General features: G+C 44.0%; 2 protein-coding genes and 1 pseudogene across 2 annotated transcripts; all 3 read right to left on the bottom strand.

The window, feature by feature from the left end:
* Nucleotides 1-19,815: 19,815 nt before the first annotated feature.
* Nucleotides 19,816-26,970, bottom strand: LOC125506616 (annotated as a pseudogene).
* Nucleotides 26,971-38,635: 11,665 nt separating this feature from the next.
* Nucleotides 38,636-44,289, bottom strand: LOC125506615. The gene is made up of 10 exons (XM_048671406.1): nt 44,019-44,289; nt 43,801-43,932; nt 43,530-43,693; nt 43,122-43,370; nt 42,705-42,835; nt 42,079-42,196; nt 41,752-41,844; nt 41,543-41,620; nt 41,349-41,436; nt 38,636-39,048 (listed from the first exon to the last, which is right to left on the bottom strand). Exons 1-10 carry the CDS (start codon nt 44,287-44,289, stop codon nt 38,636-38,638), a joined length of 1,737 nt encoding a protein of 578 aa, XP_048527363.1.
* A 4,642-nt stretch (nt 44,290-48,931) lies between these two features.
* LOC125506614 (serine protease Do-like HtrA) lies at nt 48,932-51,989 on the bottom strand. Its single transcript, XM_048671405.1, has 9 exons — nt 51,716-51,989; nt 51,517-51,642; nt 51,241-51,404; nt 50,910-51,167; nt 50,356-50,486; nt 49,824-49,941; nt 49,629-49,721; nt 49,159-49,227; nt 48,932-49,039 (listed from the first exon to the last, which is right to left on the bottom strand). The coding sequence occupies exons 1-9, from the start codon at nt 51,987-51,989 to the stop codon at nt 48,932-48,934; spliced, it is 1,341 nt and encodes a 446-aa protein (XP_048527362.1).
* Nucleotides 51,990-52,270: the final 281 nt, after the last annotated feature.

Below are 52,270 nucleotides of genomic sequence, written 5' to 3'. Positions count from 1 at the left end.
TTGGTATTCTATTAAAACAGCAAGAAAAGCAAAATAAAATGACATCTAAGAATAGCAAACATCATGTGAAGAAGCAAAAACTTAGGATCAACCGGTACTAACCGATAGTTGTTGAAGAAGAAAGGTGGGATGCCAACCGGGGCATCCCCAAGCTTAGACGCTTGAGACTTCTTGAAATATTATCTTGGGGGTGCCTTGGGCATCCCCAAGCTTGATATTTTGTGTCTCCTTAATTCCTCTCATATCACGGTCTCCCTAAATCTCAAAAGCTTCATCCACACGAAACTCAACAAGGACTCGTGAGATAAGTTAGTATAAACCATTGCAAAAACCTTATTATACTCTACTGTAGCAAATCACTAAAATTATTATTGAACATTGCATACTAAATGCCTCTGCATATTTAATAGCCCTATCCTCAAATAGAATCATTAAAGAAGCAACCATATGCAAACAATGCAAACATAACAGCAATCTGCCTAAACAGGATAGTCTGTAAAGAATGTAGCAACATCCATACTTCCCTAGCTCCAAAAATTATGAAAGAAAATTCCCACTGTAGTAAATTTATCGAAGCTTAATATGCAAAAGGTTTCAACATTTTATCACATTCTTACTTTTCTAGGGAATTATTGCAACAGCGGTAAACTTTCTGTTTTCAAACAGCAACATGAAGACTTGTAACATAGGCATAGTAAAGACTATCAATGCCACTTTTATTGGAATAAAAGATGCAAAACATTGTTCTAAATAACAGCAAGCAAATCCTAACAAAATAAATTATGAGGGGAGAGCGTTGTCTACGTACCCTCGTAGACTGTAAGCAGAAGCATTATGACAACGCAGCTGATGTAGTCGTACGTCTTCACGATCCGATCAATCCAAGTACCGAAAGTACGACACCTCCGTGATCTGCACACGTTCAGCTCGGTGAAGTCCCACGAACTCTCGATCTAGCTGAGTGTCGAGGGAGAGCTTTGTCAGCACGACGACGTGATGACGGTGATGATGATGCTACCGGAACAGGGCTTCGCCTAAGCACCACTGCGATATGAGCGAGGAGGATTATGGTGGAGGGGGGCACCGCACATGGCTAAGGGATCAATGATCAACTTGTGTGTCTTTGGGGTGCCCCCTCCACACCCCCCCCCCCGTATAAGGAGTGGAGGAAGGGCAGAGGGCCGACCTCCTAGGCTCGCCCAAGGGGGGAGTCCTACTCCCAGTGGGAGTAGGATTCCCCCTTCCCTAGTTGGAGTAGGAGAGGGAAGGAAGGGGGAGAAGGAGAGAAGAAAGGGGGCCCGCCCCCCCTCCCAATTCGGATTGGGCTTGGGGGCGCGCGCCCCCACCTTGGTCGCCTCCTCCTCCTTTCCACTATGGCCCATTAAGGCCCATTGACTCCCTGAGAGGTTCCGGTAACCCCCCCCCCCCCCCCCCCCCCCGGTGAGGGAGTCCTGGACTAAGGGGTCCTCGGGCGTCCGGCCTGTTATCTATGGGCCGAACTGATGGGCTATGAAGATATGAAGACCGAAGACAGTGCCCGTGTCCGGATGGGACTCTCCTTGGCGTGGAAGGCAAGCTTGGCAAACAACTATGAAGATTCCATATTATGTAACCGACTCTATGTAACCCTAGATTCCCCCGGTGTCAATATAAACCGGAGGACTCAGTCCGGATAGGGGAGACTCAATACCATAGTCATACAGGCTAGACTGCTAGGGTTTAGCTATTACGATCTCGTGGTAGATCAACTCTTGTAACACTCATATTCATCAAGATCAATCAAGCAGGAAGTAGGGTATTACCTCCATAGAGAGGGCCCGAACCTGGGTAAACATCGTGTCCCCTGTCTCCTGTTACCATCAACCTTAGACGCACAGTCCGGGACCCCCTACCCGAGATCCGCCGGTTTTGACACCGACATTGGTGCTTTCATTGAGAGTTCCACTGCCGTCATTGCAGAGGTTGATGGCTTGACTTATCGTCAAGGAAAATATTACCTCCGGAGGAGCTCTGGCCTCGGGCCAAACCCTCCGGCTGGGCGATTTTACCATGATCGCCCGCTCGGCCTCTGAGCCAGCGAGGATGACCTCTCGAGTCATCGAAAAATGCATCTGCGTTGATTCTGAATATGCCAAACGTATGGATCCGACAGATTTATCGTCTTTGAACGAACTCCTAGATCACATTACCGCCTTGGGAGTCGCTACAGACTACGATCGGATTGGGCTTAAACCCGACAGAGAGAGATTAATTCTCCACCGATCACCCACCAGATAGCAGTAGTCGAGAAGCAAGATAACCCTTCCTATATATTGAGGACGAATTATGTTCGGATCTCCGACCTCGAGAAGTCGGACACCTACCGGCAGAAGGACACGCCTTCCGTCCGAACTTAGAGTCGGATGGTAGGCTTCAAAAATCAGAAGATACTCCAGAGCCCGGACTGTTCAGTCTGGAAAACCCTCAGACTTCGGATCATCGAGCGGGTCAGGGTTCAGATCCAATTCCACCCACCCACCCAAACATAAGTGCTCTCACGAGCACAAAACATCAGTCTCGAGAAACGGTCCACCACTTCTGGGTCAGATTTCTCCTTGTCAAGGACAAGGTCAAGGATTGCCGCGATGAGGACGCGATATCAGCGTTCCGCAATAATTGCACGAATGAAGGACTCCTCAACGCCATTAATCGCCGCCGCATACTACACTTTGCTGACTTGGCAACTATTGTGCAGAAGTACAACGCAATGGAGAGCGCCTGGAGAGATCACACAGTTTGGGAGCTATCGACCCCAACTCAACCACTGGTCCAGGCAAAAAGGGTGCACCCCTGTAACACGCCCAGACCAATAGCCAAGAAATACAAACCCATTACGTAGCGCGGAACCGTTCTGGAGGGATGGCTTGATGGTCCCCTGCAAAATACACACCACACCGGATACTATACCAACCCACAGCCTTAGAGAATGTTGGATACTCCGGCAGGTAGCCAAAAACGGCGAGGACATCCTCACCAAGGACATCCCAGAGCAACACCCTCTAGAAGACGATGAACCCAGAGTACTGACAGTCTTTGAGACATTCACTTCAAACAATAGGCGCAAAAGGGCACTCCGCGAACTCGCCGAAGTCTGCCAGATCACAACAATAAACCTCTGGAACGACACAGCGATAACGTTTAACGCTGGCGACGAACCAAAACACAGGACAGTCCGAGCACCAACCGCCTTGGTCCTCAGCCCAATTGTGGATGGCTTTCAGCTCACCAAGGTTCTCATGGACGGCAGGAGCGGACTAAACCTCATCTATGAGGATACAATACGAAAGATGGAAATAGACAGGAGCCGCATTGAGCAAAGCAGCACGACCTTCTGAGGAATCATTCCCAGTCGAGAGGCACGGTGTGCGGGAAAAATCACACTCGACGTGGTATTCGGCACGCCGGAGAACTATCGGTCCGAAGAAATAACCTTCCATGTGGCCCCCTTCAACAGCGGATATCACGCCCTCTTGGGGCGAGATGCATTCACGCGCTTTCACACAATACCCCATTATGGGTACATGAAGCCTAAGATGCCCAGGCCCAACGGCATAATCACTCTAGTTAGTGATCCGGACATAGCACTCCGCGCCGAGAATAAAACCGCGTCCCTGGCCCTTGAGGCATTATCTGAAGCCCTCCCGGCCGAAGAATAACCGCGCTGAGCTCCACGGTGGACAAAGATGATGTGATCCTAGACAAACGACCCAAGTCCACCTCATTCAAGCTGGCAGAAGAAATAGTCAAATTCCAAGTCCACCCAACGGACCCCAAGAAGACAGCATCCATAGGAGCACAACTAGACCCAATGGTTGACGCCGCTCTATGAGAGTTCCTGTGCGAGAATTGGGATATATTCGCCTGGCACCCTTCTGATATGCCAGGAATCCCACGCGAGTTGGCCGAACACAGCCTCAATATATTGAAGGGACACAAACCGGTTAATCAAACACTGTGGCGCTTCTCCGAACCCAAATGCCAAGCTATGGGGCAAGAGCTAGCCAAGCTAATCGAGGCTGGATTCATTAGAGAAATAAAACATCCGGACTGGCTGGCAAATTTGGTGATGGTACCAAAGAAGGACAAATCCTGGCGCGTGCGTGTCGATTTTAAAGACCTCAACAAGGCATGCCCCAAGGATCCCTTCCCCCTCCCCGCATCGATCAAATCATTGACGCCACCGCAGGACACGACTCACTGTGTTTCCTTGACGCATATTCCGGATACCATCAAATCAAAATGAAGGAATCCGATCAAGCTGCAACAGCATTCATCACCCCATATGGACCATTCTGCTTCAACACTATGCCCTTCGGGCTCAAGAACACCAGCGCCACATACCAACGCATGATTCAAACATGCCTGGAGAAATAGATCGGCAAGACATTTGAAGCTTACGTGGACGATGTCCTCATAAAAACTAGGCACGTCGAAACACTAATAGATGATTTACGTCTCACATTCGACAACCTCCACGTGTATGACATTAAGCTCAATCCGGAGAAGTGCATTTTCGGTGTCCCTGCTGGAAAACTGCTGGGCTTCATCGTTTCCAATAGAGGAATTGAAGCAAACCCAACCAAAATCCGAGCTTTGTCACAATTGGCTAAGCCAACAGACCTTAAACAAGTTCAAAAGCTCGCGGGTTGCATGGCAGCTCTAAGCCGCTTTATCTCCAGATTGGGAGAAAAGGCACTGCCACTCTATCGCCTTCTACGGCGAACCGACCACTTCGAGTGGACGGACGCGACAATAGCCGGACTGGAGGAAATAAAAACCCTTCTTACGAGCAATCCAATCCTGGCCGCACCAAACGCCGGCGAACTGATGTTATTATACATATCGGCAACACATCAGGTGGTGAGCGCCGTACTCTTCGTTGAACGAGAACAGGACGGACATAAATTCCCGCTTCAGAAGCCAGTATACTACGTATCTACTGTCCTTACACCATGCAAATCCCGGTACCCTCATTATCAAAATATAGCATACGCGGTCTTCATGGCATCTCGAAAGCTCCGTCACTACTTCCAGGAGTGTTCGATCACGGTGGCCTCCGAAGTACCACTCAATGACATTATAAACAACCGCGATGCTACGGGCCGGATTGCCAAATGGGCCATCGAGCTCCTCCCATTTGACATTACATATAAGCCGCGTTGAGCTATCAAATCCCAAGTACTAGACGACTTCGTCGCCGAATGGACAGAGGCCGAACTCCCTAAAGAGTATGGCACGTACTCCAATTGGGTCATGTATTTCGACGGCTCCAAAATGCTGGCAGGGTTAGGAGCGGGCGTCGTTTTAACATCCCCTACTGGAGACGTCGTCCAGTACGTTCTCCAAATACTATACACAGACTCCAATAATGCAGCCGAATACGAGGCCTTACTGCATGGTCTCCGGATGGCTGTCTCCATGGGCATACAACGCCTAGAAGTATGTGGGGACTCAAACCTTGCAATATCTCAAATAAATGGAGATTTCGACGCCAAAGATCTGAAGATGGCAGCGTATCGTAACGCAGTCATAAAAATGCCGGCCCGATTCGAAGGGCTCGAGTTCCACCATGTGGCTCGAGAAAGTAATCAAGTGGCGGATGTTCTTGCTCATATCGGCGCTAAGCGCGACCCCGTCCCACCTAATATTTTCCTGGAAAGGCTCTTTAAGCCATCCGTGGTGTGGCAGGGGGAAAATGTCAATACTAGTCCGAATCCAAACATAACCCCAGATCCCGGAAACACCGACGTCGTCGGGGGCTCAGCCACCAAAATAACACCATCGGCGCATCTCATCATGGCAGTCATTGCCCCATGGACCGGACCCTTCCTGGTCTACCTTAACAGGAAAGAGCTTCCCGAGGACCAGAATGAGGCCCGCTGCATTGTCCGGCGTTCAAAGGCATACACGGTTCATGATGGAGAGCTCTATAAGAAAAGCGCCACCGGGGTCCTTCAAAGATGTATCCGAGGAAGAGGGGCGGCAACTCTTGGCTGAAATTCATGCCAGACTCGGCGGTCACCATGCCGCAGCTTGGGCCCTTGTTAGTAAGGCCTTTCGTACAGGGTTTTATTGGCTGACGGCCCAAGCAGATGCAAAGGACCTTGTCCAACATTGCGTCGGATGCCAACTCTTTGCGAATCAAAGCCATATGCCCCCACTGCCTTACAATCAATCCCCATCACTTGGCCTTTTGCGGTCTGGGGACTCGATATGGTCGGAGCCCTTAAAGGAGGAAGCCATAAGAGAAAGTATCTGCTGGTCATGGTGGATAAATTCACTAAGTGGACAGAAGCCAAACCAGTTAAAACGGCCGAAGCGGAGCTAGTAATAGATTTCATATCCGACGTGGTACACCGTTACAGTGTCCCGCACAGTATAATCACCGATGATGGCTCCAATTTTACAGCCGATGAGGTGAAAACCTGGTGCGCTAATCTAGCCATTAAGCTCGATTACGCCTCTGTCTATCACCCGCAAACAAATGGTCAAGTCGAACGGGCTAATGGTCTTATTACGAGCGGCATCAAACCCAGACTAGTGTGGTCTTTGAAGGAATCAAACAAGCACTGGGTAGAGGAACTTGACTCCGTACTCTGGGGGCTGCGGACCACGCCCAACCGCTCTACTGGATAACACCCTTCTTCATGGTGTACGGTGCGGAAGCTGTGTTACCCTGCGATATTATTCGTGACTCACCTTGAGGGCGTATGTACGAAGAGAGAGAAGCCGAGCTTGATCGGCAGGAGCTTAGATGCCTTCGAGAAGGAGCGCGACGTCTCCAAAGTCCGTTCCGCATTTTATCAACAGTAAGCTCACAGGTATCAAAGAAGAGAAGTGCGGGCCAAGACGTATAACGTTGGTGAACTCGTTCTACGTTGCAGGAGAAGAAAAAGGACAAACTCAAGCCCAAGTGGGAGGGTCCCTTCATCATTGACGGAGTTCTCACCGGAGGAGTGTGCCGCCTACGTGATGCGTCAGATAATCACCTGGAGCCGAACCCCTGGAATGCGGCCAGACTACGACGATTTTATGCCTAACGCCGAACTCTGTGTTTGTTTCCTCCCTCCTGTTATTACCATTATTTATTTTTCTCTCTCTTTTCGTCTTTTACCTTTTTTCGTTTTCTCTTTAGCCTTACGGCTTTAGTGCGGCTAGACCATCCCTACCTAACGCGTACATCTCTAAATATGTACGTTCATTATACCTGGGGGCTTCTCGCACAGAAGCTTGCGACTATTCTTCGAGCATCAAGCTCAGCACATATGCGTTCCTTTTTCCATATGTACCTTTTCTTCGCCACTATATGCATCGATATGACTTAAGTTTTGGTCAAGATGGGTTGCCTGGCTCCTGTGTTTATGCCCTACGTTCCCGTTAGTTCGGCTAGGGCATAAAGGGAGCACCCCTGCGATTATTATTGCCGGATCATCCGGATGTGTACCTCAGACTGGGTGAAGCCGAAAGCTAGCGTTCTTAAGGGAATATTCAGTCGGCGAATTAAAGGTGTTTCCGCATTCACTCCATTGTGAACCCCAGATGTTACTTACTCTACGATTTTATCAATCACAGTTCAGACATGCACATTAACATGCATGCACACCTAGGGAAAGAAACCCTTAACGGAACTATTCTCTCTGAAATATGTTTCTTACATAATCTTTCCCTAATAATAAAGCACGGATTGACTCTATGGGTTCACCGTCGTAATATGCCTTTTGCCCGTCGTAATACGCTTTGTGCGTTTGTGTTTGTGTCTATCAGTTTATTTTCCTCGAGAAAAAAAATGTCCCGACTTGGAGTCGAACCCAGGATCCGGATGTGTACCTCAGACTGGGTGAAGCCGAAAGGTAGCGTTCTTAAGGGAATATTCAGTCGGCGAATTAAAGGTGTTTCCGCATTCACTCCATTGTGAACCCCAGATATTACTTACTCTACGATTTTATCAATCACAGTTCAGACATGCACATTAACATGCATGCACACCTAGGGAAAGAAACCCTTAACGGAACTATTCTCTCTGAAATATGTTTCTTACATAATCTTTCCCTAATAATAAAGCACGGATTGACTCTATGGGTTCACCGTCGTAATATGCCTTTTGCCCGTCGTAATACGCTTTGTGCGTTTGTGTTTGTGTCTATCAGTTTATTTTCCTCGAGAAAAAAAATGTCCCGACTTGGAGTCGAACCCAGGATCCGGATGTGTACCTCAGACTGGGTGAAGCCGAAAGGTAGCGTTCTTAAGGGAATATTCAGTCGGCGAATTAAAGGTGTTTCCGCATTCACTCCATTGTGAACCCCAGATATTACTTACTCTACGATTTTATCAATCACAGTTCAGACATGCACATTAACATGCATGCACACCTAGGGAAAGAAACCCTTAACGGAACTATTCTCTCTGAAATATGTTTCTTACATAATCTTTCCCTAATAATAAAGCACGGATTGACTCTATGGGTTCACCGTCGTAATATGCCTTTTGCCCGTCGTAATACGCTTTGTGCGTTTGTGTTTGTGTCTATCAGTTTATTTTCCTCGAGAAAAAAAATGTCCCGACTTGGAGTCGAACCCAGGACATCCTCGTGGGTGCACCCAAGTCTGGCCACCATGATGAGGCACGTATTTTGTTCTTATACAACAGGTTCTTTTAGTTGTAGTTTATTGTTTGCAACCTCTTCTATACCAACACACTGGGCCGACTTACGTGCTGATGGGCCTGCCAGAAATTATTGTTCCTATGTAGGAATCTAACCCGCGCCCTCACGTTCGTTCCAAAGGCTGCAATAATAGTTTGATTTGCTTATTAAATTAATAATGGTCCCACCTTGCTATCTACATCAAATCTCATCAGTTTATATACCTCAGCAAATAGACGATCCACAAGCCCCTTCGTCATCAATAAACAAACATGTCCCACCCTGCTATTCTACATCAAATCTCATCAGTTTATATACCCCAGCAAATAGACGGTCAACAAGCCCCTTCGTCAATAAACAAACATATTGTGAGGTGTGAGCTAGATTGCTAATCGTCCACTTGCGGTGTGTATGTGCTAGGAAGCTGAATGAACATACACAAGAGATCGCTAAAATCCATACGAATGAATGGTTAACACATCTTTCTGCATAATTTAGTATTTAATTAAAATTTAAGAATTCACTTCAGTAAGAAAAACTGTATCCAAATTTTTGAATAATCTGGCATGGCATTGTTTCTTTTTGAACATCAGTACAGACATAAGTGCTCATATACACGCGCATACACTCACCCCTGTGAATGCACACACGCATACCCTATCCATATGAGCACCTCCAAAAGGCTGAGCCAGCATATCATCTTGAGATTTACAAAGTCACCGTAGGCGCCTCGTCCTCACCGGAAACGTCTCCTCCCACTGAATGTGCTTTGCCGGAAATCCTGAAATAAATACAGAAAAGCATAGACATTTATGTTGAGAAAAAACAAAAAATTTCTAAAGTCACATCATAATTGAGTAGCTTAATATTTTTGTACAAGATCCTAATTAAGCATTCATGTCGTCGCCAATATGTATTTTAATGTTAATTACAATTAAATAATGTTCAATACCACCAGTGCATCTATCCAATTAGAAAACTCAACATAATTTCTGTCACTTATGATTGAACTATGTGTGAACGTTGCAAGAAAGAAAAATTGTTGTAGAGAAAAGAGAGCACAAGATATACGTATGAGATATCACAGGGTGAAGTAGGAGACTGAAAGATGAATATTTTCCTCTGGTTGCTAGCATGTTTTCTATAGATATATATGCTAATAGGTGTTATAATATTGGTTTAGAGTCAAATGTAACATTTGTAATGTTGAAATAGATTTTGAGTTTTGTATATGCAAAAATGTTTACAACCTATAATAATCTTAAGTAAGTGATAATTGATAAATGAATTTGTGTGTCATAGATTGAACCATCTATGCCATATATGCAAGCACACATGTGTATCATTTGTTTTTTAAATGTCCAAACATTTTTCTCAACGATGGTTTTTTTTATCTCGAATGTAATATATTTATATGTATTCAGATGTTTACAAGTGCATTGGCCTTGTGTATAACACAAAATAAATCCAGAATAAGTTAGTTTTTGTGTTTATAATCACTAGCATTGGCCTTGCTTTTATATGTTATTAAACATGCTATGATCTGAACATCGTGCATTCGCCTCGGAAAATACTTTTCCATTGACCATGGATGAGTATTCCATTGAGAAAGGAGAGTCTCATTCTCAAGACTCGTAGGAGGGTGTAGACATATTTTTTCTCCTGTTGCAATGCACGGGCTTTTTTGCTAGTGTAATATAACATAACTAGCCGGATACACATTGTCTGTTTGAGCAATTATGACCCCTACGCCTGGTATTCACGCATACCCCGATATATTCTACCGCTATGGTATTCGGAAACACTTCGAACCTTCGGGTCAATAAGTTGAAGCGAAAAGGTCAGCGATGACAGTTGTCTTTATTACCCAGCTAGAAGGAAAGTACATAGTCGCTCACGACTCAAACACTTCCTCCTCTATACCGTCCAAAAGGCGGTCTAATTTACAATCCTGTTGGGAATATTTGGCGGCCACCTCTACTTGGTCATATACTAAACTAACGAGAATTTCTTCCCCATTCGTCCCTAGAGGTCCGACACGAGCCATGTGATTAGGATCCAGCTTGGTATATCGCATCTTCACCATGGGCCAGGCCTCTCGCGCACCCTCTCGTCAGGCCGATATCTTCCACAGCCGGACAGGCCGTCGCGCTCCCTTGAACAGCTCTACCAGCTTCTCCATGCTTCCTGGAGGGGAGTCAGATGGCCATAAGGCCTTGGCTACACTCCGCATCGCCTGCCGAGCTTGCTCGTGCAACTGCGACAACCCTTGCAGAAGATCACTTGATGATCCGGACACCTCCTCTTCGGGGCAGTTCATCAATACACCTGCAATTATAGCTATATCAGCTACAGTTACCTCCAAACTGTTATAAGATAAAAGCGGCCACGTATTGAATATGCCACCCCGCAGCTTCTTGTTCTCCTTCACAGAGTCCGCTAGCTGAGCTCATACATCTTTCAGTTCTTCGCCCAGTTTGGCGTTCGAATCCTAGAGTTTCTTTTTCTCCTGAATGACTTTTGTCAATACATGCTCGCCCGATGCTAGTAGCTTTTTGGCTCCGTGTTCTTCGCTTTGAGCGGCGTCCAGCTGCTCCCGTACTTGGTCTAACAACCCAACACAAAGATAAGTACCCAGATTCATACTATCGGTGTATCATTATGAATTTTCGATAGAGGGAAATATTACCGGGAGATGCCTTGTATTTATCCAGTTCGGCATTGGCAGCATGCAGCTGGTGTTGACACCTTTCTAGTTCCTGAGCTAGCTGGGTGTTCTTCTCCGTAAGCACCTGGTTGTTCATTGATCCTTAAATCAGTTGTTTCAACTCCTTTAAGTCTCGGGGGCTACTAGCATATGGTTATCATAGTCAGACAAAACAAATTTACCTGCACATCTTTCAAATGTTGCTTTGTGGCCCTGTTAATTCCATCTCGAGCAGCTTGGATGTATGCATCGGCCAAGCTGAATGCGTTAAACGACACTTCTGAAAAGCCAGGGTCTTGTAAAATGGCCCGGTGGCACCGATGTTTCATGGCACTCTCCATTTCCGAGTTGGTGACAGATACATCGTCCGAGTCCTCGGCTGGAGGATAGTCTGGCGTCGCCCCCACATCAGCCCCCGTCTTCATGGTAGGATTTGAATCCTGGCTACGGGAAGTACGGCTGCTCGAACCTCCGGATATAGTCTGGCGCACCCTTCTCCTGACACATTGAAAACGGGAAGGTCACAGTTGGACGTGACTGCTCAAGTGCATGTTGGTGAATTCATACCTCTTCGATGATGGTACGGCCGTGTCTTTGTTTGCTTTCCTCTGGGAAGACTCGCTCGGAGTAGGAGACACCCTCTTCGGAGGTACCCTTGGGGCGGTATGGCATGCCGAACCCTTCCCATTTTGAGCACAGGATAGTGCGGTGGGTAAGAAGGATTTCTTTTGAATAAGGTGTCTTCGGATCACTTACGTGTGAAGCTGGAAGGAGGCCGGGGTAATCGGCGATAATAGGTACATATGTACCGCCGTAGCTCATCTGATAGAACGTTCCCTCCTCAAGCTTCACGAATATGTCTGGGTCTTCTTCATATCCGGGGTCAAGATCCCGGTTGCGATTCTCCGACTGAGGGGCAGGGTCATGGATCCCCTCGATAGCCTTTCGCCATTCCTATTATGAGAAGATAAGATGCTGCCTGTCAACGAATGATCCAAGGACAAGATAAATTAAGTGAAGCCAAACCTTACCCAGCTGGGAGGATTGTACATGGAAAGTACATCTCGATGTTGGAGACGGCTGAACTCCTCCTTCTCCCCTTTATACAGCTCGACCAGGATCTTGGCTAGAGCGACGGGGGTCTTCGGGCCTTTTCGGCCATAACGTGAGGCGTCGTCTTCTCCGTTATAATGCCACATGGGCAGTCCTCGGTATTGGAGTGGCTGGATCCCGCGTTATGGAAATTGCCATCACTTCGACTATTGACAATACGGACTGGGAAGCGTTTTAATCTTGCCCAGTAGCAAGCTGATTTCTGCGCTATTCTCTTCCTCGAGGCTCCGAGGACACCAGCGTGGCGCTTCTTCAGCGGAGCATTTGAAAACTCGGGGAGGCCTATGCGGACGTTGTCGGTTAGAGCGACGTCGTCAATATAGAACCATTCGGAAGACCACTCTTCGGGAGCTTTCTTCAGCATGCCAGACAGATATCCGGTCCCGGCAATGCGCCACACTTCGGCTCCTCCCACTTCATAGATTGATCCACCTTGATTGCGAGGGACGAGGTAGAATAGTCTTCTCCATAAATCAAAATGGGCCCCGCAACCCAGGAATAGTTCGCATAGGGCGACATAACCCGCAATGTGGAGGATGGAGCCGGGGGTAAAATTGTGCAGCTGGAGGCCGTAGTACTCCAACAACCCTCGGAGGAATGGGTGAATTGGAAACCCCACCCCCCTCAGCAGATAGGGAACGAAGCATACCCATTCTCTTGCAGACGGATTGGGAGAATCCTCTGCCTGGGTTTTGCCGTTGAAGGAGGCCAACCCTGCTTGAACAGGGACCAGATCTGCTAGAGGGAGAAATTGCTGCGTTTGCAGCTTTGCCAATCGGCTATGGGACACAGAGCACCTCTCCCACTCGCCTCTCTCTAGGTTGGAACGGGAAGAGGAGCTGGGTTGTTGGCCATGTTGGAATGGTCCTGCCTAGCGGTCTCTGAGGATTTTCTCCGCTTGGTGCCGAGAGGATCTGAGATCCAATCTCTTTAAATAGGTCCTCTTCCTTATAAGGTTGGGGTGTTATTTGCAAATAATACCCTGACTGTCCGCATTCGCTTGACATGTGGAAAACGAGGACATTAAGCATGCAGAAGCCGAGGGGAGACATCGAATCTATGGACGAATACACTACTTAAGGGAGGAACCCGCCTTGCAATAACGAAGGTAATCCGTGTGTCGAACACCTCGCTATTGAAGACTGGTTCGGGGTCTACTGAGGGAGTCCTGGACTAAGGGGTCCTCGGGTGTCCGGCCTGTTATCTATGGGCTGGACTGATGGGATGTGAAGATATGAAGACCGAAGACGGTGCCCGTGTCCGGATGGGACTCTCCTTGGCGTGGAAGGCAAGATTGGCGAACAACTATGAAGATTCCATATTATGTAACCGACTCTATGTAACCCTAGATTCCCTCGGTATCTATATAAACCGGAGGACTTAGTCCGGATAGGGGAGACTCAATACTGTAGTCATACAGGCTAGACTTCTAGGGTTTAGGTATTATGATCTCGTGGTAGATCAACTCTTGTAACACTCATATTCATCAAGATCAATCAAGCAGGAAGTAGCGTACTACCTCCATAGAGAGGGCCCGAACCTGGGTAAACATCGTGTCCCCTGTCTTCTGTTACCATCAACCTTAGACGCACAGTCCGGGACCCCCTACCCGAGATCCGCCGGTTTTGACACCGACACCCGGTACTCTCATGGAAAATCTGGTTTAAGGAATGTTTGGAAGCACAAGTAGTATCTCTACTTGGTACAAAGAATTTGGCTAGCATGAGGGGGAAAAGCAAGCTCAACATGTTGGATGATCCAAGACAATATACTTTATTTCTGATATAAGAAAACATAACCCATTACGTTGTCTTCCTTGCCCGACATCAACCTTTTAGCATGTCATATTTTAATGAGTGCTCACAATTACAAAAGTTGTCCAAGATAGTATATTTATATGTGAAATCTCTCTTCCTTCAATATTCTTTCATGAATTGTTCAAGTGAGCAATTCTACGTTTGATAACTTCCAATAAGTTTACTACCTATACTTATTATGTGTGAAGTCATTACTCCCCATGTTATAAGCATATGAAACGTATATAAATTCATATTTATGATATTCAATTCATTCAACCATTTACTCATAGGATATATGTGAAGCACGTGAGTAAATGACAAACTACTCCAAATATATATAAGTGAAGAATACTGAGTAGTCAAATAATTAAATAGTCATGGGAGAATTATTTTTCATTCAAGATTTCAGATCCACTGATTTTATTCAAATAGCAAGTAAAATTGAAAATACGCTCCAAGCAAAACACATATCATGTGACGAATAAAAATATAGCTCCGAGTAAGGTATACCGATAGTTTTGAAGACGAAAGAGGGGATGCCTTCCGGGGCATCCCCAAGCTTAGGCGCTTAAGTCTTCCTTGAATATTACCTTGGGGTGCCTTGGTCATCCCCAAGCTTAGGGTCTTTCCACTCCTTATTCTCCTCATATCGATATCTCACCCAAAGCTTGAAAACTTCAATCACACAAAACTTAACGGAACTTCGTGAGATAGGTTAGTATGATAAAGAGTAAACCATTCACTTTGGTACTGTCAAAGACAAGGCTCATAATTTTTCTCACACAATTCCTACTGTACCATATCATTTATACAATTTATATCGAGAAATATAAGCCATAGAAACTAGAAGACAAGCAAATTATGCAATGAAAATAGAATCTGTCAGAAACAGAACAATCTATAATGATCTGAACACCAACCATACTTCTGCTACTCCAAAATTTCAGAAATAAATTGGTGGACGTGAGGAATTTGTCTATTAATCTTCTGAAAAAATAATCAACTCAATCGCACTCTTCTATAAAAAATGGCAGCTAATCTCGTGAGCGCAAAGTTTATGTTTTTTACAGCAAGATCACATTAACTTTCACCCAAGTCTTCCCAAAGGTCTTACTTGGCACTTTATTGAGACAAAAGCTATAATACATGATTAATACAGTAGCTTAATCATGAGAACACACAAAAACTGTAATGGTAAATATCGGTTTGTCTCCCAACAAGCACTTTTCTTTAATGCCTTTTAGCTAGGCACGATGATTTCAATGATGCTCACATAAAAGATCAGAATTGAAACATAAAGAGAGCATCATGAAGAATATGACTAGCACATTTAAACCTAACCCACTTCCTATGCCTAAGGATTTTGTGATCACACAATTTATAGGAACAAGGATCAACTAGCATAGGAAGGAAAAACAAGGATAACTTCAAAACTTTAAGCACATGGAGAGGAAACTTGATATTATTGTAACTCCTTCAAGCATATGTTCCTCCCTCATAATAATTTTAAGTAGCATCATGAATGAATTCAACAATATAACCATCACACAAAGCATTCTTTTCATCATCTACAAGCATAGAAATTTTGCTACTCTCCACATAAGCAAAATTCTTCTCATTCAGAATAGTGGAATCATTACTAACTAAAGTTGACACTCTTCCAGATCCACTTTAGATTATAGTATTATTCATACTCCAAAAGATATAAGTGAAGTTCATGGATAATTCTACAATTAATATAGACTAACCAATATCCAAGCTCAAAATATATAAGTGAAGCACACGAAGCATTCTATAAAACCATACTCAAAAGATTTAAGTGAGGCACAAAGAGCAATTCTATAAGATCATACTTAAAAGATATAAGTGAAGCACATGAAGTATTCTATAAATTGATGAAGGGACATCTCATACTATCATGGTTCTTAAAGAAAAATAAAAACACAAAGGACACAAATCATGTGAACAAAACAAAAACCGAGGTATACCGATATTTGTTGAAGAAGAAAGATGGCATGCCAACCGGGGCATCCCCAAGATTAGATGCTTGAGTATCCTCTGAAATATTTACTTGGGGTGCCTTGGGAATCCCCAAGCTTGAACACTTGCCTCTCTTTATTCTTCTCATATTGATAGCTCCTCGATCTTCGAACACTTCATCCACACAAAACTTTAACAAAAACTTTGTGAGATCCGTTAGTATAGTAAAGCAAATCACTACCTTTAGGTACTGTTTCAAACTCATTCCAATTTCATATCAGAACTATATCTACTATATTCCAACTTCACCATGGTTCATACCCCCCGATACTACCCATAGATGCATCAAAATAAGCAAACAACACACAAAAAAACAGAATCTGTCTAAAACAGGACAGTCTGTAGTAATCTGGAGGTTTAGTAAACTTATGTAACTCCAAAAATTATTAAATAAATTTTAAAATTGAAAAATTTGTACGTAAGTAATGTGCAAAAAGTTTCAGGCCCATTTGACTTTCCAGTAAAAAATGTAAAATCATGCGCTACAGACAAAATTTCTGTTTTTGTTCTGCACATAGTAAACAAGCAATCTAATCATCCTAAAACCAAAGCTTGGCACATTATTTTTATAATACAATGGATATATATAAGGGGATAATTATTTATAGAGAAACTTCCTTGAAAAATTGTACATTGTTTCCGTGAGCATGAACACAAGTGCTCAAGGTCGACCCTCACTTCTTCAATGCATAACTTTCCAATCACTTCTCTTTTTGAAAAACTTTTTGGGTATGAGAGGCAAGTAAATTTTTTGTATTTTCATTATTGTATTTTTTTGTATGTTTCACCCACAACTAAACAGAAACAAAAAAGGAAAAACAAAATCTATTTAGTGAAGAAAGCAAACAAGCACACATGAGAATATCAACCCCACGCTATTGCTCCCCGGCAACGGCGCCAAAAAAGAGCTTGATAGTCCCCAAGTGCGGGGAATCATCGTAGCAATTTCCAAAGGTGGAAGTGATAAGTATGGAGTGTCCAACCCACAAGGAGCTAAAGGTAATATCAATATTCTCTCAAGCCCTATCTGCCACTGATACGACTCTACGTACACCGAACGTTTGCTTCCAACTAGCAACGAGAAATGAAACTACTTTGTGGGTATGAAGTGGATAACTTTGCATAATATCGGAGAGCTAAAATATGAAAGTAGGTGCTGTTATCATAAGGTTAGAATATATTACTAAATCTTATAAATAGCGAGTGTGGAATAATGATGGGTCGGTATGCGGAATTGTCATAGGAAATTGTTAACAAGACCGGTAATCACTATTGCAATTTCATATGAGGGAGAGGCATAAGCTAACATACTTTCTCTTATTGGATCATATGCACTTATGATTGGAACTCTAGCAAGCATCCGCAACTACTAAAGATCATTAAGGTAAAACCCAACCATAGCATTAAAGTATCAAGTCCTCTTTATTCCCATATGCCATGTCCCGCTTATCCGTGTTTGTGTTTCAGTCACTCACGCAATGCAGACAATAAGCAAACCATGGACATATTGCAACACCCTACAGCGGGAATCCCTCACGCTTACGCGACACGGAGGGCACCATAGGACAGCACCAAAGTAAAATATACAACTCATACCAATCTAGATCATCAATGAACCTAAAGACAAAGGATATCTACTCAGAACATCATAGGATGGCAACACATCATTGGAACATAATATGTGGCATAAAGCACCATGTTCAAGTAGGGATAATAGCGGGGTGCGGAAGACTGGACCACGTAAAAGAGATGAGGATGGTGATGTTGATGAAGACGATCACCGCGGAGATGATTCCCCTCCCGATGGCACTCCGGTGCCACCGAGAGAAAGGACGAGAGGTTCTCCCCCTTGTGCTTCCTCCTCCATGGCCTCCCCCTTGGATGGGGAGTGGTTCTCCCTCTGGTCCTTGGCCTTCATGGCAATGATGGCCCCTCCGGGACCCTCCTCCATAGCCTCCGGTGATGATGGCCCCCTCCGGAGAGGGCCTAGATTGATTTCTCGGGGCTACAGAGGCTTGCGGCGGCGGAACTTCTGATCTAGGTTAATTTCTGGAGGTTTCTGTATATATAAGAGGCTTTGGTGTCGAGAACAAGTCAGGGGGGTCTCCGGGCTATCCATGAGGTAGGGGCGCGCCCAGGGGGCCTCCCACCCTCCTGGTCAGCCCGGGACTCTTCTGGCCCAACTCTTTTACTCCATGGCCTTCTTCTGGTCCAAAAATAAGCTCCGTCAAGTGTCAAGTCAATTGGACTCCATTTGGTTTTCCTTTTTCGCGATACTCTAAAACAAGGAAAAAACAAAAACTGGCACTGGGCTCTAGGTTAATAGGTTAGTCCCAAAAATCATATAAAATAGCATATAAATGCATATAAAACATCCAAGGTTGATAATATAATAGCATGAATACTTCATAAATTATAGATACGTTGGAGACATATCACGTGTCGGATTGGACTGGAACGCCTGCTCTTGTATTAGGGAGGCTAGGTCTGCTTACCGGCCGCGTTCACAACATGCAGGTGTGCAATGGGCGATGGGCCCAGATCCCTGCGCGCATAGGATTTAGACCGGCGTGCCGACCTCTCTGTTGTGCCTAGGTAGGGCTGCGACGTGTTGATCTTCTGAGGCTGGGCATGACCTAGGAAAGTGTGTCCGGCCAGAGGGATCGAGCGTGTTGGGTTATGTGGTGCACCCCTGCAGGGAAGTTTATCTATTCGAATAGCCAGGTCCCTCGGTAAAAGGACAACCCGGAGTTGTACCTCGACCTTATGACAACTAGAACCGGATACTTAATACAACACACCCTTTCAAGTGTCAGATACAACCCGATGATTGTTCTCTCACAGGGTGACAAGGAGAGGATCGCCAGGGTAAGATTATGCTATGCGATGTTACTTGATGTTGCACTTGCTACTCTCTTCTATATGCTTCAAGATGAAGGCTGCAGAAGCGTAGTCTTTGATAGGACTAGCTATACCCCTCTTATTCTGGCATTCTGCAGTTCAGTCCACAGATACTACCCACTTCATTGATATCGATGCATATGTAGTGTAGATCCTTGCTTGCGAGTACTTTGGATGAGTACTCACGGTTGCTTTTCTACTTCTTTTTCCCCTTTTCCCAGTTATTGCGATCATATGATGGAGTCCAGAAGCCAGAGGATCCCGAGAATGATTCTACATGGATTTCGACTTCGAGGAGTGGTTAGGAGGTCCCAGGCAGGAGGCCTTGCCTTTTCGATCATTGCTACTTTTGTTCTAGCCTTCTTAAGGCAACTTGTTTAACTTATGTCTGTACTCAGATATTATTGCTTCCGCCGAGTCTTGTGTCTTCGAGCATTTGTATTCGAGCCTTCGAGGCCCCTGGCTTGTAATATAAAGCTTGTATTATTTTATCTGTGTCTAGAGTTGTGCTGTGATATCTTCCCGTGAGTCCTTGATCTTGATCATACACATTTGCGTGTATGATTAGTGTACGGTCAAATTGGGGGCGTCACAAGCAGGCACTTGCCAGATTTGTTAACATCGCACCTAGGCACGCCATAACTGGTGCCTAATGCGAGACGCTCGAGGGATGTCGCGGACCGGAGGATATGACACGTTAACTTGACTAGACTTTTGGCTGAGCAGAAATTGATGACCTGGATGCTCTTTAGTCTGTCATGACAGTGATCATGTGTCATCCTCAGATCCAAGGGGTCTACGAAAACAGAGGCACAATTCCACCAGCATGCACATAAGATGAAGGTCTCCAAGGAAGGAGCAGCATAGAGCCATAGAGAAACGAAACCAGAGTAAAAGGATGGAAAAGTCTTAAACTGAGATGGACTGTGGAGGATTGTTCACGTTCCTTTTTTCCTTCTGAATGAGGGATAACAAGGGATGGATGCAATGTTTTTTCTTTTGCATCGAGGGATGGATGCGATTGAGGGGAGGGGGGGGGTTAGATGTGCCAACGTACAATCCCCAACTCCAAGTTAAGAGTAGAGAGTTATATAATATGCAAAAGACAAGCACATAAACACGTAGGCACACACGAATACTTAGTTTCTTTTTACCTAAATACTTAAGGGATAACAAGGGAGGTTTCAAGCGCACATGCTACACGACAAGGGATCACACGCTCTTGTCATCTGCCCTTCTCTCTCTAGCTCATGGTCCCTAGTACATAGTGGAATTAAAACAAATCACAGGAAAAGCATCTAGTCCACCGTGTCTCTGCGCGTCCACCCATCTCGTGATTTCCCAGCAAGATCCCATGTGCATGCATTTAATTTGCATTTTCAAAATTTCAAAAAGCTATAACTTTTGAACCGATCATGGAAGTTAAGATCTGCTTTCACCACTAGGTTCTATGCGGCGAGCTCTTCAAAACTAGATCCCATATGAGTATGTTTCAACTAACTTTTTTTACGAGCAACTTTGGATGAAAGGGAAGCACCTTTAGTGCTATAGGACAACAACTTCTTGTTAGTCTATGTAGGATGACTACAAATTCTCTAAAATCCCTTTAAATTGACTACAATGACTACCAAGTTAACTAGCTTCACATCCAAGTTTCCTACCATAACTAGCTTTGCTCTAAGTTGATAGTCTTGTAGGCAACTTAGGTTTTTGAGGTAGGCTAACATTATCCCGAGTTGCCTTTCATGACTGGGGAGTAGCTTAACATCATACTTAGGTTGCATAAAATAATTTTTGGATGGTAAGCAACTTAGTTTCGTATATAGACAACTTAGGAACATTAATGGGCAACTTTTTCATGTAGTGTGGGCGACTGGAATAAGAATGAGGGGCAACTACGCATCACCAGTAGGCAACTTCAGAGTGTTTGTAGACAACCTAGACAAATAGTGATAAGCAACTTCACAATATTGTAGGCAACTAGTTTGTAAAGTTAGGCAACTGAGCAATAATGGTAGGCAACTAATTACCAATATCAAGCAACTATGCATCAATGGTACGCAATCTCATAGTATTTATAGGCAACTAAGCAGCAACTGTAGGCAACTAATTACCAATAGTAGACAACTAGGCATCAATGGTATGCAATTTCATATAAGTTGTCTACCCCACTATCGAGTATGCTAACACTATGTTTCAGAGTACATGCAGCATGAGCTACACCGTCAAATAACTTGTCCTATTATCGTAGCCAACTAATTAGCGGTGACATGCAAACTGGGCAGTATTGTTAGGAAACTAATTATCATTGTCAAGTTCTCGCGATTTTTTGGGCGGTTGCTTGGATTCGTTTTGAACAAGTTTTTGCATTTGTGTTTTTTATAATATAGTTGCTTGGTTTTGCTATACAATTGCTTGGATTTTTGACTAGAACAATTTTCATTTTGTGTTTTCTTTGTAATTGACTTGTTTTGGATTTTTGCTAGAATAGTTAAGTTGGATGTGTGTGTGTGTTGGGGGGGGGGGTAAGATAGTTGTGGACAAAGGCTATTCCAGTTGGTCATACATTTCTTCTGCCTAAAGTAGACAATCTAAGTAGGAATGTTAGGGACAGTTGCTTGGTTTTGCTAGGACATTTTTTTCATAGTTGTTATTTAGTAATGCGGTTGTTTGGATTTGATAGTATGGTTGCTTGGTTTTGTAGGATAGTTGCTCTGTTATGCTAGAATAATTTTTGCATTGTGGTTTGGTAATACATTTGCTTGGTTTTGCTATAAACAGTTTTACATTTGTGTTTTCGTATTACAATTGCTTGGATTTGCTAGGATAATTGCTTGGATTTTTTGCTAGGAATAGTGGCTTTGGATCTTGCTAGAACAATTGCGTGGATTTCTGCTATGAGGCAGTTGCTTAGAGTTTGCTAGAACAATTGCTATATGCATATGTGTATAGTTGCATACACACATAAGATGAGTTGGACTTGCATAGATTTTCTTGATTTTCTCATTTTACACAAAACCAAATAATAGGAAACACACATGAGTTACTTGTTGAATGCACTGGAGTTGCACAAAAACACCAAAAAATTGCTAAAAAATTGTGTGATACTTAAGTGCATAACGATCTTAAATTTGTTGTCCTTGTTTTGTCTCCAATAGCCCCATCAATGGTGAACTTTGACTTTTCCATATGTACCACTAAAGGTGCTTCATGTTTTGTGTGGTTTTCTCATTTTTTACACAAACAAACCTAATAGGCGGTCCTACTGGAAAAAAAATGAAGTTGCTTTCATATAGCACTAAAGTTGCCTCCATCGTACCCAAAGTTGCCTTGAAAAAATGTTCGACGAAACCTATCTATATGAGATCTAGTTTTGAAGAACTCGTCGCGAGAGGTTACGGTTTTTTAAACTTTTTGGATCCCCAAATAAATGCACACGAGGTCATGATTTCTTTTTTAATGAATTGTGTCGTGCGTGTCAGCTACTCTTTCCATATTTGCATGAGCACTAGTTCCCACCAACGAGCGCTCGGGCGCCCACTAGCCATGTCCTTTTAGGGGTACACGCATACTTAGTTACAAACACACATTTGGTGATATTCCTTTTCAAATGACACCTACAATAACCTCTTTAATTAGTTAATGAAAGAATAAAGACATGCCCTATAGGTGCCTGTGAACACCCGTACAAACGACCTTGTGGCGGGTCTGCCGCCCTAAACCACCTAAGATTAAGAGCATCCTCTTAATTAGCACTGAAACTCCTTGTCTCAATGCCGCCTAAATATCTAGGCATTTGTAAGACCTTGAAATATAGAACATGGCTAAACAATCTTGTCTTCTTTATCCCTTTCCATTGTATAAAAAAGACTTCGAAGAGCTAAATCATCACATGAACCAGCGCAAGTCCAAGTCCTAGTCCGAGTTAACTTGGTCAGGTGACACAAGAGTAGAACACCCTTCTTCATTAGTGATAGGATAATAAGCTACAAAGGGAAAAAATAGCACCGTTGAAAAAACAAAGTTGTGTAAGATTCCGAAAGTATACATGCATTTAATAGTTCAATAGTACATTTCTTACATAATGGAAGACACCTTTGTGCTAAGAATTTTAAGGCAAGACCATGCCAACAATAGCATGCATTACCTCATTCCAAAGAAATGCCAGGTGCTAACAGGAAAATCAAACATTGATGACATGGCATAAAATAGAACCCGTTGACCTAAAAATGATGAGTGTTGTGCATTCGACAACTCAAAAATCATAACGTGTATACGTTCTTTTTATATTGCGATATCCAAATCATTGGGTGGATGTAACATATATTGCACAATGGATATAGGCGAATCTACAGAAAATGGGTGCAAATAACTTGAGATTCATAAATAACATTCCACATCAAAGTTAGATGTGACTAGGTTGAAAAAAATAGAGTTATACCACCTTCAACAACTTCTCGGCGATCGGATAAATTTACAGTTAACTGTTTTGTTCTCCAGACATGGTTGGCCGTGTGAAATACTCAGACCTATGGAATCAATGCAACTATTTATTAGTGCTAGTATTTTACAAAGCATATTTGTTTGAAGAATGGAAGACAGGCGAGCAAAGCATGTTTGTATCGACTTACAGAAACATCCACTTTAGCATTAATGTCATTTCCTCTATCAAAAGTGCCCATGCATATGCTCAACAACTTGTTTTCCAACTGAAAGTAGCAGCACGAAAGCAAGAGGTTATAAGAACAAAAACCGAAGATAATGGAAAGTCTAATATATATATTTTAGTTTTATTTAAAAGGTAATAAAATCGTAATGTACCTCAATTGTGGTGGAAATACGTTCTCCATCAATGCATTCAATAATATCACCAACTCGGATTCCAACTTTCTCAGCATGAGATCTTATTGACACCTAAGATTTCATTGGCAATATTTAATCAGTTGATAAGATGCATGCGAAGGGAATGAAAAAAAACATAATTGAAGTTATTATCCTAAGGGAACTAAACAAAATGATTCTGCGGATTTTCCCGAGAGAGGAGACATAGCCAAGGACACCTTGGCCGGTCGCGACATTCACAGTGAGGGCTTGGCATGCCCTCCCCTCCAACTGAGATGACACAGTATCGCACCTGCAGGGGAGGAAACAAGTGTTCATTGGTTCAGGTGGGGGCTTTTCCTTTTTGACCACCGCTAGGATTAGATAGCAGCTGAGCTCGAGATAAGGACATCAAGGCCAGCTGCGACGTCGCCGGTGAGGGCTGTCCTAACCTATAGGTGCTCCTAAATATAACTGCAAGTCAAAAAGTAAGAAAAATAAACAATTGAATACCTCTTTAACAACAAGACCATCATCAATGTTTAGCTTGCGCCATATATACTCAGCATGGATGGGATCTAAAAACTTCAAGGCCTCACACTGCAATCCAAGGTGGGGCCGAGGGATGCACCTACAAAATCGTAACACAAAATTTAGTTCTAGACATCGAAATATGATTACTTTGATTAAAGGTAATTTAAGTTAAGGCTGGTTGTAATGGGGAGTATCATATAGTAGTATCATGCATATGATACTAGTGTATGATACTACCTCCCTAATGCATAGTATCATATATTAGGGCATCTCCAACAGCTGTAAGATAGGTGTTGGTAAATTTGCCACCTAGGACAAAGTGATGATGTGGCATGTAATAAATGTGGAGAGAGAGCAAAGTTGTATGTAGAATAACCAACAACCTTCGCACAAGCTCCAAGGTGAAATAGAGAGCAATCACATTTATTTTCTCATCATCTATTGCATACCTTAGATACAATCCATTGGAGTAGTTGTATGATAGCTTGTTGGTTGATGACATGGACATTTTACCAACAAGACTAACATACAATCTATTGAAGATGCCCTTAGTATCATCTAGTACTATATTTATTGCCATGCATGACACAAGGTAGCATAGCATTTATTATGATACGGTATCATGATATGATACTCCATCATCTCTTTCTTTATTTAATGCTATGACACCTCATCAAAATTGCTTAGTTGGCATGCATGATACTAGCTATGATACTACCATTACGACCAGCCTAACAAAAACAAAACATTCAATGAAACTTTATTTATGCGCCATGTACTAATTAATTCACTCGGGACCGTCCCAATAATTAATAACGCCCCCCCCCCCCCCATAATGGTAATGTCGTGAATAATCTTACAATGTTACAATGTTGTTCCCCTGCTGCTCCTATATGCACCTAGCACTTCAAAGTTCCACCCGTTGTATAGTGTCACTTACAAACTATTTTGTAAAACAATCACATAAATTTATTTAACATTACAAACATAAAGCATGACAACAATCACATTCTGAACAATCAAAACATAGATTTTATCTCTATAGATTAGGTCATACCTATAGTCCAACTACAAACAACAAATAGCAAAAAGGACAAAGAATGCATCAGCAAGCATTGCTATAAAACCGAAGGAGAATGTGTACCCGAAATTCCTCCACAAATACATGCAGTTGTTCAAAATGGAAGAAGGAACAAAGGACCCACTTTCAGAACAGTTGATCATCCCCACAACCTTTCCATCAAAGTCAATGACCGGCTCTCCATCATCATCACACTAAAACATATGTATATAATTTTTTGTTATAATAGACAAAATGGTCTGAACGAATAACAACATATAGAAGGTCAAAATTACATATAACTCAACCTTAGGAAATTGTGCATATAGAGTAGAATCTCAGGCTTACCCTAGGTATGTACACACCCTTTCCCCTCCACATTCTCTGTCTCTCTTCAGTTTCCTCCTCCTGTACATATGCTTCATATTAATAAATACTCCCCCCCCCCCCCCCCCCGTTCCATAATATAGTGTGTATAATATATATTTTCAAAAGTCAAATAGTACAAAATTTGACCATGTTTATAGACAAAAATATATACATTTGAAATACCAAATGCATATCACTGGATACATCATCAGTTATATTTTCATGTTATATATGTTTGGAATTGTATATATAAATAGTTCTCTCTGTAAATTTGGACAAAGTTTGTTTAATTTGACTTCTCAAAAAAAATCATATGCACTATATTATAAAACGGAGGGAGTAGTAAAAAAAAGAGAAGGAGAGTAGGGTCCACGATAAATTATATTTTATACATACCTCATATTTTTCATCGGGATAAAAGTACATGTTGTGGTGGTGTCCCTCTCCTAGTTGCTCCTCATCTAGTTTAACCTTGCCATGGGTTATCCTGAGATTTAAATTTTCTTCTCTTCCGAGCCGCAAAACCTTCTGACCAGTGTTGACTGTGTCCGCAAAAGAGGTTAGTTGAACACGTCGATCCACTGCAACCTTAAAGAAAGCTACGTCGTAATGCTCCTGATGATAGAGCAGGCGGCCTTCTGTAGTGGTGTCGTCGAGCAAGTGAACAGTAACCTAAAACAAAGCACACCATAAAGTAAGGCGGGCACCGACAAATTAAGCAAAGTGTTAGTTTTGCGGTTGCATGATCGGTGCTACTCACTTGAGCACCGGGATGATACAGGTGCCGGTCTTTGAGCATCCGGTAGTCTTTGGGCAGCGGCTCCTTGGCACGGATGAGATGCGCGGATGTCAAAACAATGCCGGTTCCGCTCCCCTCGTCCCAATCGATCCAGAGACCGGCAGACCAAGCGAGCGGCTGGCGGCCTGCAAGTTCTTGTGTGAGCATGCATACATGTAGGAGCATTATGGTCCGCTGGGCGTGCACGTACCGACTGTTAGACTGTATTTATACGTAGCCTCTGTACAGATCTTGTATATTGTATCGTACACCTTGTGTACTCCTTATATATATGAGATAGCTACACCCCGTTATGGGTGTCGTGCAGTTTTCCAAAACCCTATGTTTAACATGGTATCAACCCTAACCGGTCCTATGTCTTCTGCTGCCGCCGCCGCGACCGCGTCGACCTCCGCCGCCGCCGCCGTCGAGCCGTCACTGCCATGGCGCCTGCGTCGCCGTTCCTATCGTCACGCCCTCTGGCCTCGGTCTACTCTGGCCAGGCCTCGATGGCGGGGGCCGCGTCCGATCAGCAGCCGCCATCGTCCTTGATCGCACCTCCGCCGGCTTGGGGCGCTGCGTACCCTGACCCAGCGGCTCCCTGGATGGGATCGGCGCCCTACGGGGCACCTCCTCCGCCGAACGCAGGGCCCTACGGGGCTCTCCTGTGCTCCGCGCCCAACGTCACCTAAGCCCGACGGAGTTCGCGCTTATTCGGCCACCGTGGCTATGTCGCATGCGCCGTCCTAACGAACGTTCTACACAACCGCCCCAACTACAGCACTACGGCGCCGCGAACGGACCGGGCGGGACGGGCACCGGCGTGCCTACGGTGCCGCCCGCGCACCGCGTCTGCCTATGGCGGATACTATCCGCCTCCGATGGCCACGTCCTACCCTGGAGCTCCTGCGCCGGCTGCACCGTCCTCGACGCTGGGTCCTGGTGCATCTGCTGGATCGTCCCACATGGGCTACTACACGTCGCCTCCCGTTGCTGATCATGCCGCGGCCGTTGCACCGTTCTACTTCGCGCATCTCATCCCGGTGAAGCTTACGACAGGTAATTATCTGTCATGGCGTGCACAGGTGCTGCCGCTTCTCCGCTGTCGCTACCTGGAGGGCTACGTCGATGGTTCCCTGCCGTGTCCTCCACCGCATCATCCGGCGTATCATGCATGGGTTGCTTAGGATCAGGCCATCCTCTCTGCGATCCAGTCGTCGCTCACCGAGGGTGTGTCCTCCTTGGTCCTCTTCGCTGCCACGTCTCAGGAGGCGTGGTCTGCTCTTCACACGAGCTTCGCATCTCAGCAGCATGCGCGCGCTCACACTATTCGTACGGAGCTGGGGGAGACCAAGCTCCTTGACCTCAGCTTCACCACCTTCGTCATGAACGGACTGGATGACGACTATGATAACCTTGCTGAAAATATCAATGGTCGTGACACTCCGCTTGAACCTCGTGAGCTCTACGCCCGCCTCCTCGCCACGGAACAGCGCATCAAGTCCCGCCGGTCCAACCCGAGTTTTATTGCTGCTAATGCTGCCACGCGTGGTAAAGGGAAACCCTTCAAAACACCTACCAGCGGCAAGTCAGTGCCAACGACTCCACAGACTCAGCGGCCGCCTGCTGCCGCCGCCCTGCCTACGACCGGGGGTGGTCGTCCGTGTGCCTGCTGCCCCTCATGTGGTGTTCAGCTTCCCTGTCAGCTGTGCAATCTTCCAGGTCACCTCGCTTCCCGCTGTCATCGCCGCTTCAAGCAGGACTTCCTCGGCATCGGCAACAATGGCAAAGGCAAAGAGAAGCAGGCTGCCTTGGCCACTCATGAGCCTGCTCGCCAAGCAGGCCACACTCCATCATATCCCATCGACCCAACTTGGTACATGGACACGGGCGCTACGAATCACCTGACAGGCGAGATGGGCAAACTCTCCATGCAAGAACCATACCGTGGACATGATCAGATTCACACCGCCAATGGAGCAGGTATGCACATATCACATGTTGGTCATGCCTCCCTCTTAACTCGCACACAAAAATCTCTTCATCTACGTAATGTTCTTAGAGTTCCTTCTGCTACTCGTAGCTTATTGTCTGTTCCTCAACTTACTCATGACAACAATGTTTTCACTGAGTTTCATCCTTTTTATTTTTTATCAAGGATCGGGCCACGAGGGACGTTCTGCTTAGAGGTCGCGTGCGTGATGGACTTTATGCACTTGATCTTCCATCTGCTCCTCAAGCGTTCAGCGGTGTCCGTGTTTCGCCCACTCATTGGCATGCACGGCTTGGTCGTACTATCCTGCTACTCCCATAGTTCGTAGTATTCTGCATAGTCATAGTCTTCCCATTGTGTCCAATAAAGATGCTGCCATAGTCTGTGATGCCTGTCAGCAAGGCAAGAGTCATCAGCTTTCGTTTTCGGATTCGAGTCGTGTCGTTAAAACTCCACTTGAGCTTATTTTTTCTGATGTATGGGGGCATGCCCAAACTTCTGTGAGTGGCCATAATTATTATGTCAGTTCTATTGATGCTTATAGTCGATTCACTTGGCTTTACCTTATCAAGCGTAAATCTGATGTGTTTGATGTGTTTCTACAATTTCAAGCTCACGTTGAGCGTCTTCTCAAGCATAAGATTATTCATGTCCAAACCGATTGGGGGGGGGGGGGGGTGAGTATCACAACCTCAATTCCTTTTTTAATAAGCTTGGAATTTCACATCATGTGTCTTGTCCTCATACACATCAGCAGAATGGCACGGCTGAACGTAAGCATCATCACATTGTTGAAACTAGCCTCACTTTACTTGCCCATGCATCGGTACCTTTTAGGTTTTGGAGTGATGCGTTTTCCACTGCCTGTTTTCTCATAAATAGGCTTCCTACACGGACTGTTGGAAATATGCCCTAGAGGCAATAATAAATTGATTATTATTATATTTCCTTGTTCATGATAATCGTTTATTATCCATGCTATAATTGTATTGATAGGAAACTCAGATACATGTGTGGATACATAGACAACACCATGTCCCTAGTAAGCCTCTAGTTGACTAGCTCGTTGATCAATAGATGGTTACGGTTTCCTGACCATGGACATTGGATGTCGTTGATAACGGGATCACATCATTAGGAGAATGATGTGATGGACAAGACCCAATCCTAAGCCTAGCACAAAGATCATGTAGTTCGTATGCTAAAGCTTTTCTAATGTCAAGTATCATTTCCTTAGACCATGAGATTGTGCAACTCCCGGATACCGTAGGAGTGCTTTGGGTGTACCAAACGTCACAACGTAACTTGGTGACTATAAAGGTGCACTACGGGTATCTCCGAAAGTGTCTGTTGGGTTGGCACGAATCGAGACTGGGATTTGTCACTCCGTGTAAACGGAGAGGTATCTCTGGGCCCACTCGGTAGGACATCATCATAATGTGCACAATGTGATCAAGGAGTTGATCACGGGATGATGTGTTACTGAACGAGTAAAAGAGACTTGCCGGTAACGAGATTGAACAAGGTATTGGGATACCGACGATCGAATCTCGGGCAAGTATCGTACCGATAGACAAAGGGAATTGTATACGGGATTGATTAAGTCCTTGACATCGTGGTTCATCCGATGAGATCATCGTGGAACATGTGGGAGCCAACATGGGTATCCAGATCCCGCTGTTGGTTATTGACCGGAGAACGTCTCGGCCATGTCTGCATGTCTCCCGAACCCGTAGGGTCTACACACTTAAGGTTCGGTGACGCTAGGGTTATTGAGATATTAGTATGCGGTAACCCAAAAGTTGTTCGGAGTCCCGGATGAGATCCCGGACGTCACGAGGAGTTCCAGAATGGTCCGGAGGTAAAGAATTATATATAGGAAGTGCTATTTCGGCCATCGGGACAAGTTTCGGGGTCACCGGTATTGTATCGGGACCACCGGAAGGGTCCCGGGGGTCCACCGGGTGGGGCCACCTGCCCCGGGGGGCCACATGGGCTGTAGGGGGTGCGCCTTGGCCTACATGGGCCAAGGGCACCAGCCCCAAGAGGCCCATGCACCAAGAATCAAGGGAAAGGAAGAGTCCTAAAGGGGGAAGGCACCTCCGAGGTGCCTTGGGGGGGGAGGGACTCCTCCCTGGCCGCACCCTTCCTTGGAGGGCAACCAAACCTAAGCCCTGGCGCCTCCCTCTCCCTCCCATGACACATCTACCTCCTCCCGCAGCGCTTGGCGAAGCCCTGTTGGAATCCCGCTACTTCCACCACCACGCTGTCGTGTTGTTGGATCTCCATCAACCTCTCCTCCCCCCTTGCTGGATCAAGAAGGAGGAGACGTCGCTCCTCCGTATGTGTGTTGAACGTGGAGGTGCCGTCCGTTCGGCGCTAGGATCATCGGTGATTTGAATCACGACGAGTACGACTCCATCAACCCCATTCTCTTGAACGCTTCCGCGCGCGATCTACAAGGGTATGTAGATCCACTCCTCCCTCGTTGCTAGATGACTCCATAGATAGATCTTGGTGACACGTAGGAAAATTTTGAATTTATGCTACGTTCCCCAACAGTGGCATCATGAGCCAGGTCTATGCGTAGTTTCTTTGCACGAGTAGAACACAAAGTAGTTGTGGGCGTTGATTTTGTTCAATATGCTTGCCGTTACTAGTCTTATCTTGATTCGGCGGCATCGTGGGATGAAGCGGCCCGGACCGACCTTACACGTACTCTTACGTGAGACTGGTTCCACCGACTGACATGCACTAGTTGCATAAGGTGTCTAGCGGGTGTCTGTCTCTCCCACTTTAGTCGGATCGGATTCGATGAAAAGGGTCCTTATGAAGGGTAAATAGCAATTGGCATATCACGTTGTGGTTTTTGCGTAGGTAAGAAACGTTCTTGCTAGAAACCCATAGCAGCCACGTGAAACATGCAAACAACAATTAGAGGACGTCTAACTTGTTTTTGCAGGGTATGCTATGTGATGTGATATGGCCAAAAGGATGTGATGAATGATATATGTGATGTATGAGATTGATCATGTTCTTGTAATAGGAATCACGACTTGCATGTCGATGAGTATGACAACCGGCAGGAGCCATAGGAGTTGTCTTAATTTATTTATGACCTGCGTGTCAACATAAACGTCATGTAATTACTTTACTTTATTGCTAACCGTTAGCTGTAGTAGTAGAAGTAATAGACGACGTGACAACTTCACGGAGACACGATGATGGAGATCATGGTGTCATGCCGGTGACAAGATGATCATGGAGCCCCAAGATGGAGATCAAAGGAGCTATATGATATTGGCCATATCATGTCACTATTATTTGATTGCATGTGATGTTTATCATGTTTATACATCTTGTTTACTTAGATCGACGGTAGTAAATAAGATGATCCCTCGTTAAAATTTCAAGAAAGTGTTCCCCCTAACTGTGCACCGTTGCAACAGTTCGTAGTTTCGAAGCACCACGTGATGATCGGGTGTTAAATTCTTACGTTCACATACAACAGGTGTAAGACAGATTTACACACGCAAAACACTTAGGTTGACTTGACGAGCCTAGCATGTGTACAGACATGGCCTCGGAACACAAGAGACCGAAAGGTCGAGCATGAGTCGTATGGTAGATACGATCAACATGAAGATGTTCACCGATGATGACTAGTCCGTCTCACGTGATGATCGGACACGGCCTAGTTGACTCGGATCATGTAATCACTTAGATGACTAGAGGGATGTCTATCTGAGTGGGAGTTCATAAGATGAACTTAATTATCCTGAACATAGTCAAAAGGTCTTCGGAAATTATGTCGTAGCTCGCGCTTCTGTTCTACTGTTTAGATATGTTCCTAGAGAAAATTTAGTTGAAAGTTGATAGTAGCAATTATGCGGACTAGGTCCGTAAACTGAGGATTGTCCTCATTGCTTCATAGAAGGCTTATGTCCTTAATGCACCGCTCAGTGTGCTGAACCTCGAACGTCGTCTGTGGATGTTGCGAACATCTGACATACACATTTTGATAACTACGTGATAGTTCAGTTAAACGGTTTAGAATTGAGGCACCGAAGACGTTTTGAAACGTCGCAAAACATATGAGATGTTTCGAGGGCTGAAATTGGGATTTCAGGCTCGTGCCCACGTCAAGAGGTATAAGACCTCCGACGATTTTCTTAGCCTGCAAACTAAGGGAGAAAAGCTCAATTGTTGAACTTGTGCTCAGATTGTCTGAGTACAACAATCGCTTGAATCGAGTGGGAGTTGATCTTCCAGATGAAATAGTGATGGTTCTCCGAAGTCATTACCACCAAGCTGCTAGAGCTTCGTGATGAACTATGATATATCAGGGACATATATGATGATCCTTGAGATATTCGCGATGTTTGACACCGCGAAAGTAGAAATCAAGAAGGAGCATCAATTGTTGATGGTTGGTGAAACCACTAGTTTCAAGAAGGGCAAGGGAACAAAGGGATACTTCATGAAACGGCAATTCAGCTGCTGCTCTAGTGAAGAAACCCAAGGTTGAACCCAAACCTGAGACTAAGTGCTTCTGTAATAAGGGGAACAGCCGCTGGAGCAGAATTACCCTAGATACTTGGTAGATTAGAAGGCTGGCAAGGTCGATAGAAGTATATTGGATATACATTGTGTTGATGTGTACTTTACTAGTACTCCTAGTAGCACCAGGGTATTAGATACCGGTTCGGTTGCTAAGTGTTAGTAACTCGAAATAAAAGCTACGGAATAAACGGAGACTAGCTAAAGGTGAGCTGACGATATGTGTTGGAAGTGTCTCCAATGTTGATATGATCAAGGATCGCACGCTCCCTCTACCATCGAGATTGGTAATAAAACCTAAATAATTGTTATTTGGTGTTTGCGTTGAGCATAGACATGATTGGATTATGTCTATCGCAATACGATTATTCATTTAAAGAGAATAATGGTTACTCTGTTTATTTGAATAAAACCTTCAAATGGTCTTACACCTGAAATGAATGATTTATTGAATCTCGATCGTAGTGATACACATGTTCATGCCAAAAGATAGTAATGATAGTACCACCTACTTGTGGCACTGCCACGTAAGTCATATCGGTATAAAACGCATGAAGAAGCTTCATGTTAATGGATCTTTGGGCTCACTCATTTTTGAAAGGATTGAGACATGCGAACCATGTTTGTTGGTAGATATGCATGAAAGAAACTCCATACAGATGGATCGTTTGGACTCACTTGATTTTGAATCACTTGAGACATGCAAATCATACCACATGGGCAAGATGACTGAAAGCCTCGTTTTCAGTAAAATGGAACTAGAAAGCAACTTGTTGGAAGTAATACATTTTGATGTGTGCAGTCCAATGAAGGCTGAGGCATGTAGTGGATATCGTTATGTTCTTACTTCACGGATGATTTGAGTAGATGTTGAGTATATTTACTTGATGAATCACGAGTCTGAATTATTGAAAGGTTCAAGTAATTTCAGGGTGAAGTTGAAAGATCGCCGTGACAAGAGGATAAAATATCTATGATATGATCATAGAGATGAATATCTGAATTACGAGTTTGGCATAGAATTAAGACATTGTGGAAATTGTTTCACAACTAATACAGTCTGGAACACCATAGTGTGATGGTGTGTCTGAACATCATAACTGCACCCTATTGGATATGATGCATACCATGATGTCTCTTATCGAATTACCACAATAGTTTATGGGTTAGGCATTAGAGACAACCACATTCACTTTAAATAGGGCACCACGTAATTCCGATGAGATGACACCGTATGAACTATGGTTTAGAGAAACCTAAGTTGTCATTTCTTAAAAGTTTGGGGCTGCGACGCTTATGTGAAAAAGTTTCAGGCCGATAAGCTCGAACCCAAAGCGGATAAATACATCTTCATAGGACACCCAAAACAGTTGGGTATACCTCCTGTCTCAGATCCAAAAGCAATAAGGGATTGTTTCTAGAATCGGGTCCTTTAGAATCGGGTCCTTTCTCGAGGAAAAGTTTCTCTCGAAAGAATTGAGTGGGAGGATGGTGGAGACTTGATGAGGTTATTGAACCGTCACTTCAACTAGTGTATAGCAGGGCACAAAGAGTTGTTCCTGTGGCACCTACACCAATTGAAGTGGAAGCTTATGATATTGATCATGAGACTTTGGATCAAGTCACTCCCAAACCTCGTGGGATGACAAGGATGCGTACTACTTCAGAGTGGTACGTAATCCTGTCTTGGAAGTCATGTTGCTAGACAACAATGAACCTACGAGCTATGGAGAAGCGATGGTGGGCCCGGATTCCGATAAATGGCTCGAGGCCATAAAATCCGAGAGAGGATCCATGTATGAAAACAAAGTGTAGACTTTGGCAGAACAGCTCGATGGTCGTAAGGCTGTTGAGTGCAGATGGATTTTAAAAGGAAGACGGACAGATGAGGTATCACCATTAAGAAAGCTCGACTTGTCGTTAAGATGTTTTCCGACAAGTTCAAGGAGTTGACTACGATGAGACTTTCTCACTCGTAGCGATGCTAAGAGTCTGTTGGAATTATATTAGCGATTACTGCATTATTTATGAAATCTTGCAGATAGGATGTCAAAACATTGTTTCCTCGACGATTTCTTGAGGAAAGGTTGTATGTATACAACCGGAAGGTTTTGTCAATCCTGAAAGATGCTAATAAGTATGCAAAGCTCCAGCAATCCTTCTAAGGACTGGAGTAAGCATCTCGGAGTTGGAATGTATGCTTTGATGAGATGATCAAAGATTTTGGGTATACAAAGTTTATGAGAAACTTGTATTTCCAAAGAAGTGAGTGGGAGCACTATAGAATTTCTGATAAGTATATGTTGACATATTGTTGATCAGAAATGACGTAGAATTTCTGGAAAGCATATAGGGTTATTTGGAAAGTGTTTCAATGGAAAGCCTGGATTAAGCTACTTGAACATTGAGCATCAAGATCTATAAGGATAGATCAAAACGCTTAATGGTACTTTCAAATGAGCACATACCTTGACATGATCTTGAAGGTGTTCAAGATGGATCAGTCAAAGAAGGAGTTCTTGCCTGAGTTGTAAGGTATGAAGTTAAGACTTAAAGCTCGACCACGGCAGAATAGAGAGAAAGGACGAAGGTCGTCCCCTATGCTTAAGACATAGGCTCTACAGTATGCTATGCTGTGTACCGCACCTGAAATGTGCCTTGCCATGAGTCAGTCAAGGGGTACAAGAGTGATCCAAGAATGGATCACAGGACAGCGGTCAAAGTTATCCTTAGTAACTAGTGGACTAAGGAATTTTCTCGATTATGGAGGTGATAAAGAGTTCGTAAAGGGTTACGTCGATGCAAGCTTAACACCTATCCGGATAGCTCTGAGTAGAGATACCGGATACGTATAATGGAGCAACAATTTAGAATAGCTCCAAGTAGAACAGTTATTTGAATGGCTCCAAATGTAGCGTAGTAGTTGCATCTACAAGATGACATAGAAATTTGCGAAGTACATACGGATCTGAATGTTGCAGACCCGTTGACTAAAACCTCTCTCACAAGCAACATGATCAAACCCAGAACTCATTGAGTCTTAATCACATGATGATGTGAACTAGTTTAGTGACACTAGTAAACTCTTTGGATGTTGGTCACATGGCGATGTGACCTGTGAGTGTTAATCACATGACGATGTGAACTAGATTATTGACTCTAGTGCAAGTGGGAGACTGTTGGAAATATGCCCTAGAGGCAATAATAAATTGTTATTATTATATTTCCTTGTTCATGATAATCGTTTATTATCCATGCTAGAATTGTATTGATAGGAAACTCAGATACATGTGTGGATACATAGACAACACCATGTCCCTAGTAAGCCTCTAGTTGACTAGCTCGTTGATCAATAGATGGTTACGGTTTCCTGACCATGGACGATTGGATGTCGTTGATAACGGGATCACATCATTAGGAGAATGATGTGATGGACGAATGATGTGATGGACAAGACCCAATCCTAAGCCTAGCACAAAGATCATGTAGTTCGTATGCTAAAGCTTTTCTAATGTCAAGTATCATTTCCTTAGACCATGAGATTGTGCAACTCCCGGATACCGTAGGAGTGCTTTGGGTGTACCAAACGTCACAACGTAACTGGGTGACTATAAATGTGCACTACGGGTATCTCCGAAAGTGTCTATTGGGTTGGCACGAATCGAGACTGGGATTTGTCACTCCGTGTAAACGGAGAGGTATCTCTGGGCCCACTCGGTAGGACATCATCATAATGTGCACAATGTGATCAAGGAGTTGATCATGGGATGATGTGTTACGGAACGAGTAAAAGAGACTTGCCGGTAACGAGATTGAACAAGGTATCGGGATACCGACGATCGAATCTCGGGCAAGTATCGTACCGATAGACAAAGGGAATTGTATACAGGATTGATTAAGTCCTTGACATCGTGGTTCATCCGATGAGATCATCGTGGAACATGTGGGAGCCAACATGGGTATCCAGATCCCGCTGTTGGTTATTGACCGGAGAACGTCTCGTTCATGTCTGCATGTCTCCCGAACACGTAGGGTCTACACACTTAAGGTTCGGTGACGCTAGGGTTATAGAGATATTAGTATGCGGTAACCCGAAAGTTGTTCGGAGTCCCGGATGAGATCCCGGACGTCACGAGGATTTCCGGAATGGTCCGGAGGTAAAGAATTATATATAGGAAGTGCTATTTCGGCCATCGGGACAAGTTTCGGGGTCACCGGTATTGTACCGGGACCACCGGAAGGGTTCTGGGGGTCCACCGGGTGGGGCCACCTGCCCCCGGGGGCCACATGGGCTGTAGGGGGTGCGCCTTGGCCTACATGGGCCAAGGGCACCAGCCCCAAGAGGCCCATGCACCAAGAATCAAGGGAAAGGAAGAGTCCTAAAGGGGGAAGGCACCTCCGAGGTGCCTTGGGGGGGAGGGACTCCTCCCTGGCCGCACCCTTCCTTGGAGGAAGGGCCAAGGCTGCGCCCCCCCCCCTCTCCCTTGGCCCTATATATAGTGGGGGGAAGGGAGGGCAACCAAACCTAAGCCCTGGCGCCTCCCTCTCCCTCCCATGACACATCTACCTCCTCCCGCAGCGCTTGGCGAAGCCCTGTTGGAATCCCGCTACTTCCACCACCACGCCGTCGTGTTGTTGGATCTCCATCAACCTCTCCTCCCCCCTTGCTGGATCAAGAAGGAGGAGACGTCGCTGCTCCATACGTGTGTTGAACGCGGAGGTGCCGTCCGTTCGGCGCTAGGATCATCGGTGATTTGAATCACGACGAGTACGACTCCATCAACCCCGTTCTCTTGAACGCTTCCGCGCGCGATCTACAAGGGTATGTAGATCCACTCCTGCCTCGTTGCTAGATGACTCCATAGATAGATCTTGGTGACACGTAGGAAAATTTTGAATTTATGCTACGTTCCCCAACAATGACTCCTTGGAATGAAAACACCGCTTGAACTGTTGCTTAATGAGTCTCCGGATTATACCTTTCTCAAAGTTTTTGGTTGTGCTTGCTGGCCTCATCTTCGTCCATATAATAAGCGCAAGCTTGAGTTTGGGTCAAAACTTTGTGTTTTTCTTGGGTATATAGCTCCCTTCATAAAGGGTACAAGTGTCTCCACATTCCATCTAATCGTGTCTACATCTCGCGTGATGTTGTGTTTGATGAGAATGTATTCCCGTTCTCGTCCTTCCCAATGACTCCGGCACCTCCGGTCTCATCCTCTTCTTCCACTTCTCCTTTGCCTGCTCAATTTGTTGATATTGCATACTCTCCTGCGTTGTTGCCTAATCATGCTGCAGGCACGGGTCGTGGAGCTCGTCTTGAATTATTGGATGAACAGGAGGAGTTGGTTGCACCTGACGTGATGCCTGGTGCAATGCATGCGCCATGCATGCCTCCCGCTGCACCACCCGCGGTGGTTGCCGCACGACCGGGGTCCACAGCCCCGGCCTCGCCCGCACCAGCTTTTCCTGGGCTGGCATCGGAAGGTGTCGCCCCCGCCTCCCCTGGACCAGTCTCGCCTGGGCCGGTGTCGCCCGCCTCCTCGCCCGTTCCGTCGTCTGGCCCTGCCTCGTCACTGCCAATCGCTGTTGCACTGTCACCTGATGCCTCGCCAGCCTCTTTGGTTCCACCACGACCGCATACACGCAGCAGGAAGGAGAAGTTCTGGTGCGTCTATCTGAGAGGGGCGACCTCCCTTTTATAGGCGCAATAGAATTAGACATCGGCTCGTCTCATTCCCGCGGCGAGGCGGGCGGCGGAGGAGGAGCGCGCGTGGATATCCCTCTTGTTCTCATGCTCGTACACGTGGGGAAAGAACCTTCCTTATAAGGAGGTCCAACTCCTACTAAACTAGCAATGTGGGACTAAACTTTAGTAGTATCCCTTGTCTTGCACAAATGGGCTAAGTGGGCCTCTAGGATTTATTAGGAATTTCTGAAATAATTAATACTTAATAAGAAGAGTAATAATGGGGGATTCATTATTTCGGATCTGGGCCGAGAATTTTGTGCTTGCGATGAACACAGCTAAGCTAAGCAGTTTTTTTTTTGGCATCACTATGCATCATTTTGCTTCCTATCGGACCGTTGGATCAAGTAGTCAGGCGAAGGCCCGGGTGAGATTTGCTGATTTGTTTAACTGCTTTTAGATGTCCTTTTGTTATTAGGGATTAGGGAGACTGGTATAGGATCTCACATTCAGTGACATCAACCACAAAATTTAATATTTAGATATTTCAGAAAATTCTAAAATTATTTGCCAATATACATGCGGGACATGTCTACAACTCCGGAAAAATCAGGTCAAAACTCGATAGAGATTCAAAAAAGACAAATTAGAATGCGACAACCTTTGGTGAATCAACAATCCTACACCTACACTTACGTGCCCATCTACATAAGCTTACTTCAAATTTCAAATCTACGTCTCTCCCCCACCCCCCTAAATTTCACAGGGTGGGGCCCGGACTATTTTTCCTTCCAATCAAATCACCCCAAGCCGGTTTTCATGTAGCTTTACATAAAATAATTACGTAGGTGTGGCAAAGCCTTTGGTGAATAGTACATTTAGACATTATTCACATTCAATTTTCTCTTTCTTGTTTCTATTAGTGTTGGACGAATTGGAAGCTGAATCTTTTTGAGATTATACATCAACCATTGATGTGTGTGTATTTTTTTAAATGTTTGAACATGCTTTGTATTTCTTTTTTAAATTGATCTCATTGATCGCACCTAATATGAGATCCTATACAAGTCTCCCCCGGTTCAAACTGCCCGGCCATTATTCACGCACATAAACCTACGGCCACTTTCCTTCTAATTCCGTGCTTCGGTTATTCACAAATCTAACCCTCATCTGCCCTGGGCAAGAAGAGATATGTGACATCATCATGACGTGCGCGAGTAATGTAGACGAAATCCTTCTGCCTCCGATGTTCAAGATGCCACAATAGGATCACCCGACGCATGACGCCCATGTTGAACCACTCAAGGTTACCAATCCCGTCAAGTCTTTTTATCTTCCTTCCACCTTGTTGTTCATCGCCATCACAGTATTAGCATGGTAGGATCACCCGACTTCTTCTTTGTTTTTTCGACAAAGAGTGTTTTTATTAACATAAAGTGTTTTTTTATAAAAGAACACATTTATTAATTTAAAATGTAGGATCAAGCGGATACAAAACATGATGAGTAACCCTAGGCCTATGCATAATAACCAACATACATAGCAAAACACCAACAATCCGAGAAAAGATAAATAAAAAACGGTCATGTTGATAACAGTAGAGTCATATAGGACCGACGCGATGCCTATGTCAAAGGAGGTGGTGCATCGACAAGGAGATTATGTTGTCGCCCATGCCAGAGTAGTATTACCGTCCATCAGCGTGGTACTACCGCAACTGGTCTGAGGAACAGGGGAAAAACAATGTTAGAGTGGTGCCAGGGCAGAAGTACCGCAAGAAGCAGTACTATCGTTTAACATCTACCCAACAACCGTTTATGCAGAATGGGCAACAGTAGAGAGAAAATAGGCAGAAGTGGTTGCAGTAGGAAGAAGCGGAAGTTTAGTCCAAATACATGCCCTCTTTGTGTTTGTGTGGTGATCTTGGTCCACGCCCTCTCCGTTTAATTTACATTCTTACACAATGTAAGGCACCTCTAGGCTAGTGCTAAGAATCACAAGGCATAAACATACCAACAAGTGCATGCATTTTCTTGTCCCAAAACAATGTCATGTGCAAAACAAAAGTCAAATATGGATGCTTATTTGGCATAACAATGAATGAAGTACATTCAGAAAAACTCCAAAATCATGATTTATATACTACTTTTAAATTGCGACATTTAAAACATCTGAAGGGTTGAGATATGATTGCACAGTATATAAAAGCAAATATACGAAAAAATGGGTGCACATAACTTGAGATTCATAGCTGACAATCCAAAGAAAATATAGATGGCACTAGGTTGTAAAAGGAGAGATGTATACCTCGTTCAACGACTTCTCGGTGATCCGATATATTTACATTTAAATGTTTTTCCCTCCAAAGACGGTTGTTCGTGTGAAATACTCGGACCTATAGAGTTCATGCGACTATTTGTCAATGCTAATATTTTGCAAAGCATTATTTTATATGAAGAAATGGGCGACACAGGTTGATCAGAACACAATTTCAAACTTACAGAAATTTCCACTTTGGTAGTAATGTCATTTCCCCCATGAAAACTGCCCATTGATATACTCAACAATTTTTTCTCCAACTGACAAGAGCAGCAAAAAAGTAAGAAATTACAAGGACAAAAACAAAAGTACTCCCTCTGGTCCGGAGTAATAGAAAGTCCACTAATTATTTTTGTTTTTGTTTAAAACCTAATAAAAGCGCAGTGCGCACCTCAATTCTGGTTGAAATGCTTTCTCCATCAATGCTTCCAATAATATCACCTACTCGGATACCAACTTTCTCAGCATGAGATCCCATTGACACCTAAGGTTTAACTGAAAATAATTAATTATTCGATAACATGCATGAGAAGATCACGGTAAAACATAATCGCAGTACTATTCCTAAGGCAACTGGAAAGAGGGGGGGGGGGGGGGGGGGGGGGGGGGGGGGAGCAAATCTACTGAAGTGACAAATAATTTTCATCCACCTTACCTATAGGTGCTGTCATATATACGTAGCAAGATAAAAAAGAAAGCAAAGCGACCAATTGTATACCTCTTCAACTAGAAGACCGTCATCAATGTCTAGCTTGCGCAATATGTACTCAACATAAGAGGGATTTAGAAACTTGAGGGCCTTAAACTTCAATCCAAGGTGGGGCCGAGGGATGCACCTACAATCAGTTTTAGCTATAGAAATATGATTCCTTCGATTAAACATCATTTACACACCATCGATATAAAAAGTAGTAAAACACTCATAATCATCTCAACGATCAACAAATTCTCCCCTATAATGGTAATGTCGTGAAAAATCTTACAATATGCTCCTATCCACCATGCCCCCTTTGAAGTTCCACCCTGGTCAATAGTGTCACTCACACATGATGTTGTAAAACAAATACTTCCACCGATCCAAATTAAATGCTGGACACTTAGTACAACTATAGTACAAAGTTGTACTAAGTGTGAGTCAATTAATTTAGATCGTAGGGAGTACATAAATGTATCAAATATTATAAACACAGAGCATGATAACAATCAAATTTTGACCAATCAAAATGTAGGCTTTCTCTCTATTGATGAGGTCATACATGTAGTCCAACTACAGACAACAAGAACAAAAAAAGGAGAAAGAATGCATTAGTCAGCATTGTCATAAAACCGAGGGAGAATGCATACCCGGAATTCCTCCAGAGTTCCATGCACCTATTCAAAATGAAAAAAGGAACAAAGAACCCATGTTTACAATCATTGATCATCCCCACAACCTTTCCATCAAAGTCAATGACCGGCTCTCCACCATCGTCGGACTAAAGGATATGTATATAAATGTCCTTATATAATAAACAAAAACAAAATAGTGTGAACGAATTAGAAAATAGAAGGCCAAGCTTACATGTAACTCAGTGGGAAATGATGCATATAAAGTATATCCCGGTCCATTCCGCGCACTCTCTCTCCTCCGTGTCTCCGCCTCCTGCACATATGCTTTTTTGAGTAATATGGAGTTGTTGGAGCATTTGCCTCACAATAAATAGTGAAAGAAAAAACAAGAGCGCAATCTCGCATAGCAGTCAAGATAAAATATTTTTGTACCTCGTATTTTTTATCTCGACAAAAATACACGAAGTCACCTTGCGTCACCTTGCCGAGAGTTATCCTTAAAATCAAATTTCCATCTCTTCCGAGCTGCAAAGCCTGCTGACCACTGTTGAACGTGTCAGCGAAAGAGGCTACTTGAACACTCCGATCCATTGCAATCTTAAGGAAAGCAAGGTCATAATGCTCCTGGTGATAGAGCAGACGGCCCTCCACGGTGGTGTCGTCGAGCAAGTGAGCAGTAACCTGAAACCAAATGTCGGAGAAAGTAAGAGGCGGGATTATTTGCACACTGGCAAATCAGGCAAATTGTTACTCACTCCATCCCATAATGTAAGACGTTTTTTGACACTATACATTATGGGACAGAGGGATTACATTTGAGGTGTGTTGATGGGTACTCACTTGAGCACCGGGATGATACTGGTACCGGTCTTTTTTCGCCCAGTAGTCTTTGGCCAGCAGCTTGTTGGCGCGGATCAGATGCGCGGTCGTCAAAACAATGCCGGTTTTGCTCCCCTCGTCCCAATCGATCCAGAAGCCGGTGGACTGTGCCAGCGGATCGCCACCTGCAGGCGCACGCAGCTATGTGCCTATGTATCAGCAAGATTTTGTGGCGACCCTTAGCGGCGCATGCATGGAGATGGAGGCTTGGCATACGCACAAGCCGACTAACCGAGAGAGGAGGAGAGGTGGACGATTGATCTGGCGGCGGAGAGCGCGGCCTTCTTCCCGGCATCGGGGACGAGGACGGGCGACGCTCCGAAAAGGAATGATAGGCGCGTGGGCAGCAGCTTCTCCTCGCGATCTGCAGCAAGATGAGAAGGATCTCTTTCTCTTAGAAAGTGCAAGAGCAGAAGGATGGGAGACGGGGGGGAGGAAGAGAGGGATGACCTCGTTTATCATGGAATTTGTCTTGGGCGAGCTTGTAGGCGGCGAGGATATGCGGGTTGGCGCGCATGTCTACCTCCTTGGGGAGGTAGGGCTCGCGGAGCGGAGACGAGATCTCCAACTCCTCGTCGCCACCGTTGCCGTCGTCTTCCTCCGTCGCCAGAGTGGTCCTCATCTTCTTGGCGTCCCTCTCCTCGTCCTGCACGTCGGCACCACCGGTGGTCTTGGATCGCTCCTCCGGCGATCGGGTCGCAGCAGCCGTGTCCGCCGCCATCGCTAAGAGCAGATCGAGCAGTAGTCGGCAGCCGCGATCGAGGATGGTGATCGATTAGATTGAGTCAACAGCTAACCGACCACTAGCCTGGGAACCAATCAATCAGGAAGAGCAATAACCGGGATCCGTAACTGATTAATTTGGTGGGTCATACTATATGTTTGTGATTTCGGGTCCACATGCATATGCATGCACGACGTAGCAACACACATCGGACCAGGACTAGCTCCAGCTCGACATGTTCAGTTTACTTTCACGGTGCATTTTCCAGATGATTTTTCACTCTGAATTCGGGTCTGCAATGAAAAGTTCACCTCTTCCACTATCATGGTTTCCTGGCAGTGCATCCAGCTTTTCTTTGTTGAATCCCATGCAGAAGAAGCGCCACCAGCATAGGTGGAAACACACGCAAACAAAGTAATATATGCACATTACGTGGTATTCTTTTTTAACTAACACCTATACTAATGTTTCCCTAATTATTAATTAATATTAATAATTAATAATTTTTTAAATAAAGGAGCTATCGCTTCTGCCCGCCCGCTCACCGTCCTAATACGCTTCCCGTACCTAAATATCGTTCGTAATACGTTTCGTACCTAAAAATCGCTTCGTTCAGTGTTTCTACCGATACAAGAACGACTCGCTTGGTTTGTTTTACGTTACTAGGCCAGGACTCTTATGGGCCAAACAGCCCAACCGCAGCTAAGGGAAAAAGTCTGAGCCCTGGGACTCTTACGGGGTCACTCTCGATCTCTCCCTCTCCCGAATGACCCCGGCCGGTAACCTCCCCATCTGCTCTGTTATTCTCAGAACTTTCTCGCCGGATCCGCTCGTCGGCGTGGCTGCCATCAGAACTTCTTCCTCATATCACGATTTCATGCGCTATGCATCCTGCTTGCCCATAGCAACAGCAACACCATCACCTTTGATTGGAATTACCTTATTAGTGAATTTGGTTTGATTGGAATTACCTTATTTGTGCAATTTGGTCAAGCGTGTTCACGTATGATGCCACTGAGCCTGGGAATGAGGTGGATTGATCCTGCCTAGGCACCAGCTCCTGTGATTAGATGGAAATCAGAGTGTATGATTTATTCTTACAGAAAACTTTTCATGCAAACTGGATGTCCACATGTGTCCTTTCAGTACCATGATTGCAATTCATTTCAGCAAATTATGTAAGGGCCAAAAACAGACATGCTGCTGCAGATGTACTACTTCTTCAGTTACATGAATATATAGAGCTAAAAATATAGTATTCTATAACTGATTTTGGAGTGTCGCACTGTCAATTTCAATAAATCTGCATTACAAGCTAAAGGTGTGCTATCTAATACAGATCAATGAACAGATCCTTCAAAGTACCAGTTGTAATGCAGCAGCCGGCCATATATTGGTACAAAGAAACCATATAAACTGGATTCAGTCACAAAAAAGATCATGTCCATATAAGTTCTCTTATCTCTTGGTGTGGATTTTCTTTACGAACTTACTTGGTGTGAAATTACGTTCCTGCTTTAATAGCCAAATCAATATCAACAGCTATATATTCCAGTATTTACTCCTTTCCACTTCTGTTCTACTAATGTGTGCCTACTTTTGTACAATGCTTTTAACTGAAATTGGTTGGTCATGCAGACGGTAGGTGCACGAGCCCATGGCCGGTTGCACCGGCAATCGGGTTGGAGCGCACAATAGTGACATCAACCTGACTGCTGGCTGTTAAGCATCGTCTTCGACGTCCATACTACCACACATCTTATTTAGTTTGACCTTCCCTGAGGATGAGGGCTTCGTGTCTCACATGATAGTGTTCTCTCCCAATCTCATGAGGCTACCACAATCATAAGCCATCATGTTCATTAGGGAAATAGAGGTTCAGAAAAAGAAGATGGTTTGGGGAAACGCGAATATGTTGGAGGCATAGTAAAGCTGCAGATCTAAATGCGTGGAAGATATCTCCTGCAGTTTTGATTCATTTTTATTCAGGTAACTGCTCCAGGTGAGAATGATATGCTGCTGGTCATGCCAAAGGGTGTGATACATTTTTTTGATGATAGTATGAATTGATTGATGATGCATCACAAGTAGCACAAGTTCTGCAGTATCCATTTCAGTAAGAAGTTTGCATTGAGTAATTATTTTCAAGAAGAAGCTTACCATGCACAACTAGCTAGCGAATACTTTCATTCTTCGGTGGAAGATATAGCATATAATTACCTTGAGCACATCCATACAAGATTTTCTAGCATCAAGTATTGTTCATGGTTCACTCATAATGTGTGTTCTGTCCACTTTTCAACTTAATTTTATTAAAATTTCTTGTTATCACTGCAGGAGGTGCACCAGAGTCAACGAGGGAAGTCTGCATTGCAGACTGTGTTAACTGTTCCAGATTTTATCAACATTAAATTGTGCATTGCCATTGCCATTGCCATTTCTTGCATCACCTACCTTGAAGTTGAGAGGATTGATTTTTCTGCAATTGTTCGATTGGAAGTAAAAAAATCAACTCTGCATGCTTACATGAAGCTAGATTCCTGAAAATTAGCTGTTTTCACACAGTATATCAGTATTTTGTTTCCCGATCTAACAAAAGATGTGTCTGAGCCTGACACAAGAGTTTGGCTAATATGCAGTATGACTCATTAGTAGTATTTTCTTAGACATGTTGAATCATTCCTCTATCCCAGTATTCAAAATTTACATATTGTGATATTGTCACAACTGTCAAGTGTAGGTTCCGCAACCAAGCAGAAGCTGTCACCAAAGGTCAAGGTGGAAATAGGTAAAACCGGTATTTACATGTTACACATCTGCATCCGTAGGATGAACTGCCACAGACTCCTGACCAACTATCCCACACACACGACTCTTTAAAAGGATGTTCTTCCTCTGTCTCTCCATGTCGTGTTTTATTCCATCCCAGATTTCATGGTTCCATCCACACTGGATTCCCAACAAGGAGAACGTGATTCGGTCCATCTATGTCTTCCCCTTCTCATATTCAAGGTTTTGCATTACAGGATGATTGATGCGTCAGATGAGGATCCACAATAATATGAAGGAAGCGACATCGGTAGTTGAGGCTGTCAAGTGGAGGAATATATTGGATTGGTGGTGGCACACAAATCACACTCTAAATCCAATTGGAGTTCATCTATTCTACCATATCCCCCATCCTAAATCCCTCTGTTATCAGGTTGTTGGATTTATAACACAAATCACACTAGGCATTTGTAAGATGAAGAAATATAGTATTTGGCAAAATGATTGTGTATTCGTCTTTTGGATGCAGTTCCTTCCATTGTACAAAAATACACTTGGAAGACATGAAGCAGCGCAAACGCAACATAGTCACTCCGAGTCAGAGTTCGAGTCTGAGTCAACTTGTTCAGGTGACATCGCAGCAGAAAACCCTTCTCCATTAGTGACAGGATAATAAGCTACAAAAGAAAACAAATAGCATTGTTAAAAAGAAGGTCGTATATATATGTATACTGCCAAATGTACACATGCAAGTACAGTTCAATATACATTCTTACATAATGGCATGGACCTATAAGCTAGTGCTAGGAATCGTACGGCATCGACATACCAACAAGTGCATGCATTATCTCAGTCCAAAAGCAATGCCAAGTGGATGCAAAAAATCAGACATGCATGGATGCTTTGCACTAAAAGCATATTACTCTAAATTAGTGATACACATAATAAATCTACTAATTTAGTGAAAACAAATTTCTCCATAGTATGTTAACCATCATGGCTATAAATACGAAAATCACAAAAAGGACCAACTAGGTAGTACACGTTCAGTTACAACTTCCCCTTCGGTAGTAACAATGGAATTTCACAAACTATGGGTGCAGTTGAGTATCATAGCTAAGCAGCTCATGAAAAATTCTAGGTTAGTAGTAGTGGAGCAGCACAAAAAGCATCACCTAAATACTTAGCACGCACGATGCAAGCTAACTATACCAAAGAATTAAAAAAACAAGAATAATTCCCTGAGACCCCACTTCTTGGGGCAAGACTTGCAACTGACAAAAAACATTACACAACAAGATGGGAGCTATACAAGAAGATAGATCCTTTGGAGTATCAGGATGCAATTACTAAGGTTTATGGGTTTTCTAATCTCAGCGTTTAAATGAGCATTATATGATAATTTGTGGGAAAGCATAGCTATTAGCATAAAAAACTAGTAAGCAAATCTAGATAGACATGCATTCATGTGAGATGGTGAAAAAATATTTGATGATTCGTGATTTGAAAGGAATAATAATGTATGACTGCACAATATAAACAAACTATATGTAGAAAAGGGATGCAAATAGCTTGGAATTCAGAGTTCACAATCGACATAGTCCTTCCTTCCTTGAAAGAGTGTACATCCAACTTTGTTGGAGGATCAAACTATCTCAAAGTTTGACTGAGTTTGTGCAAAAATATACCATTGTTTGTGAAAGCAAACAGGTATATGATGAAAATATATTTTATCATGAATCTAATTCTACTAATTTGATGGCATAAATATTGAAGTATTATTGTATAAATATGGTCAAAGATAAAGAACTTTGACTTCCGACAAAGTTGGAAGTACAGACAGAGGGAGTAAACTTTACACAGGACTAGGTTAAAAACAGACTTGTATACCTTGTTCAATAACTTCTTTACGATCAGATACATTTACAGTTAAATTTATTGTCCTCCGGAGACGTTTGGCTGTGTGAAATACCCGGATCTGTACAGTCATGAGACTATTTTTTTCAATACAAATATTTTACAAAGAAACATTTTGTATGAACAAATGGATGGCACAGATCCAGCAAAACATGATTTCAAACAGAAGTTCAAACTTACTGAAACATCAACTTCGAGATTTCCTCTATTAAAATTGCCCATGCATATGCTCAACAACTTGTTTTCCAACTAATAATAGCAACACAAAGTAAAAAAAACAATCACAAGAAAAAAGTAATATATCACCAATAGAAATTGACATACATATTATTGATTTTAAAAATCTAATACTCCCTCTGTCTAGGTTTATAAGTCATCTTAGGTTGTGCACCGCGACCAAGGCGGAGGGGAAAACGAGAGAACTTATTGTTTTTTTGCGAATTAATTGCATTGCATGCAATGAACTAACCACTGTCGTGTTTGGTAGTCTCAAGTCATTGAAAGCATGCACGGCCCACATTTCTTATTGGTTGATATGTCATGAAAGAAGAAACGAGGTGGGAGTTAATGTACCGTGCCTAAGTGTTTAGGGATTATTTGGTTTTCGTAAGGTGACTTATACACCTAGACGGACGGAGTAGTACACATACCTCAAGTGTCGTAGAGATGCGTTCTCCATTAATGCAATCAATAATATCACCTACTCGGATTCCAATTTTCTCAGCATGGGATCCTGCTGACATCTAAGGTTTGATTGTCAATAATTATAACATGCACGAGAGGCAATGCCGAGAAATACAATAGAAAGTCAAATAAAGCAAAAGAAGAACAAAAATATATTATACCTCTTCAACAACAAGACCGTCATCAATGTTTAACTTCCGCCATATGTACTCACCACGAGTGGGATCTAGAAACTTGATGGCCTCAAATTGCAACCCAAGGTGGGGCCGAAGGATGCACCTACAAAATCGTAACATGATTTTGGATCAAGACATCAAAATAAGATTGCTTCGGCTAAAAGACACATCTATGTTAAAAAAACATAGCAGTCAATGAAGTTTTATTTATGCACTATTGAAATAATTAGTATTAACACATTCAAAAACCATTTCGGTGATCAACACTCTTTCTCCTATAAAGGTATCATCGTGAATCATCTTACTGTCATACAACGCTCCACCTAGCAACCGTTCGAAGTTCCTCTCCCAGTTATTGTCACTCACACATGATTTTGTAAATCAAATACAAAAATACATGACAGAAGTCACATGTATTGATGAGGTCATATGTATTGTTCAAGTACCAACAACAAGTTGATGAAATGATGAAGGCATTAGTTAAAAACATTGCCTAAAACTGAGCGATAATGCATACCCAAAATTCCTCCACAAATCCATGCACCCATTCAAAACAGAAGAAGGAACAAAAGGCCCTCTTCTACAACCGTTGAACATCCCCACAACCTTTCCATCAAAGTCAATAACTGGCCCTCCGCAACCGTCGTCCTAGAATGTATGTATAGAATTTTATTATAGTTGTAATGAACAAAATGTGTCAATGAATTGAGAACTGAAGGTCAAAATTACATTAATATAACTACTTAGTAGTGATGCATATAAAGTAGAATCTCACGCTTACCTTAGGTATGTATGTACTCTTCCCCCTCCATGCTCTCTCTCTCTCTTCCGTTCTTCCTCCTCCTGTGCATATGGCCTTTTGAGTAATAAAGTTTGTGCTTGTGGGGCTTTTGCCTCATAGTAAATAGTCAAAACAAAAAAGAATGTAGAATCTTAGTCACGTATAATATACTCCCTCCGTTCCAAATTACTCGTCGCAGAAATAGATGTATCTAGAACTAAAATACATCTAGATACATCCATACCTGCGACAAGTAATTCGGAATGGAGGGAGTATATAGTATTGCATACCTCATATTCGTTATCTTGGGAAAAGTACAGGAAGTGGTGTCCTGCTTTCCGTTTCACTTTGCCATGGGTTATCTTTAGATCCAAATTTTCTTCTCTTGCAAGCAACAAAGTCACTTGACCATTGTTGACTGTGTCAGCAAAAGAGGCTAGTTGAACACGTTGATCCATTGCAACCATAAAGAAAGCAATGTCGTAATGCTCCTGGTGATAGAGCAGGCGGCCCTCCGCAGTGGTTTCATCGAGCAAGTGAACAATAACCTAAAACAAGACGTCACAGGAAATAAGACTTCGAAAAAGCGAAGTGTGTTATTTTTTGTGGTTCAGTACTCACTTGAGCGTCGCGATGATACAGGTACTGGTCTTTGCACCGCCGGTGGCTTTTGACCAATGGCTTTTTGGCACGGATCAGATGTGCGGTCGTCAACACGACGCCCTTTCGGCTCCCCTCATCCCAATTGATCCAGACACCAGCGGACCGTGCCAGCGGCTCGCCACCTAATTAAGGATCCGTGCAGCTATATATCAGCAAGGTTTCATGGCGATCCTTGGCAAGAGAGGCCGCATGACATGCATGCATGAAGCAGATGGTAACGTCGCGCGTGTGTACCGCGAAAGGAGGAGAGGCCGATGAGGGATCTGGCGGCGGAGAGGACTGCCTTCTTCGCGGAGTCCGGCATGGCGAGGAGCGGCTTTTCGAAGTAATGGCGCGTGGGCAGCAGCTTCTCCACGCGATCTAATCCAAGATCGCAAGGATGAGAGTGAGAAAGAGGGGGTGGGGGTGGGGGTGGGAGGGGGGAGGGGGGGACCTTGTTTTTGAGAGAATGCGGCTTCGGCGAGCTCGTACGCGGCGAATATCTCCGGGTAGGCATGCCTGTCCATTAGCTCGTCGGGGATGTAGGGCTGAAGGGGCGGAGATGGGATCTCCAGCTCCTCCTCCCTGCCGTCGGCGGCGGCTTCCTCCGTCGCCAGATTTGTCTTCATCTTCTTGGCTTCCCTATATTCCTCGTGCTCCACGTCGTCGCCGCTGCGTGTCGTCCTGGATCGCTCCGGCGATCGGGTAACCGCCTTGTCCGCCGCCATGGAGAAGAGAAGAGCAGAACAGTAGTCGACCGCCGCAACCATGGGGAATTGTTTAAGAAGAGTAATAATCGGGATCAGTTGCTGATTTGGTGGGTGCTTTAATTTGGGACTAGTAACTAACACCACATGCATCACGTAGGAATTGGAGGGTGTCCGAACTCGTAAAGCATCAAAATGAAAATCTCCTTGCGATGAACAAAGAACGTAACTAACCTGAGCAGGGATTTGATAGGATTAGCAGCTACCACATTGTGGCTCTTTCTTGCAGCCGACCTGCCGTG

The sequence above is a fragment of the Triticum urartu genome, chromosome 5 (assembly GCF_003073215.2).
Source record: "Triticum urartu cultivar G1812 chromosome 5, Tu2.1, whole genome shotgun sequence".
Lineage (NCBI taxonomy): Eukaryota > Viridiplantae > Streptophyta > Magnoliopsida > Poales > Poaceae > Triticum > Triticum urartu.
This window is presented reverse-complemented; position numbering and strand designations above follow the sequence as displayed.

Coding starts and splice junctions, on each gene's coding strand:
- LOC125506614 (XM_048671405.1), bottom strand. CDS start 51,989: ATGGCGGCGGACAAGGCGGTTACCCGATCGCCGGAGCGATCCAGGACG. Junction 49,942..50,355: donor GATTTGTGGAGGAATTTTGG/GTATGCATTATC, acceptor ACGATTTTGTAG/GTGCATCCTTCGGCCCCACC. Junction 49,040..49,158: donor ATCTCGAAGTTGATGTTTCA/GTAAGTTTGAAC, acceptor ATGACTGTACAG/ATCCGGGTATTTCACACAGC.
- LOC125506615 (XM_048671406.1), bottom strand. CDS start 44,289: ATGGCGGCGGACACGGCTGCTGCGACCCGATCGCCGGAGGAGCGATCC. Junction 42,836..43,121: donor GTCGAGATAAAAAATACGAG/GTACAAAAATAT, acceptor CATATCCTTTAG/TCCGACGATGGTGGAGAGCC. Junction 41,437..41,542: donor CTACCAAAGTGGAAATTTCT/GTAAGTTTGAAA, acceptor TGAACTCTATAG/GTCCGAGTATTTCACACGAA.